This window comes from Helianthus annuus, chromosome 13 (assembly GCF_002127325.2).
Source record: "Helianthus annuus cultivar XRQ/B chromosome 13, HanXRQr2.0-SUNRISE, whole genome shotgun sequence".
In the NCBI taxonomy this organism is placed as follows: Eukaryota; Viridiplantae; Streptophyta; class Magnoliopsida; order Asterales; family Asteraceae; genus Helianthus; species Helianthus annuus.
This window is the reverse complement of record NC_035445.2, coordinates 156,837,242-156,909,330: the sequence shown is the minus strand read 5'-3', so window position 1 is coordinate 156,909,330 and position 72,089 is coordinate 156,837,242. Positions and strand designations below refer to the sequence as shown.

The 72,089-nt window shown below is 38.5% G+C and overlaps 4 protein-coding genes across 5 annotated transcripts; 2 read left to right on the top strand and 2 right to left on the bottom strand.

The window, feature by feature from the left end:
• Positions 1-5,067: 5,067 nt before the first annotated feature.
• Positions 5,068-8,165, top strand: LOC110899944 (putative pentatricopeptide repeat-containing protein At4g17915). Of its 2 annotated transcripts, XM_035981678.1 has the most exons (4): positions 5,073-5,207; positions 6,273-6,437; positions 6,515-7,834; positions 7,919-8,165. In XM_035981678.1, the coding sequence occupies exon 3, from the start codon at positions 6,535-6,537 to the stop codon at positions 7,705-7,707; it is 1,173 nt and encodes a 390-aa protein (XP_035837571.1). In that variant the 5' UTR covers positions 5,073-5,207; positions 6,273-6,437; positions 6,515-6,534; the 3' UTR covers positions 7,708-7,834; positions 7,919-8,165. The 2 variants fall into 2 exon arrangements, with proteins under 2 accessions (XP_022002534.1, XP_035837571.1); XM_022146842.2 differs by having other exon boundaries at positions 5,068-5,207; positions 6,273-7,834.
• Positions 8,166-13,032: 4,867 nt separating this feature from the next.
• LOC110899943 (putative disease resistance protein At3g14460) lies at positions 13,033-18,502 on the bottom strand. Its single transcript, XM_022146841.2, has 2 exons — positions 14,307-18,502; positions 13,033-13,287 (listed from the first exon to the last, which is right to left on the bottom strand). Exon 1 carries the CDS (start codon positions 18,464-18,466, stop codon positions 14,354-14,356), a length of 4,113 nt encoding a protein of 1,370 aa, XP_022002533.1. The 5' UTR covers positions 18,467-18,502; the 3' UTR covers positions 13,033-13,287; positions 14,307-14,353.
• Positions 18,503-30,680: 12,178 nt separating this feature from the next.
• Positions 30,681-31,862, bottom strand: LOC110902100 (uncharacterized mitochondrial protein AtMg00810-like). The gene has a single exon (XM_022148837.1). The coding sequence runs from the start codon at positions 31,860-31,862 to the stop codon at positions 30,681-30,683; it is 1,182 nt and encodes a 393-aa protein (XP_022004529.1).
• A 20,776-nt stretch (positions 31,863-52,638) lies between these two features.
• On the top strand, positions 52,639-53,579 carry LOC110902099. Its single transcript, XM_022148836.1, has 2 exons — positions 52,639-53,276; positions 53,576-53,579. The coding sequence occupies exons 1-2, from the start codon at positions 52,639-52,641 to the stop codon at positions 53,577-53,579; spliced, it is 642 nt and encodes a 213-aa protein (XP_022004528.1).
• The last annotated feature ends 18,510 nt before the right edge of the window (positions 53,580-72,089 follow it).

The following is a 72,089-nucleotide window of genomic DNA, read 5'->3' as shown; positions in this document are numbered from 1 at the left end:
AGAGTAATCATCAAATCCCTAGTTTTTAATACTAATTCATCAAGTTTTTCAACTAGGGTTTGTTTCTAAACATGAATTCATCCTAGTTTCACCTAAACATCAATCATGCAAGCTCGAATTTCGATTTCATAAGTTCATCAAGAATTCAAGATGGAACCAAATAATGAAATTTAACATACCTTGTGATCCCTTAACTTGGGTGATCACTAATTTGGACTTGGTTTCTGATTTGGGTTCGATTTGCCCCTTTAATTTGGCTGATTTGTATGGGTTAGGGTTCAATGGAAGAACCCCCTTCTTGCTCTGTTGAAAACCATGACCAGAACACACACTAATGTGTGTGTTTTGGTGTTTTATTCTTTTAATTAAAAACATTTTCCTTTTTGCCTCATTTAGTCCCTCTAGTTCCATAGTTTGTAAAAGGATTATCTATTTCTTGTTTCTTTTATTGTTTTAACAACACTTAACCAACTAGGTTGATATTCCTAGTTACTTAATGGGTTCGGGGAAGTTATAACCCGTTTTTTTTAAGTCTCGTTAACTCAGGCCTTTTATATACTTTGTTTTTTTCTCAAAGTATTTAACCTCCTTTTAATTAATACTAGGTTTATTTATTTAAATTTTATTATTTACCAGATAAATTTTCACCACTAGCGGTCTTTTACCCGTCGTTAATATTAATGTGGTTTAATTACCAAACCCGTTTTTGGGGTGTTACACCGGGCGTTGGGCGGGGCTACCCACATGACATGGCGGAACCTCATTGGCCAAGAACATTAGGCCTTTAAAATTTGCTTTTTTTCCACGCCCCACCATACCCCTTTGAAATTGGCTTTTGGTCTTGGGTGCCCCATAGTCCACGCGTCGCACCATGCCCCCAACCCACGCCCCACCATACCCCACGGTCTAAATAAGTATACCCCATTAAAAATATTAATACTTATCTAGACCCAATAACTAAATAATAATAAATTAATCAAACTTTATCTTCAACCTTTTTGAATTATTTTTGAACTCACTTCAACTTCGGTTAACCCTTTAAACAATGTGGTTTCTTCTAGGGTTTGTGAATTTAAAAAACCATATAATCTATAGGGTAATAGTTGGTGGATTTGATGGTCCACATTGTGTAGTTCGTTTACTACTTATACGTACAGAATATTGGAGAAATAATAACTGTTAATAAAATTGAAATAATTAAAATACTTAGGATCTTTTCTCAAAACTCAAATTTCAAGAAAGTCGAAATCTGTAACTTTATTCTGTAAATTGCTTGAGTTTAAATAAACTTGTTTGAAATATCAAACTTTCCACCAGATTACTGTCACTTAATCGATATAACTTAGGGGAGTAAATTTGCGAATTTATTGTTTTATTTTTTTATGAGCTTAGTTTAAACGGGGCCTAGACAATTTCAAGTTATAAAAAGAAAATAAAATGGAAAAAAATGGAGTTTTTTCCCAAACTAGTGTAGATTAGATGGTTTTTTTACAATTTTTTTTTGCAGATTTTTTAACTTTGCATAATTATTGTAGAATTTTTTAATATATTTTGCAGATTTTTTGTGGATTTTTCGTAGATCTTTTTGTAGAATTTTATAGATTTTTTATCGAACATTTGCAGAATTTTTTTATTTTTTTACAAAAAATAATTACTCGTATTTTTGCCGATTCTAATTTTGTGAGCAATCTAATTTAACTTTGGGTAGAAAAATAAAAGGAAATGTATAAATTAGGTAAGAAATTAAAGTGGTATAGAAAAGAACCCAAATAGGTAAATATTTTTTCAAAGTACCTAAATAAGTAAATATTTTTTTGTATCTACACTAGTTTGGGAAAAAACTCACGCCGTTTACACGAACCACATACCAAAACACATACCCGAAAACTTTTAACAATCATACAACCTCTTATGATCTAGTATGACTCTTTAAATCATAATGGTTTGATTAGACATGTATGATCCGTTATATTTGTTATATATAAATCTAATCATTTAAGATCTAGGTTTAGAATATAATAGGAAGTTTATTTGGCTAAGAAGGCTAGGAAGTAATCTTGATCATCCATTTAGTTAATCAAGGGCTAAGATTAAATGAGGGAAATTGAAAGGAAGAAAAGAGGCGCGTGAGTTTGTTTAGGGGCATTCTAGTCAATCCAAGACAATAGTTTTTCTCTCCTCCAATCCCCCCCCCCCCCCCCGGTTTTTTAAACGTTAATAACTCTTTCATATGACATTATTTTTTTATAAAAATTGCACCAAAAAAAACGAACGTTTTTTTATCTTTAAAACGAGTATACTATTGCTATATTTTTGATTTTTTTTGAAAACTCAGTTGCGTAAAACGCAATGGAAAAAACCCAGTTGCGTAAAACGCAATGGAAAAAAAACCTAAAAAATAACATTTTTCTAAAACGCAATGCACCAAAAACACAAAGAAATGCCTTATTTGTAAAACGCAATGGCCAGAAAACATAAAGAAATGTCTTATTTCTAAAACGCAATAGCCTAAAAACACAAAAGAAAGTATACTTTCTAAAACGTAATGGACTGAAAACACATAAAAATCTGTTTCACCTAAAACGCAATGCACCAAAAACACAAACAAATGTCTTATTCCTAAAATGCAATGGCCACAAAACACTTAAAATGTCTGTTTCCTAAAACGCAATGGACTGAAAACACATAAAAAAGTGTTTTATCTAAAACGCAGTGCACAAAAAACACAAAGAAATGTCTTATTTATAAAACGCAATGGCCAGAAAACACTAAAAATGTCTCATTCTAAAACGCAATTGCCTAAAAAACAAAAGAAACTGTTCTCTGTAAAACGCAATGGACTGAAAACACTAAAAAATGTCTCATTATAAAACGCAATTGCCTAAAAAAACAAAAAAAATGTTCTGTATAAAATGCAATGGACTGAAAACACCTAAAAATGTGTTTTACCTAAAACGCAATGACTAAAAACACATCAAAAATGTGTTTTCTAAAACGCAATGACTAAAAACACTTCAAAAATGTGTTTCTTTAAAACGCATTGAACCTGGACAATAGCTTTGTCTGTGTTGTGAATTGTCTGAACCAATGCAGTTTACGAATGCAGTTTTTCAGAGCCAATTTACAGAAAATTAAATATTAAATTTTCTGTTGCATTTTTATTAAAGCAATTAAATTTTCAGAGCCAGCCAGGGGCTCTGCCCCTTGGACCCTGCCAGGGGCTGCCGCCCCTGGGACCCTGCTACCAGGGGCACTGCCCATGGACCCCCGCCAAGATCGTAAAACGCAATGACTAAATCAAAAACCCAGATAACAAAAATGAAATTAAATAATTTCTTACATGGATCGAAGTTGGGTTCTTCAACGATTGACGAAATTTGAATGATTGAAACACTTATCAGAGATCGAATCGAACAGATCGAGTGATTATCTTCAAAATCACCGGAAAAAAACGAGATTTTGTATGAAATTAAACTGGGTTTTCTTAAAAAAGCTGAAGAACACGTTGATCGGGTGTTTGAATCATTGATTGGTGACGAAAATCGCACTATAATGTAGTGATTATTGAGATAGAAAGTGAAGAAATGGTTGAAGACGGTGGGGTTTGATGTTACTGGGAAGAAGAAGAAAAGAATAAGATTGACTAAAATACCATTCCTCTTTATTTTAAATTTTGTAACATGTCCTAATCTTATTGCTTTCTATCCTTCCTAATATGATATACTAAGGCACATCGTGTTTCACTAAGATTTATCATGAATTAGAGGTGAAAAAAAAAAACTGAGTTAGGAATCATAAGAAATTTTTAGCCGGAACAATAACCAATTACCTATATATTAAAAATCCAATTAAATGAATAGTAACATTTATATATTAAAAAATAGAAACTATAAATTTACTAAACCAGATGTATTTTTGGTACCGATTCGGCACCGGTATTCACCTTTACCCTTAGATACCAGTGCTGTACCAGTACCGACCGGTACCGAACCGTACCAGGTATATTTGGTACCGGTACCCATTTTTAGGGATTTCAGTAACGGATGTATATTCGGTATCGGTACCCACTTTTGGGGATTTCGGTAACGGTTGGTACCGAGCTCATCAAATCTTGTAGCAACGTAGCAATGCAAGTAATTGCACCGTTTAGATTACTTTTCATACACACAGTAAGTAAACTGTATTTTGTTTGAATGAGGTTTTGTCTGCACGACAACTTATTTTGCTTTCTTTTTTGTCTTTTTCTGTAATGAATGAATTGTAGCATGTAAAATTAACTTGGATATTTAGATTATTGATGAGCAAATTGTATCAAATCATGTAATCAAACTGGTATCGTATCGGTACCAAATTTACTATACCAAATCATTCTCGGTACCAATTTGGTACCCACTTTTTGGCGTTTTCAGAATCGTTACTTTCGGTTCGACACCGGTCTAGCACTATACCTGTATTTATTGATTTTTACCTTCAAATACCATACCGTATTGTACCGAGCATTTTCGGTGCCGGTAGCTAATTTCGATGATTTTCCGGATCGGTACTTTCGATGCCGTTACCGGTATCGAGCTCATCCAAATTTTAATGTGATAGCACCGTAATAGCTGAACTCAAAACAATCGAATTTCCAACGTGTAGGACGTGTGGGTCATATTATTATATATTTGGTTATTTCAAATCGTTTTTTAGGACGGAGTAACTATCCTTACCACGTCATTTTTATTTATGTTTTGATATTCGATATCTGCTTGTCGTTGCTGACACGCGTTTTGCAGTCATTGGGTCCCCGCCGCAAAGCACGGGCGGAAAATCAACTAGTTTGGATGAAACCGGATTGAAAACGACTCAAATCAGATGGTTGTAATCGGTTTGTAAACCTATACCTAAAATTGGTAAAACCCTAACCAAACAGGTTAGACCCATTTTACACTTGGACAACCATTTATTTCCCCTGTAAAAACCGCTTTGACCACCTTTGACCCAACTCGAACCGGTTTGGGTTAGAACCTAATCTTGTGCACCTGTATGATGAATGATTAAACCTCTCATCCGTCCATCTAGTCTAGTGGTTAATTTTGAGTTTTTCAGTTTTAACTTTTAACCCATTCTTCCAAAAACCCCAAACATCAAAACCCACGTCCTCGTTGAAGCTTACCTCACTCATCTCCGATTCGTGTCTGTTACCGGTGATCCTTAACTCAAATCAGGTACCTTTTCTTTTTCTTTCTATTTCAATGTTCAAACTCTCCAATCAATTCGAACGAACAGCGTTCGACTTCGCATATTGTTCAATACAAGTGCTAAATCTTGTGACATTGATCAAAACCATGGTTGTAACTGGCCAGATTAACGATTGGTGAATGGGTATTAGTGAGGTTGTTGATTTGGTGGGGTTATTTGTTTGAGTTCTTGTTGTGTGTAGAAAGCTGTAAGTGTGATGCACGCCAGGTGTTCGATGAAATGCCTTTGAGATGTGTTTGTTTGTAATTTGTAAATTTTGGAACTTTATGTGAATACCTTGTTATTGAGGATATAGTGTGCCTAAAATTTAGATTCATAGAAAGTCATTTGCTCTAGAGATTTAGGTCATTCCACTACATGTCACCGAAATAAATGGGTATACTTTACTATTATAATGGCAATATGGCACCAGAAATTCCAAGTGTGCATCTTATTCTAGGATGTCTTGTACAGCTGACTCTTTTAAATTAGGGATGAGCAAATCGTTCTCGGTACCGGTACCGAATTTACCGAACCGAGTACTTTTTCGGTACCGATTCGGTACCGACTTTTAGCATTTTCGGTACCGGTCCGGTACGGTACCGGTATTTACCGGTTTTTAGTCTCAAATACCGGTACCGAACTGTACCGAACCGGGTATATTCGGTACCGGTACCCACTTTTGGGGATTTTCGGTACCGGTACCGGTTCGGTACCGGACGGTACCGAGCTCATCCCTACTCTTTTTTTCTTAGCATATTAAAATCTTCAGGTGCCTATTTGACTGTTGTTGTTGGTAATAATTGTTTATGACATTTGCTTTTGGTAAAAAAAGGTTGCCTTTTATTTGTCCTTGTTGATCGGTATGTTACACAGTAGAAAAACGACATGTAGAGTGACTTGTTGAGTTGTAATTTCATGGTCCCGTGATTTTTCATAAATTTCTCAAAGCACAAGGGGTTTATTTAAATCACCATTTGTTCTTGAAATATATAAAATATGCCTTTTTAGTTTCATTACTTATAATTATGTAAATATTAACTTTTTTACAGGGTCATCATTATGTTGGTGCGAATGGAGCTCGACAGTTGAATCCGGCAGAGTTGATAAGAAATGGTTTGTAAATTATCAACGAGGCTGATGAATATATGTGTAGCTTCATTGTGTAAAGTCCAACAAATGGAAAAAGCGGAAGCTGTTATAATTGATGCTATAAGGTTAGGAACACTACCGGATGTTGTTACATACAACACATTAGTTGCTGCATATTGTCGGTTTGTTGACCTTGATGCAGGCTATTCAATCCTCAATAGAATGAGAGAAGCAGACATATATCCAAATGTTATTACATATAACTCCTTAATTGCTGGCGCTTCCAACCGTTCGTTATTCTCGAGATGCTTTGATCTTTTCGATGAAATGACGATGCTCGGAATTCCACCTGATGTTTGGAGTTATAATACGTTAATGCATTGCTTTTTTAAATTGAAAGAACCCGAGGAAGCTAAAAGGGTTTTACGCGAGAAAATTATGCCGAAATTATCTCCTTGTTCAACCACTTTTAACACCATGTTTAACGGTCTCTGCAAGAACGGGTATACCAGTGACGCGTTAAAGTTATTCCGGTCGTTAAAGCAAAACGGGTTCATTCCTCAATTAATCACATACAACATATTGATTGACGGGCTTTGTAAATCGGGCCGGTTACGGGCTGCAAGACGGGTCCTGAAGGAGCTTGAGGAATCGAATCTCGAACCTAATGCTAGTACTTACACTACCGTTATGAAATATTGTTTTCGAGCGGGCAAATTCGAAGAAGGTATTGAGGTTTTTTACGAAATGAAAAATAAAGGATACACCTATGACGCGTTTTCGTACTGTACGGTCAGCAGTGCATTTGCTAAAACCGGCAGATTAGAAGAGGCGCATAAATGTTATGAATTAATGATCGAAAAAGGTATCGAGCTCGATATTGTGTGTTACAATATCTTGGTTAACATGTATTGCATACAAGGCAGGTGGGAAGAAGTTTATAACCTGTTGAATGAAATCGAACAGGCGGGATTAAAATGTGATGAATATACACATACCACGTTAATTGACGGGCTATGCAGAGCAGGTAATGTTGACGGCGCGTTAAAACATCTGAGATATATGGATACATTAGGTTTCGATTCTAATCTAGTTGCATATAATTGCATGGTTGATCGGTTATGTAAAGCCGGTTACATTAATAAGGCTTTGAGGATTTTTGACACGATGGATATAAGAGATTCTATTACTTACACCTCATTGGTGCATAACCTTTGCGAAGAAAGGAGATTTTTGAAAGCGTCACAGGTTTTGTTAGTTTGTTTGAAACAGGGAATGAAGGTGTTTCGACCGACACAAAGGGTTGTTGTGAAAGGTCTTCATTCTTCGGGTTTATACTCAGAAGCAAGAAAGCTTCAGTCAAAAATACGTTTGGCCAAAATTTTGCGGTCATGATAGGATTAGTTGTTGAATTGGGATTAACGGAACCGTAAGGTTTTGTGTAAATTCATCTACACAACACAAGGGGATGCGTAAATGTCCAGTTGTGCTTACATCTTACATGAGCTTCTTTTTCTGTGAGGTAATTCATCGTCTCTTTTCAAATATCTCTTAGTAATCTGTTTTCTCGGCTCGATTATTGACTTTAGTTTAACGTATATTATAGATATAGATTTTTATGAAAAAGAAAAAGGGCTTCACAAGGAAGAAAAGAAGAGGTAATGTTGACTGAAATCTTGAGGCTCCACATGATGCTTGTGTGTGGCATTATTGTAAATTTATTGTCAGATCCTTGTTGTTAAGCTAGCGTTTGGATCTGCTAAACAATAACCCTGGAGAAACAATACTGTAACATGACCTATGTATCAACAATACTGCTCAGGTTTATAAAATCGTATTATTTATTTGTCAAACTTCGTTGACCAATGAAACTATGTTAGTTTTGTTCTCGGTTTATGGTCTGGTTTGGGACCGAACCCATTTTAAAACAGAACCGTACATTAGTTTTGTTCTATCCCTTAAATATACGTAAGTAACATGGTAGTTTTAGGAAATCTTGTCATTTAACTTTTTTCTAAGAGTAAACTACCAAAATGGCCCCTGAGGTTTGGCTAGATTTGCCGCTTTAGACAGAAAAGTTTTCTTTTTTATCACTGTGGCCCCTTGGAAGGTTTAAAAGTGCCATTTTGGCCCACTTTTTAACATGGTGTTAACTAAGGTCTGTTAACTCAGGGGCAAAATTGTCATTTCTGACCTCAGGGGCCATTTTGGCAATTACAAAAAAACAAAATATTTTTATTTATTTTGTCACCTCACCCCCCAACTAGGGGCGGCAATTCTTGACCCGACCCAAACCCGACACGAAAAAACAGGTTTGGGTCAACTAATTACTTATGTTTTGTTTTTCTTGAAACATTTTATTTGCTTTCTGTGTTAATATTTTAATGTGTTAATATCGAGTGAAGTATTGGACCACAATGAATGAACCAAACTTGTTTACACATTGGCTTACCAGAATGGAAGATATCCACCTGCTTGTTGTTCACAAGCATTTGGCGATTGTCCAGCTGGAAATTCTGATGTTGAGCCTATAGTTGTTATGCATAACATGTTATTGGCACATGGCAAGGCTGTTAATCTATACAGAAGAGATTATCAAGCAATCAGTTGACCTTAAAGTTGACTTTTTTTTTAATACGTTGAAAATTCGTTGACTTGAAAAATGTATGTGCAGCATGAACTAGGTGGGTCAGTGGGGGTTCTAGAAATGTATAGCATGAAAATATGTTGCCAATAATTAATTAAACACCAAATTTCATATCATTTTCGGAGTTGCAAATTAGTCCATTAGATCTTGGCAGTCAATCTTTGTTACTGGAGAATATAGGATAACAGCTTTTGATGGTTTACTGGTATGAAATTGATGCAGTTATATAAAGTTGTATCCATGCCATGTACGTTGATGCCTACAATTTTCAAAACTTTTATTTAATCTGCAACAATTCTTTCCATTTTCGAGTCGTAATTCATGCTACATTGACATTTAAAGTCAATGTTTATACTGAAAAATGGAGCTGCAGATTTTGATGATATAAGCTTAGTGTATGGATTACCCTACCACAGGATACTCTGAGCCTTAAACTGAAGGACAAGATTAAGATGCCATTCATAATTTCAAGCTAATTGAATTCCACAGAACCCCACCTGTTTTTTTAAACGGGTCATGTTAGTCTACCTGGACCTGTTTTTTCGTGTCAGGTTTGGGTCGGGTCAAGAATTGCTGCCCCTGGTTGGGGATTGGGTGGGTTTTATATAAAATAAATAAAAATATTGTTTTACTTAATTGCCAAAATAGCCCCCGAGGCTGGAAATGACAATTTTGCCCTTGAGTTAACAGACCTCAGTTAACATTATGTTAAAAGTGGGCCAAAATGGCACTTTTAAACCTTCCAGGTCCCAGTAAAAAAAAAAATTCTGTCAAAGGTGCCAAATCTAGCCAAAACCCCAGGAGCGGTTTTGGCAGTTTACTCTTTTTCTAGTGAAGTAGCAATTTGAGTCAATATGTTTGTGTTTGTGGTAGTCAGGATTTTTGGCGCAGAATGTGACTTTTATAAGGAATGAGAACCATTTTTTTAGAACGGCAAATGAGAACCATTTAACGGATAATAAACTTATGAACCACTTTGGATTTCGACGTTTAAAAGGAATGAGATGAGAAGAAGTTAAGCATTCATCTGTAGAATTAGCTTCTGTAAAACGTTTAAAGAGACATGAACTTTTTATTAGATTTAGAGTAAATTACCATTTTAGTCCCTGAGTTTTTGTCTAAATTAACATTTTAGTCCAAATAGTTTTTTTTTCTCCTCTGGGTCCCTGACTTTTCCTTTTTCTTGTCATTTTGATCAAATTGCCTAATTTAGTCTAAAACCAGGTTATAATCAGGGGTATTTTTGGCATTAAGGGGGTGTTTGGGGTTGAGTTTTGAAAATAGATTATGCGTTTTCAATAATCAGAATCAGATAATTAGCTGTAACAAAACGTGCTGCAGAAAGATAGTGTTTGGATTTGATTATGTTGTTTGATATCACAATAATCAGATAATCAACATTGTTTGGATTTGATTATGTTGTTTGATATCACAATAATCAGATAATCAACTATTTGAGTGTTTGGCAAGTATATATATTTTAAAAAAATACATAAGTGAAAACGTAAAAAATCAGTTTTTGGATTATCACGTTTTCCTGCAGCAAGGGGTGACCTACTTATGGATTATCACGTTTTGAACTCTACAAAACGTAAAAAATCACTTTTTATTAATTTTTTACCAAACACTCAAAATAGATTTTTTGCGATTTCAAAACACAATAATCAAATAATCAGGTTGAAAACGCAATCCCAAACACCCCCTAAATTATTATGAGGTTTATAAATTATGTTGTAAACTACCTCTAGTTATCACTACACAAGAGTTATGTCAAAAATACCCCTGGTTATAACTAGATTTTTAGACTGAGTTAGGCAATGTGATAAAAATGACAAGAAAATGTAAAAGCCAAGGACCCAAAGGAGAAAAAAAACTATTTGGACTAAGATGACAATTTGGACCAAACCTCAGGGACTAAAATAACACTTAGATTTCTTCACAACAAATATCGTTTAGTTGTACTTTGATTATACAACTAGTTTTGATTACGTCATTCACACATAAATTTCTATGAAATTTTATAATTGTGACCATTTTCAAATAAGACAGTAATCTGATTCTACAGTTACATCTAAATAATAACACCCATCATAACTTTCTCAAATCTTAAGTACAACATTCTATCATAAAAGTATGAAAGAGTGGTCTTCTGTCATGTCAATTATTCCATTTCAACAACCTTTTTTCCTAAAAAAAAAAACAACCAGCAGTCCAATATGAATGAATATTAGTTATTTTGAAACCATAATAACATAAGATTTGAGTAGACTGTAACTACTAAATCATATGTGAACAAAATGTACCTTGATAGTCGGTTTCCCGGTTGCTCCTTCCTCTTATGTATTCCCATCTTGTCAGAAAAACATTCTTTCAAACCATCTACCTGTTTTCCGTAACACTCGTCTGCTCCATGAATGTTTGGGTTAACGGGTTCTTTCATGATGCTCGCACTTCTTCATCTTTAGGTGCAACATTACAAAAATAAGACCCTTATTTTATATTACATGGTAACTATATTCCCAAACGAGGGCAATGCCCTATAAGAAGCTGTTTCAGGCAAGGAAACACAATTCCACTATTCGTTGACCATTTCTTCCCCCCCATACATATGTTTAAAACTTAGAATTTCAAGTGAAGGAAATGCATGACGAGTCCCAAATAACTCCAAACCCACAACTTCCACCCCATCCAAGCCTTTAATAAACAACTCCTTAAGTGACAGTAGCTGCCCAAGTGGCGGTAGAGTTCTACATCTTTTACAGTCACTTATTGACACGTTCTTCAAATGAAGAAACACGGGATTCCCAACCCAATCTGGAAATGAGTTTTTTTGGAGGTGAGGATTTTTATATTTTAAGTTATAATTAAATTGCATTGGATTTAAATATATGTGTTATGCATCCACAATGTGTTCGATAGAATGTCTCATGGTGCTTTTGCATAATCAGTTTTGTGGTTAGTTCACTTAAAAGTTTTATTTTATATATTATGTTGGATCAATGGAAACTGCAAAATTGAAATATGGAAGATGATTGTTGAACTTGAGAAACAAGTGCCCGAGTTTATGAATAAAACTCTCAATATGGCAGATGAGTGTTGTGAGCAGTCTTCCATTATTTATTCACACTTTACAAAATGAAAATAATATGCCTTTTTTTTATTTCATTTCAACTTTTTTACGGTCACCATGTTAGTGTGAATGGAGCTCGCCAGTTTAATACTGCAGAGTTGATCAGCGATGGTGGTTGACTGTGGTAAACGTAGGCGGTTGATGACGGCGACGCCCATGACGATAGAAGAAGGCTATGGTACAAGACTGCTCTTGGTTTCATACCTGTCTCACCCATTCAGACCCGTCCGACACCTCTCTTGCCCATTTTGACCCGTCCGGTCACCTGTCTTGACCCATTCTGACCTGTGCTTCCTTGTTGAGAATTTGTTAGATATCCAGCTTGACCCGTTCTCTACATTTGACATACCCAAAGGAACCCAAAAGACAGATTAAATTTACCCAAATCTACCCATTAATGGTAGCATGGGTGGTGATTGCCGGCCCTAGTTAGGAACACTACCAGATGCTGTCACATACAACCCTTGGTTACTGCATATTCAATCTTGAACAGACTGAGAGAAGCAGGTACATACCCCTACCAACATAATACAATCCGAGTCAAACATGAAACATCGATGCTTTACGGGACAGAAATATTAGTGAAGGAAACTGGTTCCAGTTTGAAACAAGATGGGCACAAGCAGTGGCGAAGCTTGAGATTTCCGACCGGGGGGTCGAAAACATATATACCTCATAAAATTATAAAACCCGGGGGTCGAAAATGTTTATACCTAAAAAATTTTATACGAAAAATACATACCGGACACTACTTAGCGAAAAGTTCGCCCCCCCCCCCCCCCCCCTACAAAGCAGCGCCCCTGGGCACAAATTTATGATTCAACTGTGAAATGAGTGACAACTTGTGTATCAAATTTTACTATTCTGAGTTTTGTATCAGATTTAAAATGTGTGCATCATTCCTGTTCATCAAACCCTATTAAAATGTATTTCTTTAAATGTATAATGATGAAAACTTTTTTTATATATAAATTAATGCCTTAGTATACAATCTGCGTCAACCCGGCTTTTGTACAAGAAGGTAGAAATCACCACAATTAACATCAGTGATGCACCGACTAGAAATAGAGTAATAGGTATACGCACAAAATACAATCTGAAATCTGACCCATTACCAACACAGTAAATTCTGAACCAACATGTTCTTTTATACTCGCAGGTTGAAATCTCTATAGAATGCGTCTCCTCATTATTGAGCCTGCAGCATCAAATCAGCCAAGGATATAACCATGGTCAGTTTCCTCATAGACGAACATTCTAAAATTAAAGTATAGGCAAAATAGTAATTGGCATTGTCATATGGATATAACCATGGTCAGTTTCCTCTGAGATCAACTTGTCAAATCAAAGATCATTCTATTTGTCTATAAATAAACAAAATAGTAATTTGCGGGTCGGGTACAAACATAATTCAAGTAATCTACATTTGCATTCTGCAAGGCTTCAATAGGGAGTCACAAGATGAGAAATATAACTATATAATAATTTGTTTATTTGATAAAATCATTAAATAATGGAATTTAATAATCCCAACTTTCATCAGTTGGCCGACAACGGACCCAACTTCAAAAATAGCCACTGGCGGTCCCAACTTTTGACATTTTGTAAAACATTGGACCCTTGCTGGGAGAGGAGGAGAGGGTGGTCCCAACTTCAAACATTGGACCACTGGCGGTCACCACTAACATCCCTTGTACGGTGTTAGCAAGGGTCCAATGTTTTACAAAATGTCAAAAGTTGGAACCGCCAGTGGCTATATTTGAAGTTGGGTCCGTTGCCGGCCAACTGGTGAAAGTTGGGATTATTAAATTCCATTATTCCTTAAATAAAATTATCAAAATAAATGAGTCTAGTTTTTGATCTACCAAATAGAAAAAGAGAGAACTGGATATTGTATCATATGCAGTAAACCGGAAATCAAGAAGAATCTCTAATAAGAGTGAAGGTAATGACATAAACCCAAGAAACAAATGCGGTACAATCCGAAATGGACTCTAAAATAACTCAATTTAATGTCAATAATTGACAGCAGACTTAAACAGAGTCAAAATAGTTTTGCCACTTTCAAAAAGAAAAACATTATTAACTTGAACAAAATTTTAAAAAGAAAAAGAAAACAGTCTAACAATATATTTGAGATTACATTTAAAAGCGTTTGTTGGAAAAAAATACATCAGTTATTTAATTTTAAATCATTACAGATAGAGGGAGAAAGACCTTTAAATTAAGCTTTTCTTTCCTTCCACTTCTGTTCTTTTCTCTCCTTAAGCAAACTCGGTAACAATGCCAAAGTCCATTGACATAATGATACAGGGGATATGGGTGATGAGGAGCCAGTGACTCCCATTTTTACGGTATCGTTCTTTCAGATTTGGACAACCGCTGATGTTTAATCTCAAGAGTGAAGGCAACAACATTTCTGGCAGATCCATCATCTTAGGGCACTTCCAAAAATATAGATGCTGAAGGGAGGTGAGGTGTTGGGGATTCGACACTTTCTTCAGATTAGCGCAACTGGAAAAAGAGAGATGTTGGAGGGAAGTGAGGTGTTGGAGTCCCACTGAAACGGCTTCCAATTTCTCAAATCCAAATATGTAAAGAGAAGTAAGAGATGAAGGAAGAAGATGAGAAAATTCACTACAACTACTCACTTCATCATCATCATATAACTTCAATTCAACAAGCGAGGTTGGAAAATTCTGTGGGCCCCACCCTGAGATGGGTTTCTTCAACTTCCCTAATTCTAAAGAACGCAAATTGGGAGGCCAAACCCAACCAGGAAAAGGGACATCCAATCTGGGACAATTTATTATTTTTAGATTCTCCAGTGATGTCAAATTGTTTGGAAATGTCTCAAGACTTTCACAATCTTCTATACTCAATTTAGTGAGGTGAACCCAGCAATTCATTTCAATGATTGATTTCAGACTTGGCCAATCACTTATCCATACATCTTCAGGCATCGACATGCTGCTTCTGTTGTCCACGTTTTGTCCTCCCCACCCTCTTTCCAATAGTTTCATGCATTTATTAATTCTAAGTTTTCTGAGCTTCTCCAGTCCTCCTTTTGGAAAGGAGACAACTGTAATTGAACTACAACCATCGACAATCAGCTTCTCAATGCCATCTGGACAACTGGAACGCTCCATATTCTTACAACTGAATATGTACAAAATCCTAAGAGATGTTAGGAGGTTGCTCCTACAATTATCATCCTCCTCTTTCTCTCCTATACTCACCAAATGATCACATCCCCACACTTCCAGTTTCCTCAGCTTCACAAGAATCTTACTTGCAGCTGCATCTGATTTCACCAGGTACCTTATTTCATTACAGCTCACTATGCTTAATTCTTCCACTGCCCCAAGAGACTCTATAACACCTCCCCACACCACATCATTAAGCCCTGAAATATCCCTTATTTTCAACTCGGTGACTGCTGAAGCTACTTCAACCAGATTTCTTAACAGACCACTATCACACTTAGATAGTATTAGTAGTTTCAATGAAGGTAGTGCTTCAACTGTGACTTCAACCAATTTAGGACATCTATGTATAGATAGATCATTCAATGAAGGTAGAGCTTTAGGTGTGACTTCAACCAAACTAGGACAATTATCTATTCGAAGAACATTCAATGAAGGTAGAGCTTCAGGTGTGACTTCAACCAAATTAGGACAATCACTTATTATAAGCTTTTGTAAGCGTGGAAATGCAACACCAGACCATTTCTTCCACCCACGCATATCACTTAAACCGAGAATTTCAAGCGAAGGAAATGCGCAACCAGCCCCAAATAACTCAAAATCCACAACTTCCATCATATATAAGCTTTTAATAAACAACTCCTTAAGTGATGGTAGTTGTGCGAGTGGCGGTAAAGATGTACACCTCTTACAACCACTTATTGACACATGCTTCAAATGAAGAAACGAAGGATCCCCAACCCAACTGGGAAATTCTAGTCCCCTGTATGACCTAATCTCCAGTTGTATTAACTTATCATCACAGGGCTTCAACTCATTTAGGACTGCTTTTTCAAGAATTTCATTTTGTGAATCATGTAGCTCATCACTCCATACAAGCTCCAACTCACTTATCTCCTTCTGTGAAAAGTTCGCCTCATGTGCATAGGTTGCATTTTGCACTTTTTCCAAACCTACAACCGAAAGTTTTTCATATAGATTCTTAAAGTCTTTAAGTTTGGTTATTTCAATACCGCTTTCACTTTCGATATCAATTTTCGAGAGAGTAATTTGTAGCCTTTTCAACTTGCCAATCTCTAACAGCATCTGGAACAAAAGTGGGGTGCCCCTAACGTCAAGATGTCGCAGGTTTTTAAGCTTTAGGAAGTTGTTGGGCAACTTAGCTAATTTATCACAACCAAAAAGGATCAATGTTTGTAAATTGTAGAGATTGCAAACTTTTTCCGGTAGATGTGTGATACGAGTCCGAGATAAATTAAGATATCTCAAGTGCCTCAAAGTACAAATGAACTCCGGTACCTCACTTATATAAAAGTTACTCAGACTTAAAACCCTTAACAACGGTAACTCAAGAAGCAAATCAGTGAGAATCTTATTAGATAAAAAGAAATTTCTCCAGCTTTCTTCCTCCCCAACGTATGTTGCCAAGAATGTCCTCAAACTTTTGGCTTTTGTGAATGCCTCAAATTTCGTGTAAGGTACATATTCTTCACGAGCAAATGACATATGGCGGTACTTTTCCAGCAGCTCCATCCTAATATTTTTCTCTGAGTCGTTGTCTAACCTTAAATAAAACTCGGTTGCAATCGATGTCGCCATGTCATTCATGAGGTCATGCATCACAAATAATGATTCATTATTAGGTGCATGTTGAAAAAATGATCTTGACAACAGCTCGTCAAAGAAATCATGACCCAAGCGTTCTTCTGTTGAATTGCTTGTAGTTGGTTGATGCAAGAACCCTTCGGCCATCCATAATAAAACCAGATTCTTCTTGTCAAACAGGAAGTCCTTGGGAAACAAGGAGCAGTAAGCAAACAACTGCTTCAAAGTTGCAGAAAGATCTTGGTAGCTTAGTCTTAGGGCTGGGAGAATTCCACCTTCATCTTTTAATCTCCATATCTCACTGTTTAACACTTTCATCCAGTGCTCTACTTCTTTTTTTGTTCTCAACAATCTACCAAGCACTGTCAAAGCCAAAGGTAAACCACCACACTTTTTCACAATACCTTCAGCATATGGTTTGAGAGACAAATGTGAATAAAAGTTATCTACACCTAATGCATGTCGAGCAACTAAAGACAAAGCGTCATTATTTGAGAGGCTGTGTAGCTGCTTGTTTAGAGGATTGTAAACCAACTGTTTAAGCAATTGATCCTTTCGTGTTGTTACGATGACTTTGCTTCCAGGAGCACATGTATAAAACGGCCTGACCAGGGTTTCCCAATCTGCATAACTTTCGGTCCACACATCATCTAGTACCAATAGAAATTTTTTACCCCTTAGGTGATCTCCAAGGGCTTCTTGAAGAAGGTTCAGATTTGTAAGATTCTCGTTTACCTTTGCCATAGCTTCAAAGATCTCTTTGCTTATACGAAAGCTATCAAACTCATCCGAGACGCAAACCCACGCCTTGAGTTCGAAGTGATCCTTGACTTGTTTTTCATGATACAAAAGCCTAGCCAAAGTAGTTTTACCAACCCCGCCCATACCCACTATGGGAACAATGCTATAGTTTTGATCACATGGTTCATCCGCGGGTAACAATAACTGTTGGAGCAATGCCTCTTTCTCAGCTTGGCGTCCAACAATACTAGATGGATCAACAACAGAGGATTGATATCTTCTATTATTATTTCTTGGCCTACTTTGAGCCTCTTCCACTCTCAAACCAAGGTCAGCTTTCTCCTTAACTAGATCTTGTAGTTTGTTGGAAATACGATCTAACTCGCCAAGCATCGTAGTAGTCGCCCGTGAGAAATTTGTGCAACAAGTTGGGGTGATTAGCTTTCTTACCTTGCTGGTGACGCCTTCTGACTCGTGGGTGGACTCACGATGCATAGCTTCGGTCAGCCAACCATCGAGGACGTCATCGATGTCATAAGCGAGATGCTGGAGATCATTGAGCCATCGTTTCACAGGTGCACTGGTTATCTCTTTCTGAGACGCATCAGTAAGCACAGCTTGGATCTGGGTCAAGGATCTGTGCCATTTCTTGATCTCAGCATCAACTCCTCTGTAGCGAGCAATGCTTTTCACAGCTGCGGAGGTCAGCTTCTCAAAGAGGACAGGGAGCAGGGCAGAAAGCACGACTTCAGCCATTGATTGTAATGAGATTGTAGAAGAAATGGTTGGTGTTGTGAGGTGGTGGTTTACAGGGGATTCACTCATTCAGAGTTATCTTCAATTTGTTAACGTTTTCAATTATTGTAAAGCAATCACCAAACTTTGGAATTTTGTGCAGAAATGAAACCCACTATCATTATAATATAATTTTTTATTCATTTTTTCTTCCAATATTTATTATTAAATAAAGAGTAAATTACGATTTTGACCCCTGTGGTTATATCTGTTTTACTCTTTTTAGCCTAAAAATGAATCTTTTAACATCTGAGCCCCTAACGTCTTTTTTTCTAACCCTTTTGACTCCCAACGTCTTTTTTCTAACCCTTTTGGCCCCTAAAAGTAAATGAGTGTTAGGGGCCAAAATGGTTTAAAAAAAAGACGTTGAAGGCTCAATTGTTAAAAGATTCTTTTTAGGCTTAAACGTTAAAATTCATATAACCACAGTGGCGAAAATCGTAATTTACTGTTAAATAAATCACCCTAATAATTGATTCCTTCTTTTCGTATTTACATCTTAACCTTTTCTATGATTAGAAAGGAAAACGATTATTATAGCTTACAGAGCCACTGTCAATTTATTAGAAGGTGTTTGGAATTGGGATTACGTTTTGAAGTGATTATTTGATTATTGTGTTCGTAAAACATAAATAATCTAAAAAAGTGTTTGGATGAAAAAGTGATTATCTGCCTCCAAAAGCAGCTTTGGAGAAGCATGTACCTACATGGTTTTTCAAAACACAGTTTTTAAAACGCAAAATCTATTTTGAAAACGCATAATCTATTTTGAAAACGCAACACCAAACACCCCCTTAATAGTTTGTTCATGTTTGGTCTAAATAACAACAGACTACAATTAAGTTTACCTTAAATGCGACTCGGTTGGAGTTATCGCCAGATGGATGGAGAATGTTGTTTTTTCGATTTCATCATCTGCAATTGAATCTTGAGAACTGATTTAAGCATCTGTGAAGTGGGTTTTCCCTCAAATTTCCCAAACCCATTTGGTTATGAGAAAAAAATCTGGAAGCTTAGACTGTTGAGCAAGGATTAATGGGTTAATAAGTAATGGATAATGGGTGGGCTTGACTTTTAAAAGATTGATTATAGTGGCCACTGGGTAATGGTCCAATAGACGACTAATAGGTTTATAAGGTTGATATTTGTTAATTTATTTATAGGTTATTGGTTTATTTTTTTTATTATTATTCTTTATTTTTTGTTTTTAAAGTATGGTAATTAATATTATTCTTTATTTTTATTTTTAAAGTATTCGTAAAATTAAAAAAAAAAACTAAATTATCCTTTTAAAGTTATTTGTGAAAAAAAAATCATGGGTGTCCTTTAGATTTTGATTTAAAAAAAGACATGGGTGTAGAGTGCCACCCATACACAGGGGCGCAGGATATGAGGGGCGGGGGGGGGGGGTCGCCCGACCCCCTGAATTTTTTGCGGAGTAGTGTTACGTATCTATTTTTCGTATAGAAATTTTTAGGTTTATACGTTTTCGCCCCCCCGTTTAAAAAAAAAGTTAGGTATATATTTTTTCGACCCCCCGATTTAAATTTTTTTTTTGGTATATACGTTTTCGACCCCTTCGGTTTTATAAAAAAAATATTTATATAGCCTAAATAAAATTATTTACGTAGCCCATTATATTTAGAACTTGGATTGTATGTTTATTAGTTATGTAGCCCATTAATGATAAGCCCAAAAAAAACCCAATGTGAAAGAGATTGAGTTAAACCTGTTGACTGTTGGAATTGGGAGGGCACGGTCAAAAACAAATTAAACAAACTGCTTGCTGCTGCTAACTGGAGACGAGAACAGAAGAAATAGAAGAGAAGAAAATGCTAGTGCGGGCGTGCGGCTGGAGACGAGAACGAGACGAGGTTGGGCTGCTCTAATCGATTAATCGACTTCAACTCTTCAAAGTATGTGTTTTTTTATCTTTAGGTTTAAATTAGGGCTTCAATTTATGTTATTTAGGTTTAAATTAGGGATGAAATTGCACCAATTTTTTGCCCTAAACTTGTTGAAATTAGGGATTTAGGGGTGAAATTAGGCTGTAACCATGCTAGATATTAGAGTTCGATGCTAGATATTAGAAAAAGAAAATGCCTTGTTGATGGTTAATTACATAAAAGGATGAAGATCATTTAACTTGTGTTGTTTCTTGTTAGATTATGCTATGGGGAAGAATAAAATCATAACTTCTTTTTAATTGAAGAATTCAAAAAATCATTTAACTTGTGTTGTTTCTTGTTAGATTACGCTACGGAGTCCATAATTGAAGAATTCAAAAATCTTAAAGGAAGACGAGCGGAACTATAATTCCTCATCCAGGAGAACCGGCCACCGGGTACCACCTTCCTCTTCTTTTTAATGTTTTCGTGTTTTTGTTCAATTGTTTGTTAAACAATTTTTACGTTTTAATGTTTGAGAACATATTTTATTTGATATTAATGTTTGACCCGATCCGACCCGAATCGAATCACCGACGTCCGACCCGAACATAGAATTTTTTTTTAGGTCCGGTACCTTCCGCCCCCCGAACATTTTTTTCAAGCTTCGCCACTGCCCATACACCTTTCATCGGTCCGCCCCTATGTCGATGTGATATTTACACCAACTTGTTAGTTGTTCCTTGAACCATTTGTAATTGCTTTTGAGACAGTATGTAGATCCTTGATTGACAAATTTAGTTTTATTGTCAATTACAGATGAGTATATTTAGGCCTGACAATAAAAATTTATTTGGGTTTTTTGGGTTATTTTAAAAATGAGGATGAGTCAGGATGGTTAGTAAATAATTAAAGATAGGTCAGGATGAATTGTAAGATACCTATTTAAAATAATTCATAGGTCAGGATGGGTATTACGCTGAGTAAATGGGTAACTCTAAAACGAGCATCACAGTCAAATTCTTCATCCTATTCGAGTGTTCGTAGACGTTGACTTCACAAAAAATCAAAAAATTCAAAAAAAAAAAAAACCAAAAAAATAAAAAATAGAAAACTTCAAAAATTTTGAAAAATCCAAAAAAATAATTAAACAATAAAAATCCCAAAAAAATCAGAAAAATAAAAAAAATAAAAAAATGTTAAAAAATGAAAAAAATCCAAAAAAAATAAATAAAATCCAAAAAAAAACAAAAAATAAAAAAAGTAAAAATCCAAAATAATCAAAAAATTTAGAAAAATAAAAAACAACTAAAAAAATTTAAAAAAATGTAAAAAACAAAAATATGTTAAAAATAAAAAAAACTAAAGAAAAAAGTAAAAAATTAAAAAAAATCCAAAAAATCAGAAAAAAAAAAATAGAATCCCAGAGAAATAAAATAATCAGAAAAATAAAAAAATAAAATAAACAAGAAAACGTTAAAAAATAAAAAAAAATCAGAAATATAAAAAAAGTTTGAAAAACCAAAATATCTGAAAAAAAATTTATATTACTTTTTTTGGTTTTATTTTTAATTTTTATAATTTTTTATTTTTAGTTTGTTTCTGAATTTTTTTACTTTTCTGAAATTTTAGATTTTTTTATTATAACTTTTTTCTTATTTGTTATTTGACATTTTTTTTATTTTGTACAGTTTTTTATATGTGTTTAGTTTTTTTTTCTGATTTTTTTATTTTTCTGAATTTTTTGATTCTTTTACGATTTTTACTTTTTTTGTTTTAATTTTTTGGATTTTTTTTAATTTTTTTTACCATTTTCTGATTTTTTTTAATTTTTTTTACCATATGACTGGTAATCTCGAAAGTTTTATTGATATGAATGATTCGTTTAAATTAACAGTTAAGTTGGAGATAAAAAACCTCTTAGTGTTGAGGGGAAGGGAACAGTAATTATGTACACCAGTGACAAGTAATTATGTACACCAGTGACACTGATTTCAAATTTTTGGAAAATGTATACTATGTTCCCTCACTTGAATATAACCTACTAAGTGTTGGTCAATTCATGAAGAGAGGCTACTCCTTAATGTTTGATGATGGGTTCTGCACTGTTCGTAATAAGTCTACAGGGAAGATACTTATTCAGGCACCAGTGGCTAGCAATAATATGTTTGTTGTTGATACGGCTTGTCTCTTGACTACCCAAGACTCTCCCTCAAAACCATGTGATGCTGAAACTCTTAAGTGGCACAATCGATTGGGGCATTTGCACTTTGCTGGATTGAAGCAGCTACGTGACCGAGGTATGGTGCATGGTCTTCCAAAGGTTAATCAACATGCTATATGTGAGTCATGCATTGCACTACTAGAAAAATTAAAATTTTTGACACCATTTTCCGTAGGAAATGCGTCACAACTTGCGATTTTCTACGAATTTGTGACGAAATGCGTATGTAGGAAAACCACTCGTAGGAAACTGGTTTCTTACGCATTTTCTACGCATTTTCCTACCCATTTCTGACAGAAAAGGGCTGTCACAAATTGCTACACATTTTCTACGCATTTTCCTACACCTTTTCTTCCGTTAAATGGGTAGGAAAAATGCGTAGAAAATGTGTAGCAATTTGTGACAGCCCTTTTCTGTCAGAAATTGGTAGGAAAATGCGTAGAAAATGCGTAAGAAACCAGTTTCCTACGAGTGGTTTTCCTACATACGCATTTCGTCACAAATTCGTAGAAAATCGCAAGTTGTGACGCATTTCCTACGGAAAATGGTGTCAAAAATTTTAATTTTTCTAGTAGTGTTTTATGCCTATATTTTATTCAACCTGTGTAATAGAAGGATTTATTCAATCCGTACAAATCATATCCTGATGTATAAATCATATCCTTTTAGAAAAACCATAAAAATTATACTAAAAGTCAATATATCATATCATTACAAAATTTTCTTGTATTTTTATTATCAAATGGTTTAATATAACATTACAAAATTTTCTTGTATTTTTACTATCAAATGGTTTGACATTCCCTGCTACTGAAGTCCACCACCAACAACTTATCCACAAACTCCCAAGTTTGGGACACATGAGTGCAGAAGGAAATGTGGTTTGCGTTACAGGAGCTTCTGGGTACATAGCTTCATGGCTCGTTATGCTCTTGCTTGACCATGGTTACAACGTTCATGCTACTGTCCAGTCCCTTGGTCACTCTCTCCCTCTTTGTTTAGTTGCCACCGCCGTCCGCCGCCACCGCCGTATGAATCGACTTGTTACTTGAAGCCGCCACCGCCGTCCGCCGTCCACCGCCCGCAGTTCTCCGATGTGGCTCCGGCCGGCTCCACCGCAGCCGTCGTCACCCGAACAACCACCATCGACACCATAACATCGTCATCATCATAATTATCTTCAACTGCAGAACATCCCCATCATCCTCATCTCCGACGAAAAGAAAAACGGCCGGTGCCGGTAAGAACGAGAGAGTTTGGGGTTGTATGGCGGTAGTTCGGTATTTTTTGTATAAATGGATTTTGAATTGTAAGTTCTGTGATTTCTTCTCCCTTGCTCCCCTTTCCATGGATAAAATTGATTTTGAATTTTAACTTCACAGTGATGTTTGTATACATGGGTATAAGATTGTGTGTTTCTAGAGGTGTGTTTTCATCCATTGGATGAAGTGGCTAAGAGCATAGAATACCGTACGATCATGATCCATGTGATGGGAAAGTAAGGTTTTGATTGGATCACTTTGTTTTTTTATTTTTAAAAGTATTTACTTATTTGATTATTTGCTAATTGATTTTCATAAATTTTGAATGTTTATATTTATTTACCACATGCCTCAATTCTGTTTATTTTTTTTATAAAATATACTAGGTTAGAACCCCGTGTAATACACGGGTTGAATAAATAATCTATCTTTAAAATTTTTGACACCATTTTCCGTAGGAAATGCGTCACAACTTGCGATTTTCTACGAATTTGTGACGAAATGCGTATGTAGGAAAACCACTCGTAGGAAACTGGTTTCTTACGCATTTTCTACGCATTTTCCTACCCATTTCTGACAGAAAAGGGCTGTCACAAATTGCTACACATTTTCTACGCATTTTCCTACACCTTTTCTTCCGTTAAATGGGTAGGAAAAATGCGTAGAAAATGTGTAGCAATTTGTGACAGCCCTTTTCTGTCAGAAATTGGTAGGAAAATGCGTAGAAAATGCGTAAGAAACCAGTTTCCTACGAGTGGTTTTCCTACATACGCATTTCGTCACAAATTCGTAGAAAATCGCAAGTTGTGACGCATTTCCTACGGAAAATGGTGTCAAAAATTTTAATTTTTCTAGTAGTGTTTTATGCCTATATTTTATTCAACCTGTGTAATAGAAGGATTTATTCAATCCGTACAAATCATATCCTGATGTATAAATCATATCCTTTTAGAAAAACCATAAAAATTATACTAAAAGTCAATATATCATATCATTACAAAATTTTCTTGTATTTTTATTATCAAATGGTTTAATATAACATTACAAAATTTTCTTGTATTTTTACTATCAAATGGTTTGACATTCCCTGCTACTGAAGTCCACCACCAACAACTTATCCACAAACTCCCAAGTTTGGGACACATGAGTGCAGAAGGAAATGTGGTTTGCGTTACAGGAGCTTCTGGGTACATAGCTTCATGGCTCGTTATGCTCTTGCTTGACCATGGTTACAACGTTCATGCTACTGTCCAGTCCCTTGGTCACTCTCTCCCTCTTTGTTTAGTTGCCACCGCCGTCCACCGCCACCGCCGTATGAATCGACTTGTTACTTGAAGCCGCCACCGCCGTCCGCCGTCCACCGCCCGCAGTTCTCCGATGTGGCTCCGGCCGGCTCCACCGCAGCCGTCGTCACCCGAACAACCACCATCGACACCATAACATCGTCATCATCATAATTATCTTCAACTGCAGAACATCCCCATCATCCTCATCTCCGACGAAAAGAAAAACGGCCGGTGCCGGTAAGAACGAGAGAGTTTGGGGTTGTATGGCGGTAGTTCGGTATTTTTTGTATAAATGGATTTTGAATTGTAAGTTCTGTGATTTCTTCTCCCTTGCTCCCCTTTCCATGGATAAAATTGATTTTGAATTTTAACTTCACAGTGATGTTTGTATACATGGGTATAAGATTGTGTGTTTCTAGAGGTGTGTTTTCATCCATTGGATGAAGTGGCTAAGAGCATAGAATACCGTACGATCATGATCCATGTGATGGGAAAGTAAGGTTTTGATTGGATCACTTTGTTTTTTTATTTTTAAAAGTATTTACTTATTTGATTATTTGCTAATTGATTTTCATAAATTTTGAATGTTTATATTTATTTACCACATGCCTCAATTCTGTTTATTTTTTTTATAAAATATACTAGGTTAGAACCCCGTGTAATACACGGGTTGAATAAATAATCTATCTTTAAAAATCTCGTTTAAAAATCTATCTTTAGAACCCCGTGTAATGATATCGAATTCGATTTCAATGATATCGAATTCTATTTCAATTATTATGCAAATTTACGTTTCTGATTTTTTTAATTCAACGATTTTTAGTCTATGGTATCGATTTTTAGTATATGCAATGGTTGGGTATGTTGCTACATCGAATTATATATATTATTATTTTTGTATGTGGTATCTCTTTTTTCAATTCAACTATTACGTTTGATTATCGGTATTTTTTTTAATTTATCTGAATGACGGAATTTTGTATGTGCAGTGCGGTGTATGATGGATTTTAATTTTTTATGTTAAAAGTAGATGTGAAATAATAATATATATAATTCGATGTCGTCTTTGACCGGCTGAGTTGAATAAGCTTGATATTGACCAGGTTAACAATACATATGTATAACACGGGTATACACAGACTGACCCGCGTTAAATCTGACATGAACCGAACTGTGACCCGAGCAGATACAAAACCGGAACCATCATGAAGTGTAATTTAAACAAATAATTTTCCATCACAAATGTGTAGCAAGTTGCTACACATTTCCTACATAATAAATTTTCCATCACAAATGCGTAGCTAGTTGCTACACATTTCCTACACAATAAATTTTACATCACAAATGCGTAACAAGTTGCTACACATTTCCTACACAATATGGTAATAAATTTTCCATCACAAATGCGTAGCAAGTTGCTACACATTTCCTACACAATAAATTTTCCATCACAAATGCGTAACAAGTTGCTACACATTTTCTACGCAATAATTAATAATAATGCTGATTAAACATTAAAATATAATCTAAGTATAATAATAAATAATTCGTCATAAATGCGTAGCAAGTTGCTACGCATTTCTGACGCAACAATTAATATTTAAATGAATTTAACATATAAATCTAATTCCAACAAATAAATAATGGTTCCGTCGGAAATGCGTAGCAAGTTGCTACGCATTTCTGACACAATACTTAGAATTAGTATATTTGTCACTATTGAGGTGGAGAATTCTGTTCAACGGAATTCAATTGATTTTGTGAGCAAGCAGGGATTAAAAGGGAACTCACTGTGGCCTACACACCCCAGCACAATGGGGTGGTAGAAAGAAAGAATAGAACCGTGATGAATCTAGCAAGAAGTATGTTGCATGAACGTCAACTTCCAAGTTGTTTGTGGGCAGAAAGTGTTGCTACAGCTGTCTACATCTTGAATCGATCTCCTACTAAAGCTCTAGTCAATCAAACACCTTTGGAAGCTTGGTCTGGTAAGAAACCTTCTGTTTTTCACATGAAAATTTTTGGGTGTGTGGCTTATGGTTTGGTTCCAGCTCATTTAAGGAGAAAACTGGAAAATATATCTGAAAGGTATGTCTTTATTGGGTATTCTGATCAAACCAAAGGGTATAGATTGTTTAATCCAAAAACAAAAGCTTTTTGTGTAAAAAGAGATGTCACTTTCCTAGAAGATACTAAATGGGATTGGTCTTCTGATGTTACAACAGTAAAAGGAGATGTGGCTCTTGATCCTTTTCCTTTAGACTATCCGCATCAGTGAAAGGCTATCCTTTCTACAAACAGCCTAATCAGCATGCCACATCAGCTTTTCACTTATTCTTCCCACAAACACTTTTTACCCACAACAATAACATATATATCCTTCCCACAAACAACCTTATAAAAAAAAGAAAGGACCCACCATTAGGCCATTCTTCACCATTCTTCCCTAAGAATTGTGAAGAATGAACACCCTCCATGTCATCCTCTACAACACCCACTAATCCATCCCTCTCACAAATGCCCTCCACATAGGAATGAACACCCTCCATGTCACCTACAAACATCCTTGATGTGGATAGTCTTAGACACTATCCTACAAAACCCTACAACAAATGAAGGGTCAACTCCCTCATCGTACAACCTACCACACCTTCTGTTGATTCAAGTGTGTTGTCAACATCAAGCCTTGCCCATTCACCAACATCACATGCTACTACCCTACCCAATGCACCATCCATGTCTAATCCCATACCTACTGAACAAAACCCTACTAACTCTAAAAGACAAGTGAAGCCTCCTGCATGGCTCACTGACTATGTGTCAGGAGAGGGCATGTCTGACAATGATGATGTTTCTCAAGGATGTCAGTTTGCTTTAACTATTATGGAACCGGTTTTGTTTGAAGAAGCTATTAAATCTCCAGACTGGCAGAAGGCTATGGAAGCTGAACTTCAAGCAATAGTCAAAAACAACACGTGGAAACTAGTCTCTCTACCACCAACCAAGAATGTTGTAGGTGTCAAATGGGTGTTCAAGGTTAAACAAGGAGAGGATCAAAAAGGAATCAAGTATAAAGCAAGGTTGGTGGCCAAAGGTTACTCTCAGCAACCGGGCATTGATTTTCAGGAGATCTTTGCCCCAGTTGCTAGATTTGAGACTGTTCGACTTATGTTAAGCATGGCTGCAAATATGGGTTGGATGGTGCATCAAATGGACGTGAAGTCAGCGTTCTTAAATGGAGATTTGGATGAGGAAATATATGTGGAACAGCCTCAAGGGTTTGTTATTCATGGGAAAGAAAGAATGGTTTATAAATTGTACAAGGCTTTATATGGGTTAAAACAAGCCCCCAGGGCTTGGTATGCCAAAATCGATGGATACTTTGTAAAGCATGGGTTTGATCGAAGTTCTAATGAAGCCACTTTGTATACAAGAAAAGACGGAACAGGTAATATCATTTATGTTTGTTTGTATGTGGATGATATTATTTGTATTGCCTCAAGTGAGAAGTTAATATTGGAGTTTAAGGAAGGGATGAAAAATGAGTTTGAAATGACTAATTTGGGTGTGATGAGGCACTTTCTTGGCTTGGAGGTTAGACAAACTCAAGATGGGATATTTTTATCACAAGAAAAGTATGCTGAAGCTTTACTAACAAAATTTGGTATGTTGAAGTGCAACCCTGAGTCTACACCATTGAATACAAGTGAGAAGCTTATGTTAGATGATGGTGCTGAAAGAGTTGATGAAAGTCGTTATAGAAGTCTAGTAGGAGGGTTGATCTACGTGACACACTCGAGGCCGGATCTTGCTTATGCTGTGAGTCTAATCTCTCGGTTCATGCAGAACCCTTCAAGAATTCATCTCGGAGCTGCTAGAAGAGTTCTTAAGTATGTGGGGTGCACCATTGACTATGGTATTTGGTACAAGAAAACTCAAGATTGCAAGTTAGTTGGGTTCTGTGATAGTAGTTGGGCAGCATGTGCAGATGATAGAAAAAGTATGTCAGCTTATGTATTCAGTTTGGGTAGTGGTGCCATTGCATGGAGCTCAAAGAAACAAGCCACTGTGGCTTTGTCCAGCACTAAAGCGGAATACATTGCTACAGCAGGAGCCACGTGTGAAGCCATATGGCTAAGGAGAGTTCTGGAGGATCTTGGTTTTAAGCAAGAAGAACCTACTGTGATCTATTGTGATAACAAATCTGCCATTAATTTGTCTAAAAATCCAGTTCTTCATAGCAGGTCCAAGCACATTGAGTTGAGGTATCATTATATTAGAGAGATGGTTATGAAAGGAAGAGTTCGTTTGGAGTACTACAACACACATGCTCAACTTGCTGATGTTTTGACAAAGAGCCTTTCAAAGGAGAAGTTTGTGTTCTATAGAGAAGCCATTGGGGTGGTGAACTTTGGCTCAAGGAAGGGTGAAGAATGATGATCCAAAGTTTACGAGGAAGCTTTATGCATGCATGAGGAGCCTTGTTATTTTTTAGTCTTTGTTTTTTAGTCAAATAAAGTAACGGTAGCTTTGTTAGTCAAATAAAGTAACGGTAGCTTTGTTAGGCTTTACCGGTTCTTCAGGTGATCCTAGTCTATAGGATTAGTTGAGCTTTTTCTGTTATAAATAAGCTCCTAGGTGATGCATGTAAATCATCTCAAAAAAAACCCTAGTATTCTAATACGAGAAAAGCTTCATGTTCTTGCTATTATTACTATCATATCTTGTGCTCTATACCAACAAAAACCAAATCCCTGAAGCTTACGTGTTAGACTACCCCTTCAAAGTACACATATCCGATTAGTCACAAACTCAAACTCGATCGACTACCATCACCTCCACCTAGCCTAGCTTTACGTCTTATTAATCATTCATACTGATCGATAAATGATATAGGTCCGATCTTTCAACTGTCTATAACAAGTCATCAGTTTTGTCTAGAAAACTCCAACACAATGAACCATTCATTTGTACCGGTAAAGACACGATCCTCTTGTTTAAGATTTATCTCAACGATAATCCCATCCATATTTGGTTTAACACAACTTCACCATTACTTTGATCCATTGATCTTGCAAACGCAACCGAGTATTGATGGAGACTTCGAAATCCTGTTTTATTATTGAACTTCCAGCTTCTCGATAATGAAACTCGTTCAGGACATCTTTGATTTACGTATGAACATGAAGACGTAATAAAGTTTACATAATGAAACTCGTTCCGGACATCTTTGATCATCGTAGGACCATGAAGTCGTAAAAAAGTTTACATCATCATCATATGAACTTTATTGTTTGATCAACAATTCATCTGTTATTTATTTCATAATTTGTTATATATATATATATATGTTTATTAAGCAGAAATTATAACAAAATATTTCCTAGATTGCTAGATTTAAAACATAATATATTAAGACCATGTGTAGTGGTACACATGAATAATGCCTGAGAATTTGATAATGGTCAACTTGCTTTTCATTGAGCACATGCCATACAATATATACATACTGTTTACAATCAATCCTAAATATAGGAGATATGATTTAAATCAATTACAATAATTTACTAAACTAAATTCCTTAAATCATGGAAGTCTATCACCCCCCGTCAATCTCACAGGTGGGGGACCAACGCGTAGCATGGAACGGAACCGATCAAAGAGCGGACGTGGAAGGCTCTTGGTAAAAATGTCAGCCACCTGAAGATTGGATGGAACGAACTTTGTATGAAGACGGCCCGATGAAACTAGCTCTCGAACAAAGTGGTAATCAATGTCGATGTGCTTAGCACGCTTGTGAGACACAGGATTTTGACTGAGAAATATAGCACTTTTATTATCACACATGAGTGTTGGACGATCCGTTGGCAGTGCATAAAGTTCTTGAAGAAGATGAGTTAACCAGATGATCTCTGCTGCAGTATTTGCCATAGCACGGTATTCGGATTCACAGCTCGAGCGAGAAACAGTCGGTTGTTTCTTTGCACTCCAAGAAACTAAATTTCCTCCTAAGTAGATTGAGTAGCCATAGGTGGAGCGCCGTGTTTCAACACACCTTGCCCAGTCGGCATCCAAGTAACCAACTAGTTGTGTAGTGGCCGGTTTGGAGAAAGAAAGTCCAAACGTAATGGTCCCCTTAACATATCGGAGAATACGTTTAACTAATTGAAAATGAGAGATGGTAGGGGCCTGAAGATGCTGACTTGCCTGATTTACTGCATAGGATATGTCTGGTCGGGTAATAGTGAGGTATTGTAGAGCTCCAACCAAGGACCGATATAGAGTAGCATCATGAAAGGGAACCCCTGTGGATGTGAAGGTTTCAGATGTGGATAGGGGAGTGGCAGCTGGTTTGGAGTCCAGTAATCCTGCTCGGGCTAAGATGTCATGTGCATATTTTGCTTGGCTTAGAAAGAGACCCGAAGATTGGTGTGTAACCTCAAGACCCAGAAAGTAACCCAACGGACCAAGATCCTTTAGAGAGAATTCCTTGTTTAGACGAGAGATGAAGGCTTGGATGAAGCCGATATCATTTCCTGTGATGATTATATCGCCGACATAAACTAGAAGATAAATTAGCATATGATCTTTCTTGAAGATGAAAAGTGATGTATCAGACTTACTACATGTGAAACCATTTTGTAATAGGAAGGAACTGAGCCTTTGAAACCACGCATATGGTGCCTGCTTAAGGCCGTAAAGGGCCTTTTGCAGTCGACACACATGATGCGGATGAGCGGAGTCAACGAACCCTGGTGGTTGCTCCATGTACACTGTTTCGGTAAGAGTGCCATTTAGAAAGGCATTTCGGACATCTAACTAATAGTGGCAAGAGCAAGAACAACCCGAACAGTTGAAGATTTAACGACCGGACTAAAGGTATGAAAATAATCGAGTCCGGGAATTTGAGTGAAGCCTTGGGCCACCAACCGGGCTTTGTAGCGATCCACAGAACCATCACTTTTAAATTTTGTACGAAAGATCCATTTGGAACCGACAACGTTTGTGTCAGGAGGTCGAGGTACCAAGCTCCAAGTTTGATTCTGTTGAAGAGCAGTGAGTTCCTCTTCCATAGCCTTGACCCATTTAGGATGTTTAGAGGCAGATTTGAAACCTTTGGGATTGTGTTCGGCAAATAGAGCATGGTGTAGAGTGTCAAGAGTGGTAAGATCGGCATGATGTTTGGGTTTAAAGATGCCGTGTTTGGAGCGAGTCATCATCGGATGAGAGGGTTGCGGAATGGGAGGTGGTGATGTAGGTGGTGTAGGAGGTTGTGGTGAGGGAGGAGAGTTGTTGAGATGATGAGCGGATGAAGGTGGGGAGGAGTTGTAGTGATTTGGTGAGGCTGGAGTTGATGGAATAGGAGAAGGTGGTGGATCAGGTTGGTGTGTAGGTGGGTTAGGGATATGATCAGAAGGTAAGGAACATAAATTGCATGGGATGGAGATGTTATGTGTGCATGGGGTAGGTGTGGGTGACGTAGGGATGGGAAGATGGTTTTGGTGAGCAAAGGGATGGCAGGCAATGATTCATCATAATTGGAAAACACCAAAGTTGCCTCATTGACAGGAGGAATTTGTCCACTAAAAGGAAACACATCTTCATCAAATTGTGCATGACGGGTTATATACACACGGTTTGCAAGAGGATCCAAACATCGATATCCCTTGTACTTTGGGCTATAACCGATGAAGACACATGGGGCGCTTCGTGGAGATAGCTTGTGCTTGGCATAATCCCTTAAGTAGGGAAACACGCGACAACCGAAAACTCGAAAGTTCACATAAGTAGTGGGTCTCCATATAGCATTTCAAAAGGAGATTTGTACTTTAAGATGGACGTTGGTAGGCGATTTATAATGAAGGTGGCAGAAGCAAACGCATCTACCCAAAATTTTGCCGGTGCATGTGAGTTGAACAACATGGCAAGTCCAGTTTCGGTGATATGTCGGTGCTTTCGTTCGGCGCGACCGTTTTGTTCCGGAGTATGGGGACACGAGAGTCGATGGTGTATCCCTTGTTCTTGCAAAAATTTTTGAACCCGGTTGTTTGTGAATTTGGTTCCGCCATCAGATTGAAAAACTTTAATTTTGCATGCTAGTTGATTTTGAACAAAGGGTACAAAAGTTAATAAAACATTGCAAAATTCAGATTTATGAGTGAGTGGATACATCCATGTGAACCTAGAATAATCGTCTATAAAAACTGCATAATAAACGATATCCATCGGTTGACACAACGGGAGCGGGTCCCCAAAGATCACAATGTATTAAATCAAGAGCATGCAAACTACGTTTATTATTCAACTCAAATGGTAAACGATGAGATTTCGACAATTGACAAGGCGAACAAAGACCGGGTTTCGATAGCAACGAAGTAACAAATAAACTACCATTGTTATGCAATTTAGAAATAACGTCAAACGACACATGACCAAGACGATCTTGCCACTTTTCAAAGGAGGCTGTGAGATGATGAGATGAATGGGATGCCATGAAGGCCTGTTGTCCTTCACGTAGAATATAAAATCCATTCTCACATGTTCCTTTTGCTAGGATTTGCTTCGTGAGGCGATCCTGGATATGGAAAAAATGATTAGAAAAGAGAACATCGACGGGAGAATCATGTGTAAGTTGGCTAACCGAAAGTAATCGTTTGGTGATATGTGGAACAACTAGAACATTTTTTAAAGGAATGTTATTTTGAACAGTTGTATTACCAATATGGGTGACAGGTAAAGAGGTTCCATTACCGAAGGAAACAAAGTTTTTACCCGTGGCACCATGGATATTGGCAAGATCATCCGAAGTGGGAGTCATGTGGGCTGTCGCTCCGGTATCGGTGGTCCAATCCGGATGGTTTTGAGTCACGTGGCACTGAGCATGGAATGCTTGTGCAAGATTGGCATCAAGGATGGGTGCACGTTGTGCAAAGGTGGAAAGATTTGGACACACGTTTGCATAATGGCCATCCTTCCTGCATAATTGGCAGTGAGGTGGACGTCGAACACGACCACGACCCATGCCACGAGAGCGACCACGGTTAGTAGAATAAGAGGATTGAAAGTTGCGAGATGAGTTACCAAATTTGACAGATTGGGCCGTGAAGGCTGCCGGTGGTGTGGAAGACACTGGTACCGGAGAGTGCACGGTGGACAGTGGTACCGGAGAGTGCACGGTGGACAGTGGAGAAGTTTTGAAACTCATTTCCTAGTCCCCGAAGGAACCAGTGACACTTGTCATTCTCGGATGGTGGATGGCCGATGGCGGCAAGTTGGTCACAGAGAGATTTAAACTTGCGACCATATTCGGCAACAGTGGCGGACCCTTTTTGCATCTGTCGGAGGGTATCTTGAAGAGTGTAAACACGCTCCAATGAAGAATTGCTGTAAGCATTTTCGAGAGCGAGCCAAATGTCTTTGGCAGAGGTGAGTCCGATGATTTCAGTCATAGCTTCTTCGGAAAGAGAGGATTGAATGAGGAGGCGGACAGTTTGATCCTTTTCTGTCCATGTGGTAAAGTCGGGATTAACGGAGGTTTTGTCATTGACAGTGATGTTTCTAGGAGGAGTCGCGGTGGACCCGTCAACATGACCGAGCAACCCTTGAGAGGAGAGAACGGGTTGGATTTGGTTTTTCCATGACAGGTAGTTTGTGGGGGATAATTTAATGGGGATGAAGTGTAATAGAGAGTGAAGAGGGATGGTTGTTTGTTGGCTGGAAGTCATGGTGGGAGGAGGAGAAAGAAGGGACGGTGACTGGAAAGGGGAAAAGAGAAGGAAATAAAAAGATTGCCCAGGAAATTAGGCTGATACCATGAGAATTTGATAATGGTCAACTTGCTTTTCATTGAGCACATGCCATACAATATATACATACTGTTTACAATCAATCCTAAATATAGGAGATATGATTTAAATCAATTACACTAATTTACTAAACTAAATTCCTTAAATCATGGAAGTCTATCACTACCTATGGACGTTGGGCGACATGTGTCATCTCAGTCAGCAAAGGGGCATTTTTCATATATGTGTGTAGTGGGATAATACCCAATAATGCCCCATCAATGATTACCCTATTATTATCTTAAAAAAATAAATAAAACAAACTAATAATATTTGGAAGATTCTTATTGGACAAGCAAATAATGCCCAAACATGCACCATCGCTATTACAACAACTCCTCCTCCCCCCCCACTTTTTCTGAAAACAACGCCCAAGGGGGCGGTCCGGTGGCATTAAGGGGCGTTTTTTGGGGAAGAAATGCCTAAAAACCCCCCACTACGGGTGGTCTAACATATGTTAATTTAATGGATTATCGTAAAATCACAAATAGTTCAGATGGGCAATAAATCAGCTGGAATGGATGGGTAGGATCAACGAAAGGAAAGGGTTGGACAAAGGTCAACACCCGACCTAGTTAGAAGCAGCAAAAAAAGAAATAACGGAACCCAGGAGTCGCAGTTCGAATCCTCAACCTCCAAAATTTACCACAATGGTAGTTTACCAATTTTTACCTTTTAAATTCTAAGTTTCTAACAGTGTTAGTTTTTGTGTATTTGTTTTTAATTTCCAAATTCGTTATTTCTTGTTTCATTCGAGATGCACTCCATGTGTTCGACATAATGTCTCGTTGTGTTTTTTTCACTGAGTAGATCTGAATTTCTAATATAGTATTTTGTATATCTAAATTTGTGAATTTAGGAGAGCAGTTACAACATTCATACTGTTTCTAATGTAATGATTGAACCTCTTAGGTAGTGTTTGTTTTTCTAAAAAAGATCTGCACTGGCTCTTCTGTCTGCACCGCGCAGACATTGTCATCTGCAGACTGTTTGTTTTTCCGAAGACGTTTCATTAAAAAACGTCTTCCCGAGCTCTTCTTCATGCAGACTTGGCTCAGCCAATTCTAAGATCTTCTAAGGTCTGCAGAGGATTAAACACCACTACCCACGACTACCACCACCGTCCACCATCCACCACCGTCTAACACCACCACCACTGTCCATCACGGTATCGTCAGGTTGTTGGTGCACTTCAATATGCTACTTTATCTCGCCCGGTTATTGCCTTTGTGGTAAATAAAGTGTGTCAATTCATGCATACACCGACTGAAAATCATTGGGATGCGGTTAAACGTATCTTGCGATATCTTCATGGCACGGCTCAACTTGGCTTACTTTTCCGTCGCGACTCTAGCTCCAGACTACATGTTTTTTTTTACTCCTATTGGCATCAAGATGTACAAGCCTACTCGGATTCGGATTGGGTTGTGATGTAAATCAAAGTATCAACGGATAGGATTTTCGAAGTTTTAAACGAAATGAATGACAACGACCGATCAAGATACAGAAACACCACTTGATCAATTCCGTCGGGCGAACCTAAACGAAGTTTCGGATACAGAAACACCACCGAGACTCACGATCAGGGTCCAAATATAACAACCCTCCTAATTAATTTTCTGACACCCCTAATATAATTAAAATGCCCCTATATGTCTCAATATATACCCCGTATGCGAAAACCGAGCCCAAACACCCTTACATATTTAAAAATTAAATAAAACCAAAGTTTTAACATCGCTCGCGGGCTGCGAAGACCTAAGCTTGGTCTTACGCGGGCTGCGACCGAGTGGACATGAGGCGCAGCCCTGAGCTGCCACGTGGCGTACAATGTCGAGGCTAGAATGGTGACCCGACATGGCTACGGCCTACCCAGCCTATGTCGCGGGCCACGAAGGCCCTGGCCGAAGCTTACGCGGGTCGCGACGAATCCCAAAATAGGCCCTATAAATAGCATGCTTTGGTTGTTCATTCGAATTCTCTCACACACTTTTCTTTCTTGAAATTTCTGATAGTATAAGCAATTCTCGGGCATAATACCCCCTAAATAACGAAGTTCTGCCCCGTTGTAAGTATCATAACCCCGGTTTTGTATTAGATACACTGTCCGATTGATCCAGGGTTCCGTAACGGCTGCCGTGGTTCTACTCGACGTAGTCTTTGGAATGCCGTCTCAGGGAGGGTATTACTAATGTAAATATTGGGTTATTATACTAACACGTGTGCATTTGTGTATTTAATAGATAATCACCAGGAAATCCTTAAAGGAAACCCTAAGACAGCAATGTGAGTAATCTCTCTTTTTGCAAACTGTTTTTACAAAACCTCACATAATTAATAATATGTTAAACAATTATTAAGTATTTCTATTCTACAATTATCTTCGGTATGTTGGGGTTTTGTATACAAAATTTGTTACTACCTTGCGAGGAGTAACATGACCACAAGTCGGGTTGACAGTACCGTGGGTGGTAATTAAGTAGATGGAAACAAATGTAATTGCGCGACCGCCCTCAATACTGTACAATGGTTTTTACTCAACTTGATTAAATTGAGATTTACCCACCAGTATTTCCCACTGACAAAATGTTTTTAAACGCGTTTCAGGTAACAAAATATGAAAGCCAAATAGAAGCCAGTTGGACCGCACTGCAGGCTTGGAAAAGTGGCTATAAAGTTACCTAAAATAAAGAGATGTTTTTATTAAATAAAATATGGATTATCCCTATGAAAATATGTGTACTTAAAACTTGGGATTATTCCCACATGTTTAATATTATGAAAGTGTGGTATTTTACATTAATAAAATATTTCCTAACTACGATCCTGATGTGATTTCCGCTGCCAAAATGAAAAACACCGATAGCACCAAAACTGGCCGCAGCTGCCCGTTCCCGGGTTGTTAGGGGACGGGGGTTGCGATAGATTGTGGTATCAGAGCTAAGCCACTGATTCAGCCACATAAGTGTTCTGCTTGTTAGAAAAAGAAAAAAAATAATTTAGAAAAATAATGGATCCTCAACATCATCTCTATATTTAAATATTTCCTTTTTATTCATTCTTGTAATGCCTATAAATAAAGGCTTGTTTCTAGGTTTTGAATGCAAGAATTAAATCAATAAAACCAGTTCCTTCTTGATTATCCTTTGTCTCTGATTATCATTCACAACATGGTATCAGAGCAGAGTTTCTGATCCGTGAAACATCTTGCTCATCTTCTACAATCAATCACAACCAAAACCAAAAACAAACATCAAACCTGTCGTCAATCCTCCCACGAACCTTTATCCCCTATTATCTTCGAAGAAAAGAACAAAAGGCAAGCAAGCATCCTGGCACCTCCATTAATCCACGACAATTCGCAAAGAAACAAAAGCAAGCACACAAGCTTGTCACGAAAGTCAACATTAATTAAGGTAGCAGGCACACAGCTCAATTAATTTAGAGGTAGAGGGCTCAATATATTGTTTTCGAAAAATATCAGTGGAGGTTTTCATATTTTATTCGACAACATCAATGGTGCCTACTATTAGATTTTTCGAAAAGCAACAAGACGACAGAAGGGGGCTATTTATTTCTATTTATTTTCGATAGAAGGCAGAAGGAAGTGGAAGTTATTTGTTGGCGCAAAAAGAAAGAAAAAAAAATATTCAGTTCAAGTGGCCAGCGTTTACACAGCTGCCATGTCCGGAGACGAAAGCCCAAACAACCGTACCAACAATGACGATCTCGCAATTCAACTTGCGAATCTTCTTCGAACCAACCTTAATACCCAATCTCAAACACCAAAACAAACCTTATCCGATAGCCTGAAGATCAGTATCAAGCTGAATAGTCAAAATTACGCTCTATGGGCTCGAATGATTCGAGTTGCTATAGGGGGGAAATCTAAGCACCTATTGAGCCATATTACAGGAAAACCTGCCCCACCAAACCCGTCAGATGAACAATACGAGCAGTGGGAACAGGACGTTCTAGTTGTGTTCTCATGGCTCATACAAAACATTGAACCAGGGTTAGCCGGTAACCTCACTGAGTTTCCCACTGCGAAGGCGTTGTGGGACGCATTGGTGGTTACATATAGCAGTGGGAAAGATAAACTACAAACCTTCGATTTACATGTCAAAGCAAACGAACTCAAGCAAAACGGCTCGGCCCTAGAAGATTTCTGGATCAAGTTACAAGGCATTTGGGGAGAAATAGATCGAAGGGATCCGAATCCAATGACCTGCTCTGCTGACATAGCAACATATAACAATATCAGGTCTGAACAAAAATTATTTCAATTTCTGAATGCTCTTGACAGGAAGTTTGACCCAGTCAAAAGAGAAATCCTTCGGTGGGATCCTCTTCCCTCGGCTGAGCAAGCCTACGCGGCTATAAGGAAGGAGATGGCACATCAAGGAATCCTTGGTACCATCTCTGAAACTTCACAGTCCGGCGTGGCGGCGGGGCTTGTCGCCGACGGAACCACTGAAACCGATGGACAGGGGTTAATCACGAAGGGGCAACGACGGTCAGACTTCACTGGAAAATCATCATCCCAAATCGACAAATCCAAACTGAAATGTAGTCACTGTGATATGAGGGGACACACCAAAGAGCAGTGCTTTAAAATCGTGGGTTTCCCTGACTGGTGGAGTGACAACCACAAAACTAAGAACCCGAATCAAGATGGGAAGGTTGTCATTGCCATAGGTAACAACAGCGATGAGAAGGATGGCGGCAGTAATGCTTCTAAAGAAATAATTAGTGTTCAAAGTGAAGGCAAGGCACATCTGAGGCTGAAGATCAGGGCGGATGGATGTGGCACTGAAAAAATGCGAAGTGCTCCTGTCAAAATCTTACGTTTCCGCTCAAAAAAACCAAAAACCAAAAACTCAAAAACCCAAAACCAAAACCCAAAACCAAAACCCAAAAGCTCAAAACCTAAAACCAAAAACCCAAAAACTAGAAACCCAAAAAAAAACCCAAATCAAAACCAATGCCAAAACCCAAATGGCCAAGTTGAATTTTGGAAATCCCATAATTCAACTTGAGGGGGAGTGTTAGAAAAAGAAAAAAAATAATTTAGAAAAATAATGGATCCTCAACATCATCTCTATATTTAAATATTTCCTTTTTATTCATTCTTGTAATGCCTATAAATAGAGGCTTGTTTCTAGGTTTTGAATGCAAGAATTAAATCAATAAAACCAGTTCCTTCTTGATTATCCTTTGTCTCTGATTATCATTCACAACACTGCTGACACCAAGATATTATTCAAAATGTTAGGAAATAAATTATGGAACTACGTGCATATTCGTATTTTATTGTTGTGTGTTATTTGACTATTTGTTAGTTTACAATATGAGCGACCAAGGACCTTCTGACGCCTACCGACAGTTATCCAGCTCACCTAGGAGCGAAGGCACCTATTCACAGCCTGCCCTCTCAGGGTATTCAGCTGACAATGAAGATGGGATATTCATGTTTAAGGCTCAGTCTGAAGAGCCATTCCCTCCTTAAAAAAGAGGATGGTTCAGTAGAGGAGCACATGAACGTAGGAAAATAATGAAAAAGTTACAACAACAGCGAGCCCTAGCAGCCGCTAAAAGAGAGACATATGCCCACACCCAAGATATGCTCAATAGGAGTCTAGCAAACTTCCATATCCTAGTAACCACAGCTGCCGACCCTAACCTGGAGCAACTGATAACACCCCAACCATTACCACTATTCCCCACACAGCCAAAGGAAATAGAAAACAACCCAGAAAACCAATTCCCAATGCATGATTTTAACCCAGAGGAGATACCTAGGATACCAGCACCTAACCCTTAGACCCAGACTACGACCCGTGGTTAGATGAACATAGGGATTACCAGCAGCGCTACCCAATACCAGAAGATGAACCCATGCCAAATCTAGCAGCCTACCCAGGTTTGGACCATCTAGATCCCTACTTTGATAACGATGAATACATTAAGGAAATTCTAGAGAATCCATACCCATACCAGGAACCCATGCCCCAGTTCCCAAACCCAGTCCCAGCACCTGCACCGCCAATGAGTGTAGAAAATGTGCAAGAGCTCCGAACCTTCGGAGAAGAGATTTTAGAAAGTAGCGAGAGAATGAGGCAGGTTGGAGAGCGACTCGTTTGGAAGTATATATCAGTGATGGTGATGGTAGTAGTAGTAGTAGTAGTAGTAATAATAATAATAATAATAATAATAATAATAATAATAATAATAATAATAATAATAATAATAATAATAATAATATGTGTGTATGTTTGAAAAAAAACAAGAACAAAAGAAAGATTCAAAACAAACAAAACAGGTAGCACGTATATGTTAATTAAGTTTATCAAAGCTAATGAACGCGATTGCCAAGAGTCCCCGGCAACGGCGCCAAAAACTTGATGTGTGCTAAACTGATTATAAAAATTAACTAAATTAGACTCTCTATGCTAGACACAAAAAAGCTTTAATTCTAGACTTGACCTAAATCACACAATCGGCAAGTGTACCGATCACTGTAGTATAACCTAAGAAGTCCGGATATCGAACCACGAGACTCTATTTATCATGTTAACTAGACTTTAATAGACACTGACAGACACGACTTAACTTGTTTAATTGTTTTTTTTTTTGGGGGGGGGGGGGGTTACGGAAAATCTAAGGAAATCTAATTAAACTAAATATTAAACTAAAACTAGACTAATACGAATGAAGGCAAAGGCTTTTCTTATATGATGAACGAGACCACCTAGACTAGAATCCTGGATTGATTTTAAGGAATTACCGATTAAGTTAAATGCATTACTTATGGAACCGGGATCTTATGATACTAAACCTATTAAGACACCAACTAAGCCCCTCAACCCTTCTCGAGGTGAAACTTATGGCGCTACTTAGGCCGTTAATCCTACCGGTTATTAGACGTCTTTCTAGTTGTCTAATTATTGTGTAAGTACCCTAATATTGACCTACTCTTTTCCAATTATAGATCTAGGGTAGTTTGAGTTTCTTAACTTGACTTGATAGATTAATAAACCGACAGGGCAACTTAGGCACGACCTTTTCCAGGGACTGTCTAAAGCAATTCGTCGGGTAAGACCTATCAATAGCCCCGCACCTTCCAGCTATTGGGACTAGTAGAACACTATAATCTAGTAAATTACTAACATTTACTTCTAGGGATATTTGCACAATTTCACCCTAAAGAGTTAAGATTTATTATGTGATACAGACACTCACCAAAATCTAAAACCCTAGCATGACTCTATTATGTCATAAAGACCGTCACCAAGAATCATACGAAGCAAGTGAAAATAATAAACCAAATTAAAGTATGCATGCACATCAAATCAATAGACCGAACCTTTTACTAAACACAATCAGTCCATAATATTCATGAAAATAACGAAAAAGGTAAAAACTTTATTCAATCCATTCATCAAAGTCTAGGTGGCATAAATGTTTAGCCGAGCATGTTAAATAATGAAGACAAAACAAAGATAATCAAACAAGAATTCATTGTAACGAGTTTCATAAGGAAAATAAAAAACAAAGAACTAGAAAATCCGTGTAGTCTTCAATCCTTCGTCCCGAACGCGTACCAATGATTCCAAAGCTTCAAAATCTACAAATCTGCTCACCGAATGCTCTAAAGTTCGCCTATGTTGCTCTCCAATCGTAATTAGGGTTTAATTGTGAGTTTCTTGAGTTTTTATAGCAAACCCTAATGATTAACGAATTAAAATCGTCCATTAACCCCATCGCGTCACGCGACATGTGGGTTCTCTTGAAGTCGCCTAGCGCGACACTGCAGAAATCCAGAAATCCATATTTTAATCCTGGCGGCGTGCAACAATGGAGTTGTTTTCTTGTGGCGTAGTGCGACAGCTTAAATTTCCCAGACTTGCACGTTTCTTGATCAGATTCAGCTCTCCGAATTCTCAAGAATTATTCTAACTCTTTTAAACTTGTTCCGGGACTTGGTGTTTCAGCATTTTGGCTCGTTTCCACTCAATTTTCAGCAATATTAAGTACCAAGACCTGCAAAACTCAAATTGATCAATAGTACGCACATTCTAAGGTAAACTAAACTAGAAATAACGAGAAATTATACAAACTATACACGAATAAAGGATGTATTTTGCAAAACTCAAATTGATCAATAGTACCCACACTTACTCTTTTTTCGTCCTCGAAAAAGAATTATGCAACGGAATCAGAGATGAATAGTCACTCGGGTCAAAAGTATATTTATATTTTATTAAAAACAAAGCTTGCGTTAGCCGCGATTGCGAATATACTTGTCCCTTTAAACCCAAATCCGGTCTTAAGCCCTTATCATGTGAATTTAATTTAAGTGCGGTCAATCTACCTAGGGTCTCACGCTAGAATCTACAGTCCACCTACTCCTGCCTCAAGCTTATAGGACTAAAGGAACGATCACTGGACCAATTCCCAACCGTCTTATATCAAAACCAAGAGAATTTACAATCAAATTTTTTTTCCTTTTTCCATTTTTTTCATTTTTTTCTTTTTCAATAAGCGTAGACGTTGCTTTCCCTAACCAAGAGGCAATCCGGCTGTAGAGTCGCTATCCCCAACTCGGATTACTTAGGCTTCGGTACTTTTTTTTTACTTTTCTTTGCAAGGTCGATTTCACACACCCTAGCGGTAATCCGATTGTAAAGTCACTATCCCCAACCCAGACTACATAGAAATGCGCTACTTTCATTCAGTTTCTAGCTCTTTTTTTTCTATTTTTTTTCATGATAAAAAATTCTAATGGTTTTAACTTATACGGTGTTCCTTATACTCTTATTGGCGGTTTCAATTTCCCATATCTCCCAAGAGAAAACCCACTAGTAGACCGACGATTAAGGTGTATTAACTCAAAGGGACTTAAAACCAAACCCGGGCAAATCCACACATCCCTAACTAGACGCAAGCTCGATTTATTTTAATCTCATATTATTATTATTATTCGAACCCAAGCAAAAATTCATCTTTTCTATCATTTTCCGTTTTATTTATGCAAACTTCTCATTTCAAAGGACATTTTTCTGATTTTTCAAAAAAAAAAAATTCATTTTTTTAATTTTTTTGTATTTTTCAATTTTTAAGACTCGATTATTTACATGTATCCCATCCCCACACTTAGAGATTGCATTGTCCCTAATGCAAGAACGGAAATACGACTCAAAAACTACCTAAACAAGTGTAAACGAACGACTAAAGATGAAATAAATAAATAAAATACAAAAGAATACAAGGGAAACGACTTAGTTGTATATGTGAGACTGTCAAAGTGCCAGTCGTTTCCACATAAGCCCTCCAATTCGAAACACGCTCAGCAAACAACTCCTAACCTTAGACACGCAAACGAAAGCGGCTAAACATCAACCTATCAATCACCATCAACAAACTAGCAAAACAAAGTAATATATATATATATATATAATCAAAATATCATTAGTTTCAACCACATACCAACCCATCCTTCCTAACCAACCTGTTTAACGTGTATCAATTTCAGTACAGATCAACAAATGAGGATCAAAAACAACATAAAAGAAAAAATCAACAAAAGATATAGTCAGCTGCTGCTCCTGCATCCTCATGTCATCCCCACACTAGTCCTCGCCATGATCGCTGGCAGACTCCTCATTGCCCTCCTGTCTCCCACCTGCTCTAGAGCTACTCTCTCTAAATACACAGAATGGAGGATCCGGATCAAACCTTGCACCAGCACCAGCCGGGCCACCCTGCTGCCTTGGCTGAAAGAAGTCTGGGATCCCCATCATATGGGTGCTCATCATGTACCTAAGAGCATCATCCTGCCTCTCCTGACCCAACTGAATCGCCTCAATAAGATGCTCCAATCTGTAAAATCTCTGCTCCACAAAGCCAGAGAGTGACTGCAAAGTAAGAGGCTTAGGTGGAGGCTGCCTCCTCGGATACTGATGTGTTGGTAGCTCGTGTCTCTGTGGTGGTCGCTGTCGATGTGTAGGGTCAATCTGAATCATTACATCCTCAGCTGGATGTCCCTCTGGCGGCTGCACCTGCGGGCCCGGCCTAATCGGCTCCCAGCCGTAAGGCTCAGTCCACGACACTATACCTGCCTGTTGCAACTCTCTAATCCCAAATTGCATCGTCTTGGGCCCCTCGTGTAGAAATTGGGGAACATACTTGGTGAACACCCCCAAATTTTGTGCAATCCGAGTAATATAGGGGCCCATAGCCAACCCAGCACGAGGACCACCTCGACGTCCTCTACTAAACGAGTCTGCTAACACCGTAGCCAGATTCATCTCATGGTTCTCTACACGGCACATGAGAATGAACAAATCGATCCAATTCGCCTTGTTTTCCCCCGACTTCCGACCTACCAATGTATTAGACAAAATCTTCAACACATACCTATAAACTGGGTTACGAACCGAAGTGATCAGGTTCGTAACCTTGAACGGGTGGTCAGATATCGTCTTCCAAAAATTCCGCAGCTCAGTCGAACCAACACTGTAATCCCTAACAGTAGAATAAGCACCCCTCAAACTAGTAACAAATCCCGGCTGCTTCACTTCCCCCTCAGTATAAAAACCCGACACTATGGCAAACCTCGCCATATTCATTTCAAAAACCTGCCTACCCAAACTGAAAGACACAGTTGTGTCCTGATCAAACTTTCCCTCCTTATGCACCCATGTGTTGTGAAACTCCAGCACCAGCTCCTCATTCTGAGTCTGCGTACACTCCAACGCATCAGTCAACTTTGGACCCAAAAGGTCCAACACTTCCTGCCTCGAACCTATTTCTTCCAACCAACGCCAATCTATCACCCTGTGCTAAAGCAAATCAGTATTCTTCAATTTATCATACTTATTCCATTCCGGTGTACTCGGCTCGAACTTCAATATCGGGTGGTCGGCTCTACTACATTTCCTATCTGGAATAAAATTATAAGCCGTTTGATACTGGATCTTTCTCAACTTAGGATCATCGGTAGCTATCTGAATAATCGGGGTCTCCTGTGGAACCAGGTCTTGCTGGGATGGATCCAGTTGTAGTGGTGACTGACCCGCACCTGTTTTTCGATACCTACCTCTGCGCGAGCTACTAGCCATGTCTGCAAGACAGATATTAACAAGATAAAACAAGCAATCAGTAATGACAAACTATTTTTGGTATTTTTCATTTTTTTAATTTAATTTTTTTTGAATTTGTGAAATTTTTTATATATTTTTTTTTTGGATTTTTATAAATTTTTTCGAAAAACAAGAATAGCCGTATAGCATTTCATTCGCGGCTAATTCTGAAACAAACGGGTTACCTTTTTACAAATGCTAAGTGAATATTAAACTCGCACGAATGGAGATTGAGTATGGGCGAGCTCAAATCACTTGTACGTGCAAGTAAACCCAAAAACAAGTAAATACGACTCAAACTATACTAAGACTTGACTAACCGACACAAAGACACTAAACTGGACTCAATACACACTACCCCCCTTCGGCACTTTAATTGTCAAAATGAGTTGCCTAACAAGGACATTGAAGTCCAACCTTGCTTAAAAATTAGTCGCTTTTTAGTTTTAGAATCAAAGTTTTCGCGATTGAAAAAGTCCGCCTAGTTAAAGGAGGGTTTTCCGTTTGCAAAAATTCCGTCTTAATGCGCAAGGTTTGAACTTTAAGTGTCGCTACTACATACCAATCAATCAACACCCATAGTAATGGCGTTTCGCCCAACCCGACATCATCCGCACCCACTAACAACGGTAAGTAAGCTTGTGTATTTCATCATTTGCAACAAACAATCAAGACGACAATGTTCTCACAAGATATAATACTATCACGAGCAATAAATCCCAAATCAAAATCATCCGCACCCTTAGTTACCAAAGTTAACACACCAACCGCATCCCATTGAACTATACTTGACACACTAAACCAAGGTATTGACCACCCAAACGACCCGACTAAACTGACTAAACATACCTAACCTAACATACTATATCACAAGACCGACTCGAACCTGACTCGACTCGACTACTTACGGACCCAAACAAAGTAGCTAAACAATATAAACGAGATAATGATGCAGAAAACAAACCTGAATCGCTGAACTGAGCAAGAAAAAACTTCGATTTTCGTGAACTTGTGGGTCCCAAATCGGAGCTATACGACGGGTAAATGGGGAATCTTTGTGGTGGGTTTTGTTATGTGTCGAAAACCGATCACAAAGATGGTTTCAGGGTGAGATATGGGGTGTGACTGTGGAGATATGGTGGGGGTAAGTGGTTTCGTCGACGGGGCGGTGGGTGTAAGTGTTTTGGTGAGTTTGGGGAATAAAAGTGAAAAGTTAGGTTTTAAACGATCCCTTATGACGTCGCGTCGCCCTAAGACAACGTAGGCTAGCCGTGGCATAACGCCACGACATGGTTCCAGTAAAGGGGGTCATTTAACTGGTCGCGCTACGCGATAGGAAGGTTCAAAGGAAGTGGCGTGACGCGATGGTGGGTTCTGTCACACCCCCAAAATCCACCCGCGGAGTATCACCGCTTGGGAGCGTGACTGACCAGGATCAAGCCACCAATCATATTGAACATGTAAGTAATAAGTAAAAGTAAATGTAATTCAACCAAACCAATATGAAAAGTGTTCAAAACATAAGTGCAATATCGATGTTTAGCGGAAGCATAAAATAAACCCAACATAAGTATGAATAAGTAATGTCAAAATGTTTAATCAAAGCATTCACGATCCTTGTCCACAACGACCGCGCCTCCCAGTGCAAGCTCCATGTTTACCTAACGACCTGCAAGGCATGTAACAGAGAGTCAACAACTAGTTGAGCGAGTTCATAGTGGATTGTTTAGTAACAGTGCTCATTTCGTAAAACGTTTGTTTGTTTAAAAATCCATGTATCGTATATAATTACATCGCGGCCCTCCAGGCATGTTTGCGAAGATTAGTGGGGGTTTCCCATGTATTGTAGACTGGTTTTATTTGTATCGCGGCCCTCCAGGCATGTGTGCGAAGTTTAGTATCAGTATCGCGGCCATTCCAGGCATGTGTGCGAAGATCAGTATCAGTATCGCGGCCATTACAGGCATGTGTGCGAAGAGTAGTGGGGGCTTCCCCATGTATCACTAGTCTAGCAGTATCTATAAGTGACCTTTCCCAACTGAGGTCAGTATTTCATAATTCCCAACAACAACGTAAATACAGATAATCATCCAATCCCATTCCCTACCCCGGGAATCCCATGCCTTGGTAAGAGTGTGAACTCACCTTGGTTTGCTCGGTGTGCTAAGGTATGTGCTCACAGTTAATCAATCAAGTCCTAGAGTACGCACGTATACATAATCAGTTTATGTTCACTAAGTCCATGTAAGCATATACAATCACAGTAGTGTTGGACTAGCAATCACGAACAACATAAAACACATATTCAAGTTCATACCAGTCATGCATATCGCCTAACAGTAGTTAATAAATCCAGTTAACTTTAACAGAATCAAACCAGGTTACTGTGCAGATTACCCAATCGGCGAAACACCCCTGTTTCGCCGTGAATCCCTTTCGACGAAACGCCCTCCGTTTCGTCGTGACATACCTCAGCGAAACACTCTTGATTTGTCAGGTTTGTTTCGTCATGTTTAGTCTCGGAGAAACACAATGTGTTTCGCCATGTCGGTTTCGTCATAAAATGTGTTTCGCCGATGCATTTGTTTCGTCGTAACCATAACTGTTTCAGCAATATTGTAGAATCTTAATACATCATTGGCCGACATCTATCAACCACCCCCAAGCCTTATTGGACCGATATACATAGGAAAAGTGTTCATTGGGCCGCTAATTATCACCACTAGCAGTTATGAGTTTCCAAAACCCTAAACAATCATTAGGATACGCACAGCTTGATTCCTCGGTTTATGTTGTGCCGTCTAAATCAAAGAATTGATTAACTATATTATTTCCAAAAGTCAAGATCTCACATGGATCAATTATTACCCACTGACTCATAGCATCATTACTTTTATCAACTCCAACATCCATGACCGACAATTGTTAATGTTTACATGCTTGTTATTTGACCTAATATAAGTAGTAGTCTGAAAGTCCCATGCTATTGGACCGATTACAAGGATGGGTTGATTCACATAACTAGCCGACAATTTACATGCAATCTCCATGAAATCTCATGCAATTCAAAGCACAGTGGCCGACAAATTTTTAACCACCGCAAGATGTTATTGGGCCAACTAGTTTGGTGGGTTTGACAACTATACAACACTTCAGTTTCAATTCATTTAACAATGATATAAACAATAAATCATGTGTAGTTTGATCACTAACCGAGATAGAAAACTAATGGATTGGTCGGAAGAGGATACTCCGTAGGCTTGTAGTTGCCGTCACAGTTAGAGAGGTGCTCTAGGGTTTACTCACTAACCAAATTTCAACGTACAAAGGTTAATATCAGAACATGTAATTTGTTCGCTACTGGGCCGAAGCCCAGTTCTGTTTTTCGCCGGCCCACTTCGAAAGGAGGGTGGTTTCGGGTGGGGAGTTTATTTCGAGTGGGGGTGTTTTCGTGTGAGAGTGTAGAGATGTTTGGCAAAGGTTACACATTCATTTCACATTACACTCAACCGTATTATGAATACTCAGAATATATATCAACATAATTCTATTTGGTTTTGAATTAAATATGCCGAACATGCTATCAATACGAAACGTGTATTATTATATACCCACTAATAATGCACACCACACATATATAAATAACACGCTTAGCATCCACCATGTAAAACATACCAACCACAATACGATTTAACTTATTACTAACACGTACAGTTGTGAAACAAACAAGTCATGTCAACAAACAGTCAAAACAATTAATCGTGTAATAGTGCGAAGATGGAATCTTAGAAACTCGAGTTGTCACATTATCCCCAACTTGAAAGAAATTTCGTCCCGAAATTTAGCATGCGGTTACTGAGGAAGCTAGTTAAATTGTATCGTTTACTGGTTTTCCTGGGGTGTCACATCATCCCCCCGTTGCTTTGGAATTTCGTCCCGAAATTCTGTAGTAGCTTCAGCCTCAGTAGTGGTTGCACGGTTTCCGAATAACTGAGGATACTTGAGTTTCATTTTATCTTCTCGTTCCCAGGTGAACTCTGGGCCACGACGGGAGTTCCAACGAACTCGAACAAGAGGTATTCTGGTGTTTTTGAGGACCTTAACATCCCGGTCCGTGATTTCAACATTTTCCTCGACGAAATGTAACTGTTCGTCGATAGTGAGCTCCTTCAAAGGAACTATGAGGGTCTCATCTGATAGACACTTCTTCAGATTCGACACGTGGAAAACGTTGTGAACTGCACCGAGTTCTGCTGGTAGGTTCAGTTTGTAGGCCACTTTGCCTATTCTTTCAATGACTTCGAACGGTCCGACATACCGCGGATTGAGTTTGCCTCGTTTACCAAAACGAACCACACCCTTCCAGGGTGAGACTTTAAGTAGCACTCAATCCCCAACTTGGAACTCGAGCGGTTTCCTGCGCTTATCAGCGTAGCTTTTCTGACGGTCACGAGCCGCCGCCATGCGTTGTCGTATCTGTGCAATCCGTTCAGTAGCATCAACTACCATTTCTGGACCTGTGATCTGACTATCACCCACCTCTGCCCAACAAAGAGGTGATCGGCATTTACGTCCGTATAATGCCTCGAATGGAGCGGCTTGTATGCTGGTGTGGTAACTGTTGTTGTACGAAAACTCCACTAACGGGAGATCTTTTTCCCAGCTGTTGCCGAAATCGATAACACATGCACGTAACATGTCTTCCAGAGTTTGAATAGTGCGCTCAGACTGCTCATCCGTCTGAGGGTGATAAGCTGTGCTCATGTCTAATCGAGAGCCAAAAGATTTGTGCATCGCTTGCCACAGTTCTGAAGTGAATCGTGCATCACGATCCGAAATAATGGAGGTTGGCACCCCGTGTCTTGAAACTACTTCCTTGAGATATACGTCTGCTAGAGTGGAGAACTTATCCGTTTCCTTAATAGCTAGGAAGTGTGCAGACTTCGTGAGTCGATCCACGATCACCCAAATAGTATCGTTCCCCCGCTGGGATCTAGGTAGGCCAGTAACGAAATCCATGGAAATTTCCTCCCATTTCCATTGTGGTATCTTTGGTTGCTGAAGTAGGCCCGATGGTTTCTGATATTCTACTTTGACTCTCGCACAAGTCAAACACTTGCCGACGTAAGTCGCGATGAGGGCCTTCATGCTTGGCCACCAGTACGTGTGTCTGAGATCGTGGTACATTTTATCCGAACCTGGATGTACCGAGTAGTGAGACTTGTGTGCTTCATCAATCACAAGTTCTCGTAAACCGCCATATAGTGGGACCCAAATACGCCCCGTTACATAGTAGGCGCCGTCTTCTTTTCGTTCTAATCGCTGCCTTGAGCCGCGTAAGGCTTCGGCCTTGACATTCTCTGGTTTCAATGCTTCTACCTGAGCATCTCGTATCTGTGTAGGAAGACTAGACTGAATAGTAAGCTGCAATGCCCGTACGCGTGGGCATGTCATTTCTGTTAAAGTCCCGTTTAGGGCATTCATGTACCCTTTTATTTAATATTGGAATATGTTAAATTTTAATTTTTATTACATGCATAAATATAACATATAAAATAAAAACAAAATATCATTCCTTTTAAAATTAATTCTGCCATTATATATAAAATAAAATCTTAAAAGGCAAAACCTAGCCATTTGTCATTTTAAGACATGGCCATGATGGTAGTTCCTTAATTAGATTCAAATCCTTGTTAACATCTGAAAACATGTTAACACTCTTGGCAAATGTGATTCGATAAAATCGCATAAGTCATCCTTAAATTGGATTCTTCCAATTCTTTTTTATTTATTTAATCATCCATTAGTGATGAAGTGCCTACGGGCCATAATTAACGTCCTTTGAGACTAAAGACAGTTGTGGTCTACGACTCCCTGTCAAGAAGAGGTAATGAACTATGATTCAAGCCTCAATGCCTCGATCCTATAAAATCTTGGCTTACAATTTAAATTTGTCACTATGACTTGGCCTTTTGTGCTATTATTATATCTTAATTATAACTAAGGATTATTATTATAATAAAATCCTAAACGAATATGTTTAACAAATTAACCAATATGGTTATTAATACCATGGTTAATAAATCATCAAGAATGATAGTACTGTGATAGACTTCTGGATAAATCATTGTCATCATTTTATGTAGCAATCAAGCTACATGGCTGAGTCAGAAGAAGTTAACAGTCACCCTCTGGAAAATCATGAGGCTACTAGGATCAACATAACCAGGGAAGAACTTCGAGCATTGATTGATACTGCTGTATCTAAAGCCGTGGATAGGCAATTTAGGGAATCAAGTGGTACACATAGCAAGACCTCATCTGTACCCCATTCCAAAACTCACCCTAAGACTCACTCTGAGGCTTATAGTAAGTCACCTTCTAAAACACATGAGTCAAAGAAGGATGATGTTCAACACTCCTCTCGAATCAGCACAGTATTCCATCTAAAAAGATTGTATTTGATTGTGAACCACGTACAAAGACCTGTACCTATAAATATTTTGTCTCCTGCAAACCCATGGATTTCACTGGGAAAAAGGAGCTTTTGACTGCATGACATGGTTAGATGAAATGGATACAGTGGTTGACATCAGTGGTTGCGTTGATAGGGATGCGGTGAAGTTTGTATCTCAGTCATTCAAAGGTGAAGCACTAGCTTGGTGGAGGTCTTTGATCCAAGCTACCGGAAAGATCCCATTGTACAATCTGTCTTGGGATCAGTTTGTGACGTTGATCAAGGAAAACTTCTGTCCTCAACACGAGGTTGAGAAGATCGAGACTGAATTCCTAACACTGGTGATGAAGAATTTGGATTGTCAGGCCTACCTTACAAGTTTTAGTACAATGTCTCGATTGGTTCCATATTTAGTGACACCGGAACCAAAACGGATAGCTCGTTTCATTGGGGGTCTATCCCCGGAAATCAAAGCCAGTGTGAAGGCATCCCAACCTACTACCTTTAGGTCTGTAGCTGATCTGTCACTATCTCTTACCCTAGATGCGGTCAGGCAGAGATCGCTTAGGAATTCTGATGCTGGGAAGAGAAAACGTGAGGATTATATCTCACACCGTTCAGACAAGAAGCTCAAAGGGAACTCTGACCACAAGAAGAGTTCTGGGTTTAGAAGGGATGATCAGCAGTCGGGTGAAAAGCCCAAGTGTAAAATCTGTAAGAAGCGCCATTTGGGGAGGTGCAGATACGAATCGAAATCCCAATCACAGCCGAGAGCTTGTGGGATTTGTAAGTCAAACGAGCACAGGACATTAGACTGCAAGAAGATAAAGGACGCGACGTGTTATAACTGTAATGAGAAGGGGCACATCAAGTCCAACTGCCCAAAGTATGCCAAGAAACCCGAAGAAGGCAAGAAGACCAACGAAAAGGTCTTCCAGATGAATGCACGGGAAGCAGTCCAGGATGATAACGTGATAACAGGTACCTTCCTTATTAATGATGTTTATGCAAGGGTATTATTTGATTCGGGTGCAGATAAATCATTTGTTGATAATAAGTTTTGTAAATTGTTAAATCTGCCCATTAAAACCCTAAGCATAAATTATGAAGTAGAACTAGCCGATGGTACCTTAGAAACTGCCTCAACTGTGTTAGATGGATGTTTTATATCCATTAGGAACCACTCTTTTCCGTTATCCTTGCTTCCTTTGAAATTAGCTGGTTTTGACATAGTTATAGGCATGGACTGGTTATCTCATAACCAAGCCCAGATCGTGTGTTACAAGAAACAAGTAGTGATCAAGACTCCGTATGGTAAGCCACTTACCATACAAGGAGATACTCAGTATGGGTTGCCTAAGCAAGTGTCTATGCTTAAGGCATCAAAGTGTTTGAAGAAGGGTTGTGTCATTTACATAGCACAGGTGACTATTGATGAACCAAAGGCCAAGGTTGAAGACATCCCTATCATTTCAGAATATCCAGAAGTATTCCATGAAGAACTACCTGGTTTACCACCAGATAGACAAGTGGAATTCAGAATCGACATTATTCCTGGAGCAGCACCTGTTGCAAGAGTGCCTTACATATTAGCACCAACAGAGATGAAAGAGTTGAGATCTCAACTGGATGATTTATTGGCCAAAGGATTTATCAGGCCTAGCTCATCTCCCTGGGGAGCACCAATCCTGTTTATAAAGAAGAAGGATGGATCGACGCGTCTATGCATCGACTATCGCGAACTTAACAAGGTCACGATCAAGAACAGATATCCATTGCCCAGGATCGACGATCTATTCGATCAGCTTCAAGGAGCCAGTTACTTCTCCAAGATCGACTTGAGATCAGGGTATCATCAACTGAAGGTTAAAGATGAAGATGTACACAAAACTGCATTCAGAACTCGTTATGGTCACTATGAGTTCTTAGTGATGCCTTTTGGGCTCACTAATGCACCAGCAGCGTTCATGGATCTCATGAACCGCGTCTGCAAGCCCTACTTGGATAAATTTGTCACCGTCTTTGTTGGGATTGAACCCTATCAGAGGAACATATAATTAAAGCCAAAACTGGATCAGAACAGTGGATTATGAATAAGCAGATGCTGATACACAAATCTCTCCCCTTGAAAGTGATTACAACTACTGATGACCTCCTATCTGCTGATCTTACCAAACTGCTGACTCATAACTGCTGCTCAACTAAAGATCTGATGGAAGACTAAAGTCCTGCTGATTCAATCTACTGCCTTGAGTCAAGCACTGCCGATCCGGACAAGTGCTGCTGGGTTCACAGCAGTAGAAGGTTTCAGCAGCTGTTCTAAAGTCTGTTTTGTAATAGAATGTATTAGCAGTAGTTAACACAAGCAGTGTCTGTATAGATCAGAGGTTAGAGTTTGTTAGGAGGTTAGATGTCACTTTCATGGTGACGTCAGCAAAGATGCTCAGTAGTTTGCAAGTGCCTATAAATAGTTCAGTACTTTGTACTGTTCTATTAGCTCTTTCCATCATTCGTCTTCTTTGCACGAACAAACTACTGAGCTCGGGCTGCGGGGGAGTTTGCATTCATACATCTATCTTTGTAATCGTTGTTGAAATTAAATTCAATCATTCGGTTCATTGTGTAAAAGATGTTTGATTAAAGTATTACTCTCATTTGATTGTATGCAAAGTTTGTTTTCATTTTAATTCCACTGCACAACTCATCCATTTTCATCTTAACTTCAAACACAAAATACAATCAAAAAGAAACTCAGATCCAACAATTGGTATCAGAGCTTGGACAGTCAAATTTGATTTAACAATCATTTTGACGTAAATAGTTCAGCTCAAAACAGTTGATACTGATCGTTTGTTCGTCGTTGAAAACAGAGTAAGGATTAATCACCACTAAAGTTGATTTCTCAGTACCTGTAAAACAACAAGAATGACGTCACAATCTCAGGACGATAAAAACATTGGTTCTCTCTTTAAACCACCTATGCTAAAAAGAAATGAGTACAACATCTGGCAGAGGAGGATGGGTCACATCCTCGCTCAACAAAGCACAGGTTGTTGGAGGTCTGTCATCTTTGGTCCTCATGTTCCTACAGTGCCAAGCGCTGAAGATGCTAAAAAACAAGTTCCAAAACCTGTTGAAAATTATACTGAAACGGATTATCAAAAGTTTGAACTAGATGCTAAAGCATTTAGTATCATAGCATCAGCGCTGCCCAACGAAATATATGCTGGATTGTTACATTGTGACAATGCCAAAGAGTTGTGGGACGCGCTTAAGGAACAGTTTGGAGGTACCGAAGAGGTCATAGAGAACAATAGGGAAATCCTGAACCAACAGTATGAAACATTTTGTCATGTTAAAGGTGAATCACTAACGCAACAATTTGAGCAGTTCAGTTGTCTCATCAGTGAACTGAGGCTTGTTAAAACCACTTTTACAAATTCAACTCAAAACAGCAGGTTTCTCAGGTCACTGCCAGATAAATGGGACACAATAGCGTTTGTCACCCGAAAGGGAGTTGAACCAGAAAAGGAAGTTACAAGAGTCAGGGAAAACCGTTGATGATTATTCATTCGGTAACACTGCTCTTCTGAGTCAAGAAGAATCTGGTGGTAGTGGTAAGGATCAGGGTTATGATCACTTCATTGACATAACTGCTGGTGCAAATTTTAACAACCCTGATCCTCACTCTACAGGTTATGCATTCACTGCAAATGAAAACCAGATGTCAGACAATTTAAGCTTTGAACTAAATGATTTACAGCATTTTGACCCCACTGATCTAGAGGAAATGGACATCTTGCATCAACTGGCCTTGCTAAGTGTTAGAACTAGCAAGTTTTATAAAAGAACAGGGCGAAAATTCCCAGGGTTGCATGGGAATCTAAGGGTTGGGTTGGATAAATCGAAAATCAAGTGCTATAAGTGTAACAGGTTAGGACATTTTGCTAGAGAGTGTAGGAGTCAAACAACTGGTCCCATAATCACTCACCCTAGTTCAAATCCTAGACCTCAAAATCAAAACACTGTGCACTATGCCCAATATGCCCCAGCAGCACATGTGAACACTGCTCACTATGCTGTTGCTCCTGTGCCAGTGCATTATGTCCAAACAGCTGCTCCACAGATTCAATATGTTCAAACCCCTGCTCCCCAGGCACAAGTGCAACCTGCACCACAAACCACTGCTCCAGTAGCAACACAACCAGATCAACAAAGTTTCTTTACTCAAGAGTTTGTTGACTTGAGCAGTATGCCTGAAGACCTCAGTGATGAAAACTTTGCACTTTATGCTTCTAATGTTTCTTCTCATGATGAATTTTGTTTGATGGCATTAGAGTCAATACAGGAGGGTGTTGAATCTGATGAGAAACAGATGGTCTCTGAAACAGTGGATGAGGTGATTGAAGCAGTGGTTACTGCTGTGGCTGATGAAGTACTGTTGGAAGAAAGTTCAGGTACCCTGATTGAACCACTGACAGATCTATGGTCTGAAGAAGATAAGAAAGAAGAAAAGGCAGGTGAAGAAGAAGAGAGAGCTGGTGATGAAGAGAATACTCAGTGTGATTGTGCAATGATGGCTGCTGCCAAGGTATCACCTCAAGTTCTAGAAAAACTATGTTCTGACAATTGCATTATTGCTTTTGCTAACATCAAAGAGGTGAATGAAAACCTTAGGAACAAAATCTTAACTGATGAAGTCAAATTTGAAAGATCTTTAAAAGAACTTAAAAACAAATTGGCTGAAAAAGAGAAAGAGATTAGCAGCATGAAAGAAGAGCAAAGCATAACCAAAACCCAACTCCAAACTATGGTAGAAAAATACCAAGTTTGCAAAAAGGAGTTAGAATCCACCCAGATCACATGTGAAAAATGGGTGGAATCATGCAAAGGGTATGAGGTTATGCTTGAGAAACAGATAAAAAGCAATGTGAAATTTGGGGTTGGTTATAGAAAACATGATGATGAAAACACTGCTTTTGAAAAATCTGTTTCAACCACTGATGTAACTACTGAGTACATCCCCACAAACAAGAATGGCCAAGAAGTGAAAATCACTGACAAACTTGGTAACAGAATCACACTTGACAGACCAATGTGCCCCTCTGCTTTTGAGGAGATTGAAAATCATCAATTTAAACCAAGATGGTCTGATGAGTGTGATATTCTTGAAAATTTCAAGCCAATGGACTTTACATCAACTGATGGTGTTAAAGCTCCAAAAGCTAAAGTCATTCCTCTTAAGGACATTCCAGCAGTGGTTAAAACCTCTGCTGTAAAGGAATCTGAAAAGAGGAAGAAGAAAGAAAAAATTGATAACTTGTTTTGTGAATTTTGTGAGAAAAGGAACCATCTAACAAAAGATTGTTTCCACTTAAAAGCTTATGATATAAACAAAACAAGTGTCATAGTTTCAGCTGAAAGCTGCATTGTTTGTGGAAAAACAAACCACAAAACTCAAGCATGTGTGTATCTCAAAAACTTTGACATCAAAAAGAATGAGTACCTTGCTAAAACATCCTTGAGTCCATCAGATCACCATCTGTCAAATTCACAAAGAAACAACCACTGTTTGTGCCAGTTTAAACAGCTGTCACAAAACAGCTGAACCAAACATCTGTTAAAAGAGATGTTCAGGTTACTGATGCACCTCCTGCCAATCAGTTCAGAAAAGGCAAGGAAAAACAGTCCTACCAAAGGATTCCACACGTTTATGAGGTCTACAAAAAGCCCTCTAAACCCAGAGTGAATAGGCATCCTTTCGGTTACCAACAGGTGATTCGGCAAGACCCTCAACAGTGGTTAGCAAGGAACAGTACTAAAACTGTCCAAACCCCTGACTTAACCACTGTCCATCACACTGCATCCATACCAGACACTGTTGAGACTCCATCCAAAGCCCTGTTGGCTTTGGAGTCCTTAATGAACTAATCCTTTTACTTCATGTGCAGGGAGCTTCTGCATGCTTTGATAGTCTTTGGTATGTAAATAGTGGAGGCTCCAGGCACATGACAGGATGTAAAGCCCTCCTCAAAGACTTTAATATCCATGGTGGGGGTGATATATCCTTTGGAAATAATAGTAAAGGAAAGGTTTTGGGGTCTGGAACAGTGCAATCTGGCAATGTAAAATTTGAAAATGTCAATCTAATAGACAATCTAAAATTCAACCTTCTGAGTGTATCCCAAATGAGTGACAAAGGGTTTGGGTCATTCTTCACAAAAGATTGTTGTAGGATTGTTGGACCAGAAATGGTCAAAAAGATTGAAGCAATAATCAAAAATGGTCAAACTAAACTTGTTGCTCAAAGAAGTGGCAATGTTTATGTTGTTGACATGTCAAAAGAGTGTCCCAGAGCTGATGCCCGTCTGTTCTCAGCTGCCTTTAACAAAGAGACAGAACTTTGGCACAAAAGACTGGGGCACACAAATCTTAAGACAATAACAGAAATTTCAAAAAATGGTTTGGTGAGAGGCCTACCACAAAAATTGTTTTCATGTCCTGAACATTGCATTTCCTGTTTAAAAGGAAAACAGCATAAAAGTTCCCACAAGTCCATTGAAGAGTCCAAAACAACCCAGTGTTTGCAAATGCTACACATGGATTTGTTTGGCCCAGTTCAAGTCATGAGCCTTAAAAAGAAAAGATATTGTTTGGTTATAGTTGATGACTTTTCTAGGTTTACATGGACTTTCTTTTTGCACTCTAAAGATGAAACTGCAGGCATTTTGCAAGACTTTGTGACACAGGTTGAAAAGCAATTTGACCTTCCAGTGAAAAGCTTTAGGAGTGACAATGGCACAGAATTTAAAAATAGGGAGTTGGACGCCTTCTGTGTGAAGAAAGGGATTGTAAGGCAGTACAGCATCCCTAGAACACCAGAGCAAAATGGGGTTGTTGAAAGAAAGAACAGAACTTTGATTGAGGCTGCCAGAACCATGCTTGCAGATTCAGGTTTGCCATTAACTTTCTGGGCAGAGGCAGTAAACACTGCTTGCTATGTCCAGAACAGAGTTTTAATAAACCCCAGGCACAAAAAGACTGCCTATGAAATTCTGTATAAAATCAAACCACTGATATCATACTTCAAGGTGTTTGGCTGCCCATGCTTTATTTTGAACTTAAAAGATTCCATTTCAAAATTTACAGCCAAAATAGATTGTGGTTATTTTCTGGGATACTCAACCACTGCCAAGGCCTACAAAGTGTTTAATGCACGGACCAAGGTAGTGGAGGAGACTTTGGATGTAAAGTTCAATGAACTTTCATCAATGAAAATCCCAGCAAATCCTGCTGAACTGTTTGATCTTGAAAAATTCACTTTTGAAAATACTGTTGTCAAGACTAACAGTGCAGGTCCATCAGAGGATACAACACCAGACTATGGGTATGAAGTCATCATCCCTCAAAGGTCTGCCACAAAGGGAAAAGCATCAATTGTTCAAAACATCTGTCAAAGCTCAACCACTGCTACATCAACAGTTGTTGACCAAAGTAGCCCATTCACCACTGCTTCCACATCCTCAAACACTATTAACAAAAGTCCTCAAACAGTGGATAAAAGTCAGCAGTGGTCCACTCCATTACCACCCATTCCACCACCTTTTGAAGCCACTGCTGAGTCATCAAAGTCATCAGCAGTGGTTAGCTCAAATGATACACATTTGCAGCCTTCACCAACAAATGCCATCATACCATACCAAGGAGATTTAATCTTCTTGAGATCTCATCCACCTGATCAAATCATTGGCAACATCAATGAAGGGGTGCTCACAAGAAGCCAAACCCAAAACATTTGTCTTTTTGCTGGTTTTCTATCACTTCATCAGCCAGTCAAGTACCAAGAGGCACTAAAAGACAACAGCTGGGTAGAAGCCATGCAAGAGGAGCTCCAACAGTTTAAGAGACAACAAGTATGGGAGCTTGTACCACTGCCAAAATAGGTTAGTCCCATTGGCACAAAGTGGGTCTTCAAGAACAAAACAGATGAAAGGGGCATTGTTGTCAAGAACAAAGCCAGGCTTGTGGTTCAAGGTTACAGACAGGAAGAGGGGATTGATTATGATGAAACATTCGCCCCTGTTGCAAGATTGGAAGCTATCAGACTGTTCCTGGCCTTTGCTGTCAACCACAACATGAAGGTGTTTCAGATGGATATCAAAAGTGCTTTCCTCTATGGTACCTTGCAAGAAGAGGTATATGTATGTCAACCTCCAGGCTTTGAGGATCCATTTTATCCTGATCATGTCTACAGGCTAAACAAAGCCTTATATGGCCTAAAACAAGCACCTAGAGCCTGGTATGAAACTCTTTCCAACTTTCTACTCTCAAATGGTTTCAAAAGAGGTACCATTGATAAAACACTGTTTCTTAAATGGAGAGGGAAAGATTTAATGATTGTCCAAATTTATGTGGATGACATTATTTTTGGAAGCACATGTACCAAAATGTGTGAAGAGTTTAGAGAACTCATGACAGCTGAGTTTGAAATGAGTGCAATGGGTGAGCGGCAATGCTTTCTTGGTCTCCAGGTACAGCAATTGCAAAATGGAACTTTCATTCATCAAAGCAAATATGCTAAAGAACTTTTAACCAAATTTGATATGAATGATTGTAAACCATGCAGCACACCCATGGCCACAAATAAGCTGGTCATGTCTGATGGAAAGGATGAGCTGATTGACCAAACACTCTATAGAAGCATGATTGGGTCTTTATTGTACCTAACTGCATCTAGACCAGACATGATGTTTGCAACATGTGTCTGTGTAAGAAGTCAATCAGCTCCCAGAAAATCAAATCTCATTGCTGTAAAAAGGATTCTCAGATACATAAAAGGTGCTCCCACACTTGGTATCTGGTATCCAGCTAATGGGAATATCAAGCTTTCAGGTTTTTCAGACAGTGACTTTGCTGGATGTCACACCACAAGGAAGTCCACTTCAGGAGGGTGCCAGTTTCTAGGTGATTGCTTAGTATCCTGGCAAAGCAAAAAGCAAGCAGCTGTTTCAACATCCACTGCTGAGGCTGAATACATTGCTGCTGCAAGCTGTACAGCCCAACTCCTGTGGCTTCAAAATCAGTTACTGGATTTTGGTATCACTGCCTTAAAGACACCACTCATGTTGGACAGCCAGGCAGCAGAAAATATCATCAAAAATCCAGTTTCCCATTCTACCACAAAGCACATCGACATCAGACATCACTTTGTGAGGGATTGCTATGAAAAAGGTTTGATTTCTCTGCATCATGTCCCAACTAAAGACCAGCTGGCAGATGTGCTCACAAAAGCACTTGATACAGCCACTTTTGAAAGCTTGGTCTCTAGGATTGGGATGCTAAACATGGATTAACAAGCAACATCTTGTTTTTCTATGAATAAAAGCAACAAAATGTTTTCAGAAAATCAAAAATCCATCCTTAAAAATAGCTTAAAAATGAAAATTTCATTAAAATCCTTAAAAGTCTGCCATAACCACTGATTGTTCAAAAGTCTGCTCTACTTCAAAAAGTCTGCCCACTGCTGAAAGGCAACCTCTATTCTCTCATTCCTTGATAACCACTGTTGTTCAAAAGCAGTGTCTTATCCACTGATATGCTATCCACTGATAGTGAAAATCATCCACTGCCCCCTTTCCACTGCTTTCATCAGTTGCTTTCACCAAAAGTACTGTCCTTCATTTTCACCAGTGGTTGTCACGTGGGCAGTACATAGCAGTCAGACCTTTTGTAACGGCTGCCACGTCAGCATTCATTCTCTTTCCTATAACATCCCCACTCACCATCAAAACAGGGTTTTACTGTCGAATTGAATTCTTAAAAATTCTCTTCTCAAAGCAGTTTTTTCTTCTCATTTCTCACAAATTTCTTCGATCGTTTCGTTTCAAAAATGACAAAATCGAAGCTTTCTGCAAAACCCTCATCAAAATCATCGAAAACAGCCTCTCAAAAGGCAACTACCACTGAAATTCCATTCAAAAATTCTCACAATCTCCTGGGTCTTCTCACAAAACCAGGAACCACAGATGTTTTCGATTCCATTATCACCATCATGGCAAAATCAAAGTACAAAACTTTGCTCACCGCCGACGCACCCGTCTACTTAGCGACCCAAAGGGAATTTTGGAAGAATGCAACCCTTGAAAAACAAGGCGACATTGCAACTGCAATCCAATCTTCCATAAAAGGTAAAGCTGTCCACATTACACCACAATCCATCTCCGAAGTCTTTCAACTCGATGACCAGGCAGGTAAAACTTCCTTCACTAAAAACGAGTTGCACATTGACTTCATTGAAAGAGGGTATGAAACCACAATGATGAAGAAACTAACCTTAGAAAAAGGTTATTTTCCTCCTGCACCAAGATTTCTATTTCATACCCTCCTCCTATGTGTCTCAAACAAAACCACTTCTTTTAATGAGATCCCTATAAAGATTCAAAATCTGGGATATGCAATTCTTCAAGAAGAAAATTATAATTATTCTCGGGAAATCTTTAAAGATTTGGTTAATAATGTTGAAAGCAAATCATTCTTACTATTCCCAAGGTTTTTAAGCTATTATTTTCAAAAGAAATTCAGTAAGGATGATTTAGCTTTAATAAACCAAGGTGAAATAACTGCAATAAACTACCTAACATCTGAAACTTTTTCACGAATGTTAGCACCTTGCAAAACACAAGCAGGGGTACCTGAGCAGAATTTAGCAGCAACCACTGCTCCTCAGGTATCTGCTGCTGAGCCTACTGCTCTAGGTGATCAAAGCAGCAGACCAACTGTTTTGAAACCCACACCTACAAAACCCAAAAAGCTTTACAAAAGGAAAAGTCAAAAACCCCCCAACCCAATCAAAAAGGCAACTCTGGAGGATGAGATACCAGAGTTAATGCTTGTGACAACACAAATGTCACAAGAAACCACTGCTGCTACTTCCTCACAGCAGTTGGTACAAATATCTCAACCCATAACCATACCTCCTCCTGCTTCTTCACAAAAAGAACAAGTTGTACACAGAGGGCCACCACATCATGATGCTCTGGATACACTCGTTTCCATCATCCACAGCTCAATGCCCGGAGCAAATCCGCTTTCTACACCCACCATCACATCCTCAATTCCACCAAAAACACAACTACTGTTGGATGCAATTGATTTGAACCAGACATTACACAGTCCTTCTCAATCACCTATCAATAAGAATATGCCTCAACAAATGACTGAGCCTGCTGTATCATTCTATGCTAACCCACCAACACAACCTGAGGAGGTTACACCCATTGAGTTACAAGTAACTCTTTGTGGTAATCCAAGTGAAGCAGCCACTACAACTGTTGAACCTACAGGTTTACAGTTGGACAGTGGTTACATCCATAAGACTTCCTTGGAGGCAATTCCTTTTATAGCACCTCTGCCAACCACCAGTGGATTTATTTATCCTACTGGCAACATCAAAAGGTTGTCAAGTGTTGAAGGAAGAAGACCCCAGTACCAAGAAAAAGGGGCATCAGTGGTTAAGGTTTGGAGTAAACTCCCTACTTCTACCACTGATAAAACCACTGTTAGTGGGAAATTAGATGATCCCATTAAATTGGGTGATGGTTTAAAGTACCAGAAATTGTCGGCTCGTGTTGAAAAACTTGATAACTCTGTTGCAGATCTCAAAGATATGCTACAACAGTTGTTACAAGTACAAAAGGTACAATCCACTGCTGTTCCACCTCAAGCACCTGCTCTCCAACAGGCACCTGCTACAAATGAGCTCTGGAATCTATTTCAACCTTTTCTCCATCATCAAGCACAAATAGCAGATCAGCAACATGAAAAACATGTTCAACAATTGAGAAATGCTATGGAGTCTAGGTACAAAGGCACTCAGGCTGATCTAAAGGCTCTCAAAACTCAGATCTTGCACTCCACTGGCACTGCTCCTCCACCAGTATTCTTCATTGATCAACTCCCCAAAGATAATGCCAAAAAGGGGGAGAAAATTCAGGAATGGAGAAGGAAAGGAATAACAGATGGTCTCTACCTCGCACCAGAAAATTCCAACATGACCAAACAGATTCCTTTGCCAGATGGGAGTAAGAAAATTGACGTGACCACAAATGCACTTGCAGAAGCACTTGCATGTGTAAAAAGGGATAGAGAGGCCAAAAAGAAAGCCAGGGTGGATTATCCGGATCAGGGTACTTCAGGGTCAAGAGATGATGAAAATCTCATTGATGAAAAGAAGAAGCCTACTAGAAAAGTAAGGCTACCCAAATCCATTCCGGTCAGACGTTCAAAGTCTGCTCAAAAACCACCACCTAAATCAGCTGTTGTAACTCCTGGTGTATCAGCTGCTGTTGGTACTTCAGTAGTTTCAACATTTGTTCCCACTTCAACACACACCACTTCAACACACACTACATCAAATGTTTTACCTCCATCACCACCAAAATCACAATCACCTCCTGTCAAAAGGCAGAAGACAGCAGTTGTTATAACTTCTGCTGTAAAGACAACAGTGGTTGGAACACCAGTTGTTTCAACAACTGTTAGTCTATCACAAACCACTGCCACTACAACCACCCTTCCATCCAAAACATCATCAGTCCCTCCTCAAATAAAGAGGAGAAGGCTAATTCCTAAAGATGATGTCACTTCACCATCCCCAACATCTTCAAAACCTTTAGCTCTTGTCAATATACCAAAACCAGTTCCACTCTCTTCTGTTCCAATGCAAAAGCCTTTACCTCCTGCAGGTGTTCAATTTCCTCTTGAACTGGAAGCAGTTAGAGAAGAAATAAAATCCTTTTATACTGAGGATGACCCTGCCAAAAGGAGTTTGCCTTCAATCAAAGGATATCCCTGGCCCAAAAACATTGAAGAATATTTGAAGATAAAGGCCAAGCAAGCAGAGGATATCTCGAAAAGAAACACACAAGGGAAATCTGACAAAGAAGCATCAAGATACTACCAATATCTGCTCACACAAGTCAGTTCCCTAGAACGTTTTGCTAAAAATGTCAGTCAACAAATTTCAGAAAGAGCAGCTGAAACTCTGAAGAAAGACTACATTGAAAGCATTATGTTCTACAAGAAATACAAAGGAGAGAGACACATGTACAAAGAGTGGACTGTTCCAGAGCTTGAAGCTGAATCAGCCAGAATTCAAGTTATGATAAAAAGGAAAGTCACTCACACTCCTCCTGATTGGGCAAAGTTCAAAAAGAATGTACCTGAAAAGCAGTTGGAACTAAAAAGAGTGAAAGAAGAATTGGTTGTTGCTAAATTTGGCACCAAAAGACAAGTTGCTAGATGGAAAGAAGATTTGGTCAGGTCAACCTACAAAAGGTTGGAGGAATTAAGGAAGAAAGATCCAAAAATTCCTCAAAAACCTGACTACCCTGAAGCAGCAGTTTCAAAAGGACCATCAAATCTGCAAATCAGGAGAGCCACTGCTCCAGCTGGTAATGCCATCTACAAAAGAAGGACACAAAGCCAGTTAGGAGCTGAAACTGTTCAAGAAATTCTTGCTGGAAATGTTGTTTTAAAAGAAGGCTTGATAAGAACGTTAAAAGAAGAACTTGAACAGGAAAACTCTGCTACCACTGCTCAGCCAGTGATGAACAGGCCAGCCTCACCAAATACTTCAGCAAATAAACATCTCCCAAGAAACCCACCAGGCTCAAAAATATAAAAGTGGGCAACTGACAAACAGACCTGCGTATTGACTTTGCTCAGGTCTGGTGGAGAAGTGGAGGAAATATCAAGGGAACAAGCTCTTGGCCTGAGTCTTGAAGATTTGCAGGATCTCCTTGATCTTCCACTTAGCAGGGATGATGAAGATACAGATGCCCTCGACTTTGAATTACAATTTAAAGGTCAGATGAGGGAGCTGTTAATGAGGCAATAAAATATCCACAAATAATGAAGGGTTTTGGCATTATCTGTTCCAGGGGGAGATTGTTGGGATTGAACCCTATCAGAGGAACAGATAATTAAAGCCAAAACTGGATCAGAACAGTGGATTATGAATAAGCAGATGCTGATACACAAATCTCTCCCCTTGAAAGTGATTACAACTACTGATGACCTCCTATCTGCTGATCTTACCAAACTGCTGACTCATAACTGCTGCTCAACTAAAGATCTGATGGAAGACTAAAGTCCTGCTGATTCAATCTACTGCCTTGAGTCAAGCACTGCTGATCCAGACAACTTCTGCTGGGTTCACAGCAGTAGAAGGTTGCAGCAGCTGTTCTAAAGTCTGTTTTGTAATAGAATGTATTAGCAGTAGTTAACACAAGCAGTGTCTGTATAGATCAGAGGTTAGAGTTTGTTAGGAGGTTAGATGTCACTTTCATGATGACGTCAGCAAAGATGCTCAGTAGTTTGCAAGTGCCTATAAATAGTTCAGTACTTTGTACTGTTCTATTAGCTCTTTCCATCATTCGTCTTCTTTGCACGAACAAACTACTGAGCTCGGGCTGAGGGGGAGTTTGCATTCATACATCTATCTTTGTAATCGTTGTTGAAATTAAATTCAATCATTCGGTTCATTGTGTAAAAGATGTTTGATTAAAGTATTACTCTCATTTGATTGTATGCAAAGTTTGTTTTCATTTTAATTCCGCTGCACAACTCATCCATTTTCATCTTAACTTCAAACACAAAATACAATCAAAAAGAAACTCAGATCCAACAGTCTTCATTGATGACATTCTTATTTACTCAAAGAATCAAGCTGACCATGAGAAGCACCTTCGTTGTATCCTTACACTGCTTCAACAAAAAAAGCTCTATGCCAAGTTTTTGAAATGCGAGTTTTGGCTTCGCGAAATCCAATTTCTTAGACACGTGGTTAGTGAGCGTGGTATCCAGGTGGATCCCGCTAAGATTGAAACCATTATGAATTGGCAAGAGCCAAAGACACCCACAGAAATTCGTAGCTTTTTGGGCCTGGCAGGGTATTATAGGCGTTTCATTGAAAACTTCTCAAGGATTGCAGCGCCCCTAACTTCACTAACCTGCAAGAATATCAAGTTTGACTGGGGTCCTAAGCAGCAAGAATCTTTTGACATCCTTAAGCAGAAGTTGAGCAATGCACCCGTGTTGACATTAATTTGTGGTATACTGCGATGCATCACACACTGGTATGGGATGTGTGCTCATGCAGAAAGGCAAGGTTATTGCCTATGCTTCTCGACAGTTAAAGGTGCACGAAAAGAATTACACCACCCACGATTTGGAGTTGGGTGTCGTTGTATTTGCACTAAAATTATGGAGGCATTATTTGTATGGTACCAAGTGTGTGATCTATTCTGATCATAAGAACCTTCAACACCTGTTTAATCAGAAGGACTTGATAATGAGACACCGTCGATGGATGAAGACTTTAAATGACTATGATTGTGAAATTCGATACCATCCAGGTAAGGCAAATTGGTCGCCGCTTTAAGTAGGAAGGAAAAGGTTAAGCCCATAAGAATCAATGCCAAGAGCATTGAATTAAAGAACAGTTTGAATGAAAGATTATTAGCCGCTCAAAAGGAAGCCGTATTAGAAGCTAACTATCCTAATGAAAAATTGGGAGTAACTGCTGAGCAGTTATCTTATGGCAAGGATGGAATCCTGAGATTAAATGGACGAATATAGGTTCCAATTTATGGAGGACTTCGGGATGTTATCCTCCAAGAAGCCCATAGTTCTAAGTATTCCGTTCATCTTGGAAGTGACAAGATGTACCAGGATTTGAAGACAAATTATTGGTGGATAGGCTTGAAGAAGTCTATAGCCACTTATGTAGCCAAATGTTTGACGTGCGTGCAAGTTAAAGCCGAACACTAGAAGCCGTCAGGGTTGCTACAACAGCCTAAACTTCCCACCTGGAAGTAGGAGATGGTGACTATGGATTTTATCACCAAGTTACGAAAGACAAAGTGAGGAAATGATACTATTTGGGTTATAGTGGATAGATTGACTAAGTCAGCCCACTTTTTACCTATTAAGGAAACACACAGCTCAGATAAGTTAGCTCAGCTATACGTGGATGAGATTGTATCTCTCCACGAAGTGCCAGTGTCTATCATCTCTGATAGGGATACGAGGTATACATCGCATTTCTGGAAAAGCTTTCAGCAATCCCTATGCACTCGATTAAATTTCAGCACTGCATATCATCCTCAGACGGATGGTCAAAGCGAGCGAACAATTCAAACACTGGAAGATATGTTAAGGGCTTGTGTTATTGATCTAGGTGGAAGTTGGGATGATCATCTTCCATTGATCGAATTTTCATACAATAATAGTTATCACTCCAGTATTCAAGCTGCACCATTTGAAGCTTTGTATGGAAGAAAGTGCAGAACGCTCGTTTGTTGGGCAGAAGTTGGAGATGTCCAACTAACAGGACCTGATATAGTCCTGGAGACGACAGATAAGATTGTACAGATAAGAGATCGTCTCAAAGCTGCCAGGGATAGGTAGAAAAGCTACGCAGACAAAAGGCGTAAACCTCTAAAATTCGAGGTAGGCGACAAAGTGTTATGAAGGTATCACCCTGGAAAAGGGTAATGCGATTTGGTAAGAAAGGCAAGTTAAGCCCAAGATACATAGGACCGTTTGAGATCATCGAATGTGTCGGAACAGTGGCTTACAAGTTAAACCTGCCTGAAGAGCTCAGTAGTATTCATAATGTATTCCACATCTGTAATCTAAAGAAATGTCTAGCTGATGAATCGCTAGTAATGTCACATGAAGATGTGCATATTGATGAGAGCTTGAAATTTGTTGAGAAACCTTTGTCGATCGAGGATCGACAGGTTAAAAAGCTTCGGAAGAAGCATGTACCGATTGTAAAGGTTAAATGGGATACCCGTAGAGGTCCCGAGTATACGTGGGAGGTAGAGTCCACAATGAAAGAAAAGTACCCTCATTTATTTCAGTAAATCTCGAGGTCGAGATTTCTTTTAAGGGGGTGAGGATGTAACACCTCGTAAAATCATGTCCAATACTATAAAGACACGTGTCATGAAAGATAAACGTGTTATAAACCCGGATCAACTTGAAAGATGTGTCATGAAAGATAAACGTGTTATAAACCCGGATCAACTTGAAAGATGTATGGTAGGATTAAAAGGGGGTCAACATGTTAATTTATACCTCTGAGTGACCTATTTATAAATCCCAAACCTTAATATATTTTATAAACATCTGATATATATTCAAATCCGGTTATTTCTGATAGTGCATAATTCAATTTGCAAAAGAAATGGACCCTATGAGTTTTACGACAAATCCTCACACTTTGGTCTTTTTCAAAAGACTACAAAACAATGCCATTGCATGGCCACACTTTCTAGGTGTCTCAGGTGTGAACATATGGTCCCCTCCTGCTTAATGACTGTAGATTCGAAGTTATAAAGATTGCATGGTCAAAACTTGAAAGTTTACAAGTTTTTGTCTTCTGGTCATCGGATACGGACCATATGGGCTTAGGCTTACGGTCCTCAAGGATTGTAGCTGGGCGATGAAACTCAAGGTTGGTTACGGACCGCATCAGTTTGGACTTACGGTCCGTAAGAGGTGAATACGGACCACAAGGGTTTTTGCTTACGGTCCGTAAGGCTGTCGCTGGCAGTTAAAATTGACAGTTGCCTATTACAGCAGGTTGCACCGACTTATAAACATGGTTTTTGAATTCAGGGGCTTTGCAACTGGTTTTTACAGTATAGGGACACTTGGACTCATCTGGGATCAATCCTAGACTTGTGTGTAAGGATCTCATGCAATCAAAGTCCCTATATAAGAGTTTTATGTTGCAACCATTTTGCTTGCTCACTTCAAATCACTTCAACCCTTTTCTCTGGAGCTCTCTGGACTTCAAGCAGACTTCCATTAGCTCTTAAATCGTGCATAGGACCTTTGTAAGTGTCCTTAAGCCTCTAATTAAAGTTTTAATTAGCTTAATGACCAAAAGTCAAACTTATCGTAATTAAGGTTTGACTTCGTAATTAATCACTAATGGTCCAGACATTAGTTAAATCAAAAGTAGCTATAAGTTGGTAATTATGTAGGTAATAAACCCCTAAGAGGGCACCTACTGATTATCACCCTAACTTGGTCAAATGTCGGGTCAAACTTAATTATAAAAAGTCAACAGAAAGCTATTTTTCAAAAAAACACATAATTAGCCATGTAGGAGCCAAGAAACCTGTTTTAACACTTGTATAACTTGGTAATTAATATAAGAACATGTCTAAGCATGTTCAACCCGACAATTTCAAGTATTAGCTCGGTTCGGAACCGAAAGTCGCAAAATTTGACTTTTGCTTTGACTTTCAGTTCTGACCCAATATAGCATATTTTAGAAGTGCCTTAGAGCTCTATTAGGACCAGGTTATAGGTTAGTATAACCCTCTGAGGTTATACAACTTGGTTCCTTATTTATCCGATTCATTTGCATGTTTCCGTTATATGCCTAAATGTTGACCATTTTGCCCTTTTTACCTTAAAACGAGATTTTTGAAAATATGAAAGGACAAAAACATTTATTACTAATTTATAAACTTGTCCTAAAAGTGTGACATCAGTTTGAGGTCTAGATTGAGAGTTATGCTCAATATCATAATTAGAAAGCTTTTTATTAATTAAACGGCATTACCAGCATAGAGCTTATCTAAACCCAAATTTTGACACCAAACTTTTTACCCACTGATGTAATATAATATTTTGGGATTTTTGAAGATTTTTATTTATTTTTAAACTGAGCATAACATAGGATTCCAGCTTTGATTCGGTAATTGTCGGTTATACCCTTTCCTTGCATAAAATGAGTTTTACACAATGTTTTGATACCAAACTTTTTGCTACTGATTTTATATGATAAATAAAATAGTTTGAACTTTATAAACTGATCAAAAACTCAGATTTCCTATTTTTGGCATATAAAACTTAATACCTACTGATGTGTTAAGTAAATTTTTATACCTTAACAGTAAGCAAAAGTTTTGAACTCAAAATTCAAATTTTGACCTTTAAAGCTTCTGTGAAATTACCAAAATGCCCCTACGGTGCATAGTTTGGTTATAAAAGATAAATTTCACATATATGCAATACCTTACTGATATAACTTACTAAATTAAATATTTTTACTGATCTTTTCAGTCCAGAATCTCAGATTAATGTTTAACCTCTTTTATAACCTTTAAAATGACCAAAATACCCCTACGGGGCTTAAATTGAGTTTAAATTCGTTTTGGGCATAATGGAAGGTATCCTACTGATATCACAACATATTTAAGGCATATTAACATAGGAAACCTATTCATGACTCTTTTGGTTTACCCGTTATGCATTTTCGCGTAGTACGGTTTATGTGACTAGTTCGCATAAATTGACCGAAACGGGTCAAACCTTATCATTTTGATCTCAAAATCCAGAATGTGTTTAGTTTACTCATATTATACAAGTCTTCAAACTTGTTGGGTCTAAACCACATTCTAATCCGGTCTTTGCTTAATCGTGCGTTATGAACCTTATATCTTCCTTTAAAACTAACCGGTCT

What these genes read in the sequence shown, in the direction of transcription:
- LOC110899943 (XM_022146841.2), bottom strand. Translation starts at nt 18,466, where the DNA reads ATGAGTGAATCCCCTGTAAACCACCACCTCACAACACCAACCATTTCT.
- LOC110902100 (XM_022148837.1), bottom strand. Translation starts at nt 31,862, where the DNA reads ATGGAGCAACCACCAGGGTTCGTTGACTCCGCTCATCCGCATCATGTG.
- LOC110902099 (XM_022148836.1), top strand. Translation starts at nt 52,639, where the DNA reads ATGACATGGTTAGATGAAATGGATACAGTGGTTGACATCAGTGGTTGC.
- LOC110899944 (XM_022146842.2), top strand. Translation starts at nt 6,334, where the DNA reads ATGGTTTGTAAATTATCAACGAGGCTGATGAATATATGTGTAGCTTCA.